At 43.0% G+C, this 72,089-nt stretch overlaps 1 protein-coding gene across 1 annotated transcript; it reads left to right on the plus strand.

Moving 5' to 3' along the window:
• Positions 1 to 3,571: 3,571 nt before the first annotated feature.
• PHAX (phosphorylated adaptor for RNA export) lies at positions 3,572 to 43,235 on the plus strand. Its single transcript, XM_073624824.1, has 5 exons — positions 3,572 to 3,778; positions 30,220 to 30,821; positions 33,403 to 33,523; positions 34,253 to 34,336; positions 42,812 to 43,235. The coding sequence occupies exons 1-5, from the start codon at positions 3,671 to 3,673 to the stop codon at positions 43,070 to 43,072; spliced, it is 1,176 nt and encodes a 391-aa protein (XP_073480925.1). The 5' UTR covers positions 3,572 to 3,670; the 3' UTR covers positions 43,073 to 43,235.
• The last annotated feature ends 28,854 nt before the right edge of the window (positions 43,236 to 72,089 follow it).

The following is a 72,089-nucleotide window of genomic DNA, read 5'->3' on the forward strand; positions in this document are numbered from 1 at the left end:
TACGATGAGTATGTAACCGCAACATGACTTCAAAACGGTCGGCTGGTCAGAAGAGCGAGCTGAAAATCAGAAACGAGCGGACAAGAACGCGCTGAAGATCAAATACGTACTATAATAATAATAATATGCACTGACAAACAAATGTGAACTGACTACACGCACTGAAGAACAGATACGAACCCACAAGCACAAACTGAAGAGCAGTAATAACGATCTGAAAAGCACGAGGCTGAAAAGTGCAAATCGTCTCTCACCAAACTTCTACTAACACGAGATTAGTAGAAGGAGCCCAAAGGGTGGTGCACTTGGTATTGAACTTCCCTTTTCTAGTCCCGTCATACGTTTTGTACATCACTGCATTCTTGACGTTCGGAATTTCCAACAAGATTTGTGTGGCCGTGTGCATGCAAGACAAGTTTGAGCCAACATCAGTCGAAAAAAAAAAGCATGGATTTTGTTGTCGGAATGTGCGTTTGTGTGTAGGTGGCATAAGGATTTACAACCACTTTAAGGGTGCCTTCAGCTTCAACATGGGGAAGGGGTTTATACACATGCCACAAAACAAAATGATACCATACGTCATATTTAATAGCAATACTTCAAGTGAATGGGGCCTTGCAGCAACCTCGCTGCAACCATGTTATGCACATGGTTGTGGCACGGTGGTGTGGGCTTTCAGGGTTACATAATTTGTCTGGTTGAAAAAAAAGACACAAGTCCATCCAGTTCAACCAATAACAAGTTAAAACAGGTGGTTCAGAAGTGACATATTGCCTCCCAGCCATCTGTCAATCACTCTCTGCAAAGTAATCCTCCATCACTTTTCGGGGGGGGGGGGGATGGGCTGCCGCAAGTGTGAACGAGCCTTTAGACCCCTTTCACACTGAGGCATTTTTCAGGCGTTTTAGTGCTAGAAATAGTGCCAGTAAAGTGCCTGAAAACTGCCTCCCATTCATTGCAATGGGAGCTTTCACAACTGGGCGGTGCCCTTGCGGGACATTAAAGAAAAATTCTGCAAGCAGCATCTTTGGGGAGGTTTGTGCCCCTGCCCACTGCAATGCATGGGCAGCACTTCAGAAGCACCTGAAAAGCGCGTTGAAAGCGCCGAAACACAGGAGTTTTTAACCCCTTCTTTGGGATTAAAAGCGCCCTGCTAGCGGACTGAAAAGCGCTGCTTAAACAGCGGTAAAGTGCCTCTAAAATGAGCGGCGCTTTACCGCTAACGCAAGGGCGGCCCCAGTGTGAAAGGGGTCTTAAAGGACTTTCTAAAGCACTGCATTAGATTGTAAGCACCTTTAGGTATCTACCATTCAGAAGAGTCAAGGCAGAGAAACAAGAGGCACCAGCCTCGGGGAAGGTGGTGCAGCACCTACTCTCCCAGTATAAGCATTTGTTTGACAGTCAGGTCCTGTTCTGTATTTTGGTTACAGACCGTTACAATGAAGCCAGCAGAGAACTTTACCCAAACGCTTATCTCCCAAATTTTTGAGATGGGAATCAGGGACACCTAAGCAAAAGTATGTAGGCATAGGATACACCCACCCTTAAAAGGAGAATTATACAAAAAAAAAAAATTGGTTAACCTACCAAGTGCTTTTTTTACCACTACTATTCCTTTTGAAATTTACAAATGCAGCAATTTAGAAATTGGATAAAAGGTTTAGCACTGAGAAACATTAAAAAGTGCATTTTATAGACAACTATATAGATCAGGCCAAAATGAGGGACAAATGTGGAGGAAAAAGGGACAGAGGGACTTTGTCCCAAATCAGGGACACTCCCTCAAAATCGGGGACAATACCTCGAAATCAGGGGCTGTTGGGAGTCATACAAACACATGGCATAGAATGGCAGAGCGGCAACCGAGATGCTATAAGTAACATCCAGTCTGTGGCTGTCTATTGTTTGCTATTATTTCTCCGTGAACCGTTCAAGGATTGGGGGAATTGATTCCTTAGGACACATTTGCATTTTTGCTACAATTAAAGCAGTCAACTCTTTAAGAAAAAACAAAGTTTCACCTGCAAGGCAATATCATAATGTGCTAATATGCACCGCATACTAGCATGTTATGAAAGACTTACCTTAAAACGAAGCCCTCCAGCGGAGAGCTGTCACCGCTACAGAGGTGCTTCCATCTGCACCCGGTCTTTCTTATGGGTTCAAGGACTTTGGCACTCTGACTGGATGAGCAGTGATGATGTCACTCCCGCGCTTGCGCACAGGAGTCTCAGGCGCAGCACACAGCTCTGAACGAACAGTACGGGTATGCCGTTCCTTCAGAGCGCATGCGCCGGTGAGGTCACCGACTGCATGCAGTGTGAATATCTCCTAAATGGTGCACATATAGGAGATATTAATTTTACCTACAGGTATACTTTATTATAAGCTTACCTGTAGGTGAAAATAAGGAAAAAGGGTTTACTACTACTTTAAATGCACGATGAGATTGGTGCCATTATAGTCAATAAGATGAGGACTTTCTTATTAATTATTAGATCTAGTAAGTTCTAATTGATCTAATAATTAAAGTGGTTGTTGCCACAGAAATGATATTCACCGGCAGCCCCTCTATTATAATGAGGCATAACATACAGGGAAAATGTTTTTCTAAAATGAAGCTTGTAAATACAGTTTTCCAGTGATCTTCAGGCCGTTCACGTGACCTCTGGCCGGTCTCCTATTCTGATCCAGGGCTACTGTGGGAGGACCTAAGATCTCCCTCTGACATCAGCCGGGGAGGTAACGTGGCCGCTCAGACCCTCCTGCAGTATCCCTGGTTCGGAGTAGGAGACCGGCAAGGAGTCATGTGACCGGCCCGAAGATCACTGGAAAACGGTATTTACAAGCATTGTTTTAGAAAAACATTTACCCTGTGTTTTGCCTCATTATAATAGAGGGTCTGGCAGTGACAATAGCTAATCTTTTATTTTTAAATAATAGCGGCGGGGGGGGGGGGGGGGGGGCATGGGCAGAGACACAGACAAGGGAGCAGACAGGCAGAGAGGGAGGGGGAGAGGAGGACAGAGGAGAGAGTAAATGGCGGAGGCACGTAAGATGACCACTACAGTCAGGGCTCAGCAGCCATGATTATCGTGCACAGCTCACAGAGGGGGATACAGGAAGTGGCAAGATCAGGGAGGTTTTTTACAGTTTAGAGAGGGACAGATTATACAGCACAAGCACTGTACTGTTTAATCTGCTATAAGGGAACAGGATTTCTTCCTTTTTTTTTTTTTAGGGTTACAAACAGATCTATAAAAAGGAAGAAGTTTATAAACTTGTAACATTATGCTGATCATATGTATTTCTGAGAAGCTTTATAATACATATAGTTATTCTTTAAATATACATTTGCAATATATAGATAGATCTATATATATATATATATATATATATATATATACACATAAATGAACAGCACAGGTACAGAATAGGGCTGCATTCTCATGTGATAATGCATGCCTGATGTGACTTGTCATCCGGAGTACAGAAAATACGGTAGGATTATGGAACCACCCCATCATGCAGTGCTTGCTGTACCGTATTACCTGTAATGGTGTCGCAGCAGTGAGGCGTGGTCTGCGCAATCCCGGTTCTCGCCCGGAAGTAATGTGTAGTGTGCGTGCTTTTCTCTGCCTTGACGTGATTCCGCTTTCCTTTCAGTGTCATGGCGCTGGAGGCCACCCGGGGAATGATGGATGAAGAGTTGGAGGATGGAGAGCTGGGCGGCTCCGATACCGACATGAAGGAGTCGGGGGACAGAGCTTCGCAGCAGGTAGCCGGCAGTGTATGGGCGGGCTGAGCTCTGTTCCCGCCGTAAGGCCTGGTGTAGTGCGCAGTGTGGGCTCCTCTGTATATATCCGGGGACCTGGCTTCTCCTCCTGTATATATCCGGGGACCTGGCTTCTCCTCCTGTATATATCCCGGGGACCTGGCTTCTCCTCCTGTATATATCCCGGGGACCTGGCTTCTCCTCCTGTATATATCCCGGGGACCTGGCTTCTCCTCCTGTATATATCCCGGGGACCTGGCTTCTCCTCCTGTATATATCCCGGGGACCTGGCTTCTCCTCCTGTATATATCCCGGGGACCTGGCTTCTCCTCCTGTATATATCCCGGGGACCTGGCTTCTCCTCCTGTATATATCCCGGGGACCTGGCTTCTCCTCCTGTATATATCCCGGGGACCTGGCTTCTCCTCCTGTATATATCCCGGGGACCTGGCTTCTCCTCCTGTATATATCCCGGGGACCTGGCTTCTCCTCCTGTATATATCCCGGGGACCTGGCTTCTCCTCCTGTATATATCCCGGGGACCTGGCTTCTCCTCCTGTATATATCCCGGGGACCTGGCTTCTCCTCCTGTATATATCCCGGGTAAGCATGAGCTCCGGTGTGTTCACATGCTGCACGTGCCGAGCCCGCCAGGAAGTCGGCAATGCGCTGCGCTAATCACAGGCAGTAAGACATTTCCTGTTCTCTGCAGCCGCACATCGGGACAATGTCTCTCCTGCTTGTGATTAGCGCTGTGCGGTGCCGAGTTCCTGGCGGGCTCGGCACGTGCAGCATGCGAACACGCCGAAGCTCATCCTTAATCCCGGGGACCTGGCTTCTCCTCGTGTGTGTGTGTGTGTGTGTGTGTGTATATTTCCCGGGGACCTGGCTTCTCCTCTGTACCTGGCTGTGTCTATGGGGACACAAAGGCCGCCTGTGACATATATGCACACCTCTCTGTCATTTAATTTTCATGACACTGTTTCTTACTGTGTTTTTATGCCTTCTTAAAGAGGAGTTCCAGCCCCCCCCCCCCCCCCACCACACTAAAAATGTAAAAGTCAGCAGCTGCTGTAAGACAGATCCAATAAAAAAAAAAGTAAACATATTGCTTTATAAATGTAGGCCTATATGTATTCTGCTAAATGTCTTTGGTATAAAAAAATAAATCCCAGTACACATATATTGATTGGTTTGCGCAAACTTTATAGCGTCTACAAACTATGGGATATATTTATGAAATTTTTTATTTTTTTTTTATTTTATACTAGTATTGGCAGCAATCGGCGACGGATATTCTGAAACTCTTGACACTTTTTGGGGACCAGTGACACTGATACAGTGATCAGTGCTAAAGAGCTGCGCTGTCACTGTACTAATGGAACTGGCAGGAAAGGAGTTAAACCTAGGGCAATCAAAGGGTGGACTATGTGCCTAACCAGTGTTTGTGTACACTGTGCTGCTTTTACTAAGGGAAGTAATGGATTCCATTTCCTGCCTTGCATACGATATAAACAAGGCATATCTCAGTTCTCTGGGTTGTCGACGATCGGCAGGTGCCAGATGACATCAAATGCACGGCATTCGCAGATCAGCTTCTGCTGTGAATTATCACAGCAGAAGAGGCCTGCGCATGCCCCCTGCAGGCAAAAGTCCGGAATCACGTGTGTGTATTTTTTATATATATATATATATATATATATATATATATATATATATATGTGTGATCCGGCGCACAGCTGCCGTCCTGTAGCAGTAAAACTGCTATGGGGTGGACAGCAAGCGGTTAAAGTAGAACCAAAGGTTTTTTCCCAAGGCATCTTTCAGGACAACACCTGAGAGATAAACTCCTCCCACCGGACCATAGGAAACACCTACTTCCTCCAGAACTTTAAAGGGAGGCACCTCCTTACCATACCTCAGTTTTTACATCTTTGGGTGGGGAGTCAAGATCTCTTGGATGCTCCTGAGACGGGGCTTCCTTCCCTTTTTTTTCCTCCGAAAAGAGACCCTCTGTCCTCCCGTCCTACCCAGGCCTCAGCAGCAGTAGCAATCGGGCTCTTCCTCCCCTCCTGGTGCTTGGTGAGAGCCGAATATTCGGTCTCAGGAAGCGACGGCGCACGCCATATTACCGGCAGTCGTGCCAGAAGTGACAGAGCGGGTCACCAGGAAGGCGTAAGCGTCATTTCCGGTGTGGACGCAGAGGGGAGGAGGGAGGACAGGAGCTGGCGCCTATTTCCGCTTCCGGTCCGGTGCAGAGGCACAGAGTCCGGAAGAGACATGTGAAGCCACCAGTGGAGAGCTGCACACCTGCTGTGGAGGAGTTGGCGTCTGCAGCGGTGGTGACTGGCACCCGCATGACTCCGGTAGGAGGCAGAGGTTAAAGTCTGCCTCTTTTTTTTCCCTTACCTGTGGTTTTGGTCTCCCTTCTTTTTCTTACCCCCTAGTGGCAAGGGGCCTGACTGGGCACTGGAGGCTGACTGGTTTTCTTCCTAGTGCACCTGTGTGGTGGTCCTTTTTGAAAGCAGAGACTGGGTCTCACTAAAAGGTCTCCTGTTTTTTGTTTTTTTTTTTCCCCCCTTTTTGTCTTTTGTCACGGGCTAAAAGCTCTGATCCAAAAAAGAGATGTCCTCCTTGCAGGGCCAAAATGGGAGAAAATTGGAAAAAAAAGCCCTAAGCAGTGCTTGCATCACTTGCATTGTTAAGGAGGAATCAGCTTCCGATTGTGATGAACTGGTTGCCTCTGTAAAGAAAGAGCTATATGCCACAATTCAAACTTTGTGACTCATTAGATAATCCAGCTGCTAGTCATCCTTCAACTTCAGAGTCTTCCCAGGGTTCTCTTCCTATCCCGGTGTTGGAAGCTCTATCTGAAAACCCTTCAAATAGGGAAGAGCAGTCCCCTGCTCCTTCCGTTAAAGACTTGGAAGAGAAGATTGAGGAGGCTGAAGTGGCCCCCTCCAAATTTAAGTTATCCCTAGAAGAGGCGGATGGGCTCCTTAAAGCTATTCATGTTACACTTGACTTAAGTGAAGAAAAGAAGGAATTATCTCTTCATGACCGCATGTATGCAGGGTTAAATGAACCTAAGGGGTGGACATTCCCAGTTCATTCTGTCATTTCTGACGCCATTAAAAAAAGAATGGCAGGATCCGGAGAGAAAACCCTTTTTTTATCCCCAAGGCCCACAAGACGTTTTCTTTTTGAGGAGGACCCTTATGCAGTGTGGAACAAGGTGCCCAGGTTGGATGCGGCCTTCTCCCAGGTCTCAAGATCCACAGACCTGTCTTTTGAAGACATGGGGGTTCTGAAGGATCCAATGGACAAACACATGGATCTTTTGCTCAAGAGATCATGGCAATCAGTCATGAGCAATTTAAAGCCAGCAATGGCCACAACATGTGTAGCCAGGAATCTAGAATTTTGGGTTAACCAGCTAAAATCGCATATAGTGGCAGATTCCCCCAGACTGGAGATTTTAGATTTTTTTTCCTACCCTGATCTCTGCTGTTGCTTGTATTGCAGATGTCTCATCTGAAGCAATTAAAATGCCAGCTAGATCAGCAGCTCTGACAAATGCTGTAAGAAGAGCTCTATGGCTAAAGACCTGGCCCGGTGACACAGGGTCAAAAAGCAAGCTTTGTGGGATTCCATTTTCGGGTGACCTTCTTTTTGGCCATGATCTAGATAATAATCTAGACAGGACTGCCGATTAAAAAGAGGTCCTTCCCGGTCAAAAAGAAAAAGCAGGTCCCAAAATGTCTTTTTTGACCTCAAAAAGCTCAGGAGCAAGACAGCAAGTTTCAGGGAAGAAGGAAAAACTGGTCTGCGCAAAGGGTAAAGGCGGAAGACTGCAAGAGTTTCTTCCGCAGTGGTCAGGGATAACTTCAGATCTGTTTATTCTGACCACTCTCTCGCAGGGCTACACTCTCGAGTTTACCAAGAGCCCCCCCAAGAAGGTTTTTGATAACAAATACCCCACGAGATCCATTAAGGGCCCTGGCCATGAAGTCCTCTAGAGGAACTGGTGTAGTAATTCAAGTGCCACTAAAAGAACGGCAGGAGGGGTTCTATTCTTATGTCTTCCTGGTAAGAAAACCAACAGGAAAATTTCGATTGATCCTCAATCTAAAGCCTCTAAACGAATCCATCAAATACAGAAGGTTCAAGATGGACTCAATTTTCTCAGTCAGAAATCTACTGATGCCAGGTTGCTTCATGGCGTCAATAGATTTTAAAGGATGCATATACCTGCATATTCCGATATCCCCAACCCCCCCCCCCCCAATCTAAGAGGTATCTCGGGTTGGCAGTAAGGATGGAAGGTGTGATTCATCATCTATAGTTCAGGGCCTTACCCTTCGGTCTGTCATCCTCACCCCAAATTTTCACCAAAGTGATGGCAGAAGCCTTAGCTCCGCTCCATCTTCAGGAAAATCGCAGTAATTCCTTATTTAGAGGATCTGCTATTTTTGAGCCCCTCAAGAGAGGAATTGCAGAGCAATTTAGGCAGAGCACGCAGCCATCTGGAGTCTCTGGGATGGATTTTAAACTTTCAAAAATCTCCGCTAGGCCCATCTCAGGAGATTCGGTTTCTAGGATATCTAATCAATTCTGTGGATCAAAAGATCTGTCTTCCCTTAGAGAAGGACAGGATTCACAATACCGTATCAGTACTGCAGACCAACCTGCGGCTGACGGTAAGACAGGTTATATTAGCTTTGGGTGTTCTGACTTCATCAATGCCGTTCAGTGGGCAAGGCTACACTTCAGGTGTCTGCAGGCCTTTCTCCTAAGATCATGGGATCACAAATTGGAATCCCTAGAGACAGGTAAAAATCCCAACTCAGGTGAAAAGATCACTATGGTGGTGGAAGATTCAGGATATCCTATCAAAAGTTTTAGTCTGGGCTTTTCCGGTCGAGAGAAGACTGACAACTGATGCCAACTCCTGGGGTTGGGGGGCCCACCTAGGAAAGGGTTTCGCTCAGGGGAGCTGGTCCAAGAAAGAGGCAACAAGGTCCTCAAACTGGAGAGAGCTCAAGGCGATCGCCTTATCTCTAAAGGCATTTGCTCAGGATCTTCACTCTCGGCATGTTCAGATACTAATGGACAATGCCACGGCAGTGGCTTGTATAAACAGGCAGGGGGGTACAAGGAGCAAGTTACTCCAAGTACTAGCCATGGAAATTCTTCGGTGGGCAGAAGGACACTTGCTATCTCTATCAGCAGTCCACTTAAAAGGGACCCTGAACAGGGTGGCAGATTTTCTGAGCTGGAACCCCATTCAAGTAGCAGAATGGTCACTGAACCCAGAGGTTTTCACTATGATTGCCGAAAAATGGGGGCAGCCGGAGGTGGACCTGTTCGCCTCAAAGGAGAATGCTCAGGTTCCTCCAATTATTTTCCCTGAGCAATCACGATGGCTCACTAGGAACAGATGCTTTGGCATATCCATGGTAATTCCATCTTTGCTACGCCCCCCCCCCCCCTTCTAGTTAATTCCGTTACTATTAAGGAAATGGTACCAATCATCCTAATCACACCCTTTTGGCCAAAAAGGGCCTGGTTTTCAACCGTTCTGAGAATGACGGTCAAACCTTGTTGGCATCTGCCCCTTAGGCGTGATCTACTGTTACAAGACCCGGTAAATCATCCAGAGGTGGCCAGTCTGGCGCTCACAGCCTGGTAACTGAGGAGCAGCTCCTAAGAAGCAGGGGCTTTTCCAACCAGTTGATTGCAACACTGATGTCGAGTAGGAAAAAGGTGACAGGGCACATTTATTCTAAGGTCTGGAAGGTTTATAATACATGGTGTAGTTCTTTTGCCCAGGACCCAGGGAGCCTTGTCTCCATTTTGGAATTTTTACAAAGTGGAGCAGACAAGGGACTAGCGGTTAGTACCCTAAAAGTGCAGGTTGCTGTGCTAGCAGTATTCTTTAGAAAGATCTTTGGTCTCGAATCCGCTGGTAATCAGATTCTTTAAAGCTCTTACGAGATCTAGACCAGCACCACTTAGGGCTTTCCCTAAATGGGATCTGTCAATAGTCCTACAGTCTCCTACAAAGAGTCCTTTTGAACCTTTGGAAGAAACGTCTCTCAGATATCTCACTTTTAAGACCGTGTTTCTGATTGCCATTATCTCTGAACGTAGGATCAGTGAGCTAAACACTCTTTCAATTAAAGAACCTTATTTGTCTATTTTTCCCTGATAGTTATTCTAAGGACAGACCCAAATTTCTTACTGAAGGTAGCTTCAGTACAGAATCGTGCTCAAGACATTGTACTTCCAACCTTCTGCGCTAACCCAGCAGGGGAGAAGGAGATTTTTTTTTTTTTTTTTTTTTTTCCCCCACCTGTTGGATGTTGGGAAAACTTTGTTGTGTTACTTGGAAAGGACAAAGCGCTTTAGTCATTCAGATTCACTAGTTGTGCTTTTTTTTCGGGCAACAGAAAAGGTTGCCAGGCTTCTAAAGTTTCTGTAGCAAGGTGGCTGAAATTTGTTCATTTCAGAAGCTTATTCGCATGCAGGGTCGTCTCCACCAACAGGAGTTTGTGCACACTCAACCAGAGCACTGGCAGCCACTTGGGCAGAGAGCTGGTGCCACCCCTGAACAGATATGCAGGCGGCAACGTGGTCACGTTTTCACACATTCATAAAACATTACAGGCTGGACCTCACATCTGCCAGCGATCAGACATTTGGCAGAAAGGTCCTGCAAGCTGTTGTGCCGCCCTAAGGGGGTAAGTCTCTGTTATCCACTCAGGTGTTGTCTTGAACGACGCCTTGGGAAAAACCAAGTTAAAAACTTACTGGTAACTTGTTTTCCAGAAGTCTTTCAGGACAGCACCTGAGAGATAGTGACTCCTCCCACCGGACCATAGGAAACGCCTACTTCCTCCAGAACTTTAAAGGGAGGCACCTTCGCTACCATAGAAGAGAACCTCCGGCCCCGGCTGGAACACATATGTTAGTCACAGCATAGATAGATAGTATATCTATAGTCACAGCATAATCTATGCTGTGACTAACGTATGTGTTCCAGCCGGGGCCGGAGGTTCTCTTCTACAACTGAGGTATGGTAGGGAAGGTGCCTCCCTTTAAAGTTCTGGACGAAGTAGGTGTTTCCTATGGTCCGGTGGGAGGAGTCACTATCTCTCATGTGCTGTCCGGAAAGAGTTCTGGAAAACAAGTTACCGGTAAGTCTAACTTGTGGTTTTTTTTTTTTTTGGTTTTTTTAAATATAAAGTAAGAGAGGGTTAAAATCCCGTATTTTTTCTTTATAGCATCTATGTCCTATTGCAGAGATTTTCCTTCATTTCCTGTCCCATAGCCAAAACAGGAAGTAAGAGGAAACCTCCCCAAAGTGAGGCTATCCCAATGTGTCCCCAGAACTAGTGTGCCCATTGGAAAATTTTCCCTTCTATTCCTGTTCAGATGACAATCCCAAATTTGGGGTTTTCTTTTGCTTTCAATGATAATGGTAAACGGGACAAATGGAGACGGTGATTTTCCTTAATGGGGGCACAGACAGCAATAACCTAATAGGTTTTCTAATCCCTCTCCACTCTATCCAAAACTAAATAACTAAATATTGCCTTTACTTTCAAAATATTTTTTTTTTCAATATATACAGAATATAATTCGATACATTTAATAATTGTTTTAAAGGTTCATTAACACTAAATCCTGGATACTGACGAGTTCATGACAATAAGCTATTAACAATTGGAGACAAAATGAGACAAAATGAAAATGGACCTTCCATTCCTGTTAGACCAACTTACTAGGTAAACCGGTATGGTGGAGAGCACCAAGGAAATAGAGATATTCCCAACCCCCGGCATCGGGGGTTGGGAATAGCGGGATAAATATTGCCTTTAGTTATACTTTAACCACTTTGCGGCGATCGTGGTGAGGAGAGGCAGAACGGGGAACTGCCTATGTAAACAAGGTGTTTCCCCCTTCTGCCAGATGACATGACAGAGATCTACTATTCGCAGTGATCTGTCATGTTCCAGTAAGCCCCCCCCTCAGTTAGAACACACTTAACCCCTCGATCGCACCCTAGTTTTAACCCTTTCCTTGCCAGTGTAATTTTTACATTGATCAGTGCATTTTTATAACACTGATCAATGTAATGTTACTGGTCCCCAAAAAGTGTAATCTGGGGTCAGATTTGTCTGCCGCAATCCTGCTAAAAATCACAGATTGCCACCATTACCAGTAAAAACAATGAAAATAATAAGTCCCTAAATCTATCCTGTAGTTTGTAGACGAAATAACTTTGCACAAACCAATCAATATACGCTTATTGCGATTATTTTTTTTATAACCAAAAATATGTAGAATATCGGCCTAAACTGAATAAATTTAGAAATTAGTATGTGTATATATTGTAACCTGGGGGACAGGTAGCAGGTACAAAGCTCCCTGGGATGAGCAGTCTTTCAGGCACAGATACCAAATCCAGTGAAATAGTGACAAACCGTGCAGTGTTTATTTGTGATATATACAAGTCTATATACAGGTGCTGTACAGTGTTCCAAAAAAAACAAATAGGAACAAAAATAGCCAAAACAAAACCTAGCCGTGTCTCAGCACTAACTGAACAATATTTACAGATCCTAACTACCAGGCTGAGCCTACAGTTCGTCATCTTCCACATACAGTACCTTTTTGCTCTCCTACACAGAAGTTGTCTGAGTATCCCAGGCCAAGAGCAAAGGCTGTCTGCTCAGGTGAGCTTAAATTAGCCTGTGGGAGAGGACCAAGACCTGAACTGGACCATTGATCAGAGATCCCTGAACGTGTATGAGAGGAGCCTGGGAGATGTATAAACCCCGAACAGGACTTTTCCTGGCTCTCTCTGGGACACTCTGCTACATATCCTCCCCCCTTGTTTCAACCCCAGGGTTGGAACACCTGTAGCCCAACAGGAGTGAACACGGGACAGGGCATCTACATTCCCCATCTCAACACCTGGCCTGTGTTTTATAGTGAATGAGTAATCCTGTAGAGCCAAAAACCCCCGGTTCACCCGTCTATTAGTCTCCTTCTTTTGGGCCATCCATTTCAGAGGAGCATGGTCAGTTATTAACTCAAACTGGCGCCCTAACAAATAGTACCTGAGTGCGTCCACGGCCCACTTTATGGCTAAACACTCCTTTTCAATGACTGCATATCTTTGCTCATGGTCATTGAGCTTTCTGCTTAGGTACACCACAGGGTGTTCTTCCCCATTGTGTACCTGTGATAGTACTGCCCCGATACCAACATCAGACGCATCCGTCTGAACCAAAAAATCTTTGGAGAAATCGGGGGAGTACAGTACTGGTTGTGCACAAAGAGCCTTCTTCAGGACTTGGAAAGATTCCTCTGCTACTGAGGACCATTTCACCATTACAGAGTCTTTCCCTTTCGTAAGGTCTGTCAGTGGGGCAGCTATAGTTGCAAAATTTGGGATAAATCTTCTGTAATATCCCGCAATGCCAAGAAAGGCCCTGACCTGCTTCTTGTTTGCAGGACGTAGCCATTCCTGGATGGCTTCTATTTTATTCACTTGAGGTTTTATGACACCACGCCCAATAGTGTAGCCCAATACTTGGCTTCCTCTAGACCAATGGCACATTTTTTTGGATTTGCTGTAAAACCTTCTTTGAAGAGGGAATCAAGGACAGCCTGGACACGGGGCAAGTGAGACTCCCAGTCAGTGCTACAGTATGTACCACTATGTCATCTAGATATGCTGCTGCATATTGTCGGTGGGGTCTTAGAGTCCTGTCCATGGCCCTCTGAAATGTCGCGGGGGCATTTTGCAACCCAAAAGGCATTTTTTTTATATTGAAAGGAATCCTCCGGGGTCACAAATGCAGTCTTCTCTTTGGCGCTACCAGTCAGGGGTATTTGCCAATAACCTTTTGTCAAGCCCAAAGTGGTCAGATAGCGAGCCTTGCCAAGTCGGTCTATAAGTTCGTCCACTCTGGGCATTGGGTACGTGTCAAACTTTGTCACTGCATTAAGCTTCCTGAAGTCATTACAGAACCTCCAAGTGCCATCCGGTTTTGGGACTAACACGATGGGGCTAGACCAGTCACTATTGGATTCCTCAATGACATCTAGCTCCAACATTCTTTTAACTTCCTCGCTGATGTCCTTTCTCCTCGCTTCAGGAATTCGGTACGGTTTGAGCTTGACACGGACCCCTGGTTCAGTAACAATATCATGCTGAACTGCTGAAGTCGTGCCAGGTAACTCTGAAAATTTCTCTCTATTTCTTATCAGGAATTCTCTAGTTTCCTGCTTTTGGGAATATGACAGGGTGTCTGGAATAGTGACCTCGGGTGTCAGAAGGGACTCACCACCCTTAGGCGTTACCGGGAGGGACCTCGCAGTTAACACCAGTCTATCCTTCCAGGACTTTAACAGGTTTATATGGTAAATCTGTTTGGGCTTCCTTTTCCCTGGTTGATATACCTTGTAATTGACCTCCCCAACTCTTTCAATTACTTCAAAGGGACCCTGCCACTTAGCCAGGAACTTGCTCTCAACAGTGGGAACTAACACCAGGACCCTGTCACCAGGTGAGAAAACATGAAGTTGGGCCCCCCTGTTGTATATCCTCTGTTGGGCTGCTTGGGCCTGCAGTAAGTGTTCTTTTACCATCGGCATAATTGCTGCAATCCTGTCCTGCATTTGGGCGATATGCTCAATGACACTTTTATGGGGTGTCTGCTCCCCCTCCCAAGTTTCTTTGGCTATGTCTAAGAGTCCCCGAGGGTGTCTCCCATAAAGCAACTCAAATGGAGAGTACCCCGTGGAGGACTGGGGAACCACCCTGATGGCAAACATCAAGTATGGTATCAGGAAGTCCCAGTTTTTCCCATCCTTGTCAACAACCTTTTTTAACATGCTCTTTAATGTCTTTATTGAAGCGTTCCACCAAGCCATCCGTTTGAGGATGGTACACCGAGGCTCGCAATTGCGACACCTTAAATAACTTGCACAGCTCTCTAGTTATTCGTGACATAAATGGGGTGCCCTGGTCTGTAAGGACTTCTTTAGGGATTCCAACACGATTGAACACCATAAACAGCTCTTTGGCAATGTTTTTAGCATACGCGGTGCGTAAGGGATCGGCCTCGGGGTAACGGGTAGCATAATCCATGATTACAAGGATATGCTGATGACCTCGGGCAGACTTGGGGAGTGAACCCACAAGGTCCATGGCAATCCTCTCAAAGGGCACTTCAATAATGGGCAAGGGCACTAAAGGACTTCGGAAGTGCTGTAGTGGGGCTGACATCTGACACACAGGACAGGATTGACAATAATTCTCAATATCCTTCTGTATCCCGGGCCAATAAAACCTGTGCAACACCCTTTCAGTAGTTTTCTCAACCCCTAAATGACCTCCTAGCAAGTGCCCATGGGCAAATTCCAACACCACCCCTCTGTATGGCTTAGGGACCACCAACTGTTCACCACTTAATCATTTTTTTTTTTTTTTTTTTTTTTACATACTCGATACAGTAAATCCTCATTGCTGCTAAAATAAGGAAGACAGAGCCTGTCCCCTGATTTGACAGGTACATCATTATTCACCATTACATTTTCCCAGGCCCTGGCAAGGGTTGGGTCTTTTCTCTGCTCGGTACCAAAATTTTCCTTGTGTACATTAAGGTCAGCAAACTCCAACATAGGCTCAGATTCAGCAGATGGCTGTCCAGCTCCACTGGTTGTGGGGACCTCCTCAGGCTCGTCCAGCTCTCCTGCCATAACTGAGAAAGGAAAACCCGGGGAGCCCTGAGAAGAGTCCCCCGAACCCACATTGTCAGTAGTGGCCAGGAGTTCTGGATCTTTCACTGAGTCGGCTACTGTGACCGGGTCGGGACGATCCCACAGTTCCCAAAACTTAGGGAAGTCTCTACCAACGATGGCCTCGTGCACCAAGTGGGGCACAAGTCCGACCGGATGGGTCACCGTACCTAAGCCAGTTTTAAACTGAACAGTGGCTATAGGATACTCGCGGGTATCCCCATGTACACAGATCACAGCAACTTTTTTAGCATGCAAATTCACAGTTTCAACCATCTCAGCTGTAACCAAAGTCACTAGACTTCCAGAGTCCAGCAAGGCCGTAATAGGCTTATTATTAACAGTCATTTGGCACATGTGTTTTCCCATACTTGGTGCTACAGCGCATGAAACAGCAGCAAACATAGACTGCCTTCTAATAGATATATCACACTGCATTGGTTCATCTGTCAATGGACAGTTTGTTGCAACATGTCCCAGTTCTTGGCAATGAAAACACCTGATGTTTCCCCAGTTTGGTTTGCTGACAGGCAGTAGCTTCCCTTGTGTGGGACGCCAAACTTCAGTCCTGGCACCAAAAATCCTCCCCCCTATTTCCTTGCCATGCTTACCACCCATTTCCCCTGGAACAGTCTTACCGGTTGCCTGGGGAGACCGTGGCTTTGGGTGGAAAGTCTGTGCGGCTGTAGGGGTGGTGACCAGGCTCTCAGCAGCAAAGTACCTTTCAACGAGTTCCAAAAGGTTGTCCGCCGAGTTGGGGTCTCCTTGACTCACCCACTTCTGCAGGGGAACTGGTAGTGACCTCAGGAACCGGTCCATGACCACACGCTCCACTATTTGTGGCCCAGACAGGGACTCTGGCTGTAGCCATTTTCTCACCAAGTGAATTAGGTCGAACATCTGCAATCTTGGGGGGCCTCTCGTCTTGGAAGAACCAGCTGTGGACCCGCTGTGCTCGAACTGCCAAGGTGACACCAAGTCGTGCCAGGATTTCCCGATTGACCTTTTCATAGTCTTCTGCTGACTCCAAATCATAGTAGGCCTTCTGCGATTCTCCAGACAGCAAGGGGGCGACCAGTCCTGCCCACTGGGTTTTGGGCCAACCTTCCCTCTCAGCGGTCCGTTCAAACGTTAAGAGAAAGGCCTCTGGATCATCATCTGCAGTCATCTTAGAAAGAAAGCGACCCACATGGATGGCTGAGGGCTTGTCTCCAACAACATTAACTTTAGCAGGTGACCACCGTGCTAGCGTCTCCACAACCGCAGCCAGGGTTTTCCTATCCTCTTTTGCATCAGTAGCTAGCTGTTCAAACAGCCTCTGTGATAGCTCCTGTACAGCACCAATCTGTTGGCACAGCGCCTTGGTTTGCTCCTGTGCGATAGCGTTTGTTTGCTGCTGTGTAGCGTTTGCTTGATGCAGTGCAGCGTTTGCTTGTTGCTGTGCAGCATTGGCTATCACCAATTGTTTTAGGATTTCCTCCATGTTTTTAGTCACTCTAGGTACTGACCTTTTAAGTAGTAACTTACTACAGCTGCCCGCAGTCTCCACCATATGTAACCTGGGGGACAGGTAGCAGGTACAAAGCTCCCTGGGATGAGCAGTCTTTCAGGCACAGATCCCAAATCCAGTGAAATAGTGACAAACAGTGCAGTGTTTATTTGTGATATATACAAGCCTATATACAGGTGGTGTACAGTGTTCCAAAAAAAAACCAAATAGGATCAAAAATAGCCAAAACAAAACCTAGCCATGTCTCGGCACTAACTAAACAATATTTACAGATCCTAACTACCAGGCTGAGCAAGCCTACAGCTTGTCAGCTTCCACATACCTTTTTGCTCTCCTACACAGAAGTTGTCTGAGTATCCCAGGCCAAGAGCAAAGGCTGTCTGCTCAGGTGAGCTTAAATTAGCCTGGGGGAGAGGACCAAGACCTGAACTGGACCATGGATCAGAGATCCCTGAACGTGTATGAGAGGAGCCTGGGAGATGTATAAACCCTGAACAGGACTTTTCCTGGCTCTCTCTGGGACGCTCTGCTAATATAAATTTAAAAATATATATATATATATATATATATATATATATATATATATATATATATATATATATATATATATATATATATATATATATATATATATATATATAATTTTTTTTTTTTTTTTTTTATGTATTATAGCAGAAAGTAAAAAAAAAAAATGTTGGTCTTTTTTGTTTATAGCGCAAAAATAAAGGCTGCAACTGTGATCCCAGTGTCATATATATTTTTTTTTTTTTTATTATTACAGCCGACGATTCTGCTTCATGCAAAAGTATTGCTGAGTGGCTGGGCAGTCTCTGGAATACTTTTACAGGTGGCGGAAGGGGGGGGGGGGGTCCCACTGCTGCCGCCATTACCGGGCTCTCTCGAGTAATCGGGAAGCCTGGGAACGATGCAACCAGCGGCATCAATGTCCGGCCTCGCAGTGAAAACTAAAGCTGTTCCTCCCACTGTGTAATGTCAGAACCGGCAAGAGTCAACTATGTCGTCACTTCTGGCTCTTTGGCTGCTTCACGTGCAGCCAGTAAACAATCTGTCTGATCGGCTGCATTGAAGCCCAAAGGAGAGTTGGGTCTAATAGACCCTTGATCTCCCCATAAAGAGTATCTGACTGTCATTGCTATTGCCATCAAAAGGGATGTTTACATTGCTTTTGACAGCAATAAAAGTGATCAAATTTAAAAACAATAAAAAAAAAAAAAAAATTTTTAAATGTTTAATGCGCACCCGTCACCCTGTGCTCACATGCAGTGGCGAACGCACACGTCGGTCCTGCACGCATATGTAAACAGTGATCGCACCACACGTGAGGTATCGCCGCGAACATCAGACTGGTAACCCGCACAGGCTTTTAAAGCTTCACCTATGGACAAGTTAAAGTTCCGTATTTTGTCGCTATTTTATGAGCGTGTGCGATTTAAAAGCATGACATGTTGGGTATCTATTTACTTGGGATAACCTCTTTCACATTATACAAAAAAATTGGGTTAACTTTTTGAATTTTTTTTTTTTTTTTTTTTAATGTGTATTTTTTTCCAAATAGAATTGCGTTTGAAAGAATGCTGTGTGACATTAAAAATATTGCAACGACCGCCAGTTTATGCTCTAGTGTTTGAGAAATATATATAATTTTAATTTTTTTGGGGGGTTCTAAGTAATTTTCTAGTAAAAAAAAAAAAGAGATTTTTACATGTATATGAGAAGTGTCAGAATTGGCCTGGTATTGAGGTAGTTAAAAAAATCTATTCAAAGTATGTTTTTTTTTTTTTTATTTTATTTTTTACCACAGTTTAGTGTCACTTTAACCACTTCCGGAAGGTTTTACCCCCTTTATGACCAGTCCATTTTTCCTTAAACGTCTTTCAGGACAGCACCTGAGAGTGGCTACACCCACTAGGAAACACCAAATTTCAAAAGGCGGCATCTCCTCACAGCTCGTCAGTTTTTTTTTTTCCTCCGGCAAGGGAACACCTAGCGGGAGTCAGGGTCTCTTAGGTGCTGTCCTGAGGCCAGATTGCCTACCCCACCATACCTTTTTGCCTCCAGAGAGTCCACCCCTCCCCCACCAATGTTCGTTAGTAAGTGGGCTCCTTCTTCCTCTTCAGCTCAGAGAGAGCTTGACTGTTTCTCCTAGGCGGCGGCAGACGTTCGCGGGGTTCCACAACATGTCGGCGTTAGAGGCCGCTGCCATCTTTTTCTTGGCAGAATAGAGACTCGGCCAGCTGGAAATTAGGTATCCGGCAGGGGGTGGCACTCTAGAACAGGTGCAGAGTCATTTCCTGCGGAAATTGCGCAGGGGGAGAGGGGAGGAGCAGTCCTGGTGCCTATGTTCTGGCCCGGCGCAGCAGTGCTGATGTACTCCGGAACCGGCGTTCTAAGCCACTAACAAGCAACACCACAATGGACTCTGTGGCAGCAGCAAGTGGGACAGGTAAGGGGGGTCTACCCTGTATACTGTGGTGCCTCTCTTTCCTCCCCCTGGTGGCTGGGGCCTGTCTGGGCACAGGGAGTTGGCTGTTGTACTACCTGTGCACCTGTGGGGAGCCTGTTAGGAGGCAGGTTTGACTCACTGCGATGCTCTGGTGTTTTTTGGCAGGCTAAGAGCTTTGATCACAAAGAGATGTCTCTCATGTAAAACCAAGTTACCAGAGGGTTGGAAGAAGACTTTGTGTCAAATTTGCATTGACTCCTTAGTTAAGGAAGAAGCTTCTTCTGCATGCAGCGATTTAATCGCATCAGTTAAGAGCTAGATGCTACTATCCAGTCTTTTTGCTCTTCTCTTACAACACCATCCCTGAGTCAGCCAAGCAACTCAGGATCCTCTCAGGGCTCACAGTTAATCCCAGCGGTGGAGGTTAAAGCTGGTCCTCCTACTCAAGGGGAGCATTCTACCTCTCACTCCAGGGAAGAGGAGGAGGAAGGGGCAGAAGATGCTTCAAGATACAAACTGTCCTTAGAACAAACAAAGGGAAAATCCTGCAAGCCACACTGATCTTATGCGTAAAAAAGTATCCCCACCTAGCTGCATGCGTAGACCACGTCTCATAAATCGTGCACCCAATCCAATGTAGAGAAAATTCCGCTGCACTAAAGTGTAATGTGTCAATCCATCAGTAAATAAAACAAAAATATAAATACAAAATATCATAAAGAAATAATATAAGGCAGAAAGAATGCCGTGCCTACTAAAATAACCCTATTTGGGTAAAGTGCTATTAATGCATCCTCTAATCAATCCATTAGAATATGCAAATAAGAATAACAAATAAAAATAAAATACACAGTAAAGTGCTAAGTGCATAAACAATGTAAATCTATATACAAATATATTAAAGTGCATATAAACTACAAAAGGTGTGCTCTGTGTCCAGCATTTAGCATGATCATCAATCATTTAAAAAATGCCGCAGACTGATCAGTGCAATCCTGTAAATCAAATCACATAGGTGTATATGATAAGTGTCCAAAGATGCAGATCCAGCATGCTAAAAGTATTCCTTTGTGCTGCAAAATCATGCTCCAGTGCTATGCAGTGACCCCCCCCCCCCCCCCCCCCCCCAGGAATTGCGCTCACCTCAGAGCGTGTGACCCAGCTATTACACTAAGTCAAAACACGCTTTTGAGCCTTCCCATGGCTCAATGTTGATCACCAGATGCACGGCTCCAATGCAGCTCCACAAACGTAATATGTGATAAAGAGAAAACTCAATAGTGTGATAACGTCTAAAAAGTTTATTGGATAAAAACTCTCCCCGCAAAGGGGTTCTCACAATTCAAAGGTGCGTCAGTGCACCAATCTATACACGGACTTCAAATAATACAGCGGTAATGAGGGTAAGGTATGCGTCTCATCCCGAGTAGGGCTACCAGCTCCTTGCTCCGTCCTGGCCCCTCCCCTACGCGTGTTCGACACAGAGATCACGTGTCTTCATCTGATATCCCCCTGATGAAGACACCTGATGGTACCTTGGCCCAAAGGGTCACTCGTAGAATAGAAAAAAAAGTGGCTTCCTATAGTTTAATATTTTATTAGGGGGGAAAAAAACAGGCTAAAATACTCACATAAGTTTTGGAATAGGGTGTACCAATATGGCATCTTCCGTTGTACCGGAAGTGATGTCACCTCGCTTCCATCCTGCGTGTTGCGACATGCATCTCAGACATGTGAAGACACTGGGGACCTGACTTCCTAACCGGTTGGATATAAACATTGCTAAAGTGCTTTTGACCTGTATGTTATATGGTCAAAAGATAAGGTGAGCGTGCGTGACAGTTGGTGGTGGAACATGGTGGTGATTCACTGGTGTTTTTTTTTTTTTTGCAGAGATCTGCACTGCATGTTGCAGAGTGACTTTGTTTACACTTTTGGACTTGATATATATAGTTTGGACATTTGGTCTATTTTTTCACAATAATATAATTATGGAGCCCTCTCCTGATTATTTTACATCTTTATGTGTTTGCGGGGCCGTAGATCCTGCCAGCTTTTGAGTGAGAACCCACAGGACAGGCTAGACATTTTAGTCTGGATTGCAGTAATTTTATGTGGCATCGGCAGAATTGATATTCCACTGAGCTTCTCACCCATCCCCTCTGCGTATTATATAAACTTGCTGGCCCATCCCTTTTTTATGGAGTGTTCTGCAGCATCTAGATATGCTGCCCTTGGGCCATCAGGAGTGCATGCTGGTGCTCCTAGGATGTCATAATTCAGAGTCCAGGTGTTGCAAGGGCCAGACAGGTCTGACAGTCCTGTGACAATTTTGTGCTTACATTTAAATGACTGCTTTTGCTGTTACTAGTGTTTTATGATTCCTTTTGTGATGTGAAATGACTTGGCATTCTGCAGTATAACAGAATCCTTCCCAAATCTAATGAAGCACAAACCTCATGAGGAAAACAGAAAACTTTTTACCTTCTAGGATTGAACCAAAGGATTAGCATATTATGTAGACCCGCATGAGAATGCAGAACCCATTTGGTGGGTTCTTAAGTGAACATAACCTTGTCAGCACAACCCCAGAATACTTTGATGCTTAGTAGTGATGTGACAACTATAGATCACTTTAGAAAAATCCTAATGGATATAGTTTTATTGATTTTTCTAATTTTAAGGGTTCTATTAAAAAAAAAAAAAAAAAAATCTCTGTACGAAAGTGACAAACATTCACACCGTCACAATGAAAAAAAATCACTTTTTTTTTTTTTCTAATATAATTGTTTCTTATCATCGTCCCCACCATCTACTGGCCATAATGCAATATTTTCCCTAATATACCTCAATAGTGAAAAATGCCACATTAAGTCCAATAGATGATGCTGTGGGTCATAGGTAACCAAATTTAGGGGGAAAAAAAAGTCCCTTTGTTGCCGTTGTGCAAATGTTTGTAACATTTTTACAGAAATCTTTTTGTATAAATCGACCCCTAAATGTAACAAGTGTGTGTGTGTGTGTGTGTGTGTGTGTGTGGTTTTTTTTTTTTTTTTTTTTTTTTTCCCACTAATTGAAAACATGGATATTTTGCACAAAGTTGGTAAGCGTTTGTATTAAAGCCTTGTATGGGAATAGAGGCACAGTCTTCCAGAGTTCATGATGCGCAAAATGTAATATCTGTTATCAGCAACTGTAATAGCAGTAATTTGGTTTTAAGATAGAAAAGCATGCAAAAGCATATTTTTAATCTGTGCCTATCTGTGTGTACACGTGGCAAGTTTTAAAAGGTTTTACTTTGCTATTGAAGAAAAAATCTTTGGGTTAAGTACACAATGACTGGGTCTCTGTGATGGGTTACAGGCAAAGCATCTATTGGTTGTGCAAAGCCTTAGACAGGGGTTAAGAACCTGTAGTTCCCGGACTGGTAACTGGTAGATCACGGTCTGGGCTTTGCTGACCCGCCATTCCAGAGCATTAGAGTGCAATGCAGAGGGACTACTTGTAAAGTTGGAGCTGTAGTATGGAGAAAGAGAGCCACATAAGCCAATACCTCCCCTGTAGTGCTGGCTCCTGTCTCGTGCGGTATGATCCCAACTGCACTCCACCTCTTATCCAGAGTGGTGCCAGCAGCAGGAAAGAAGAGATCTTCAGGTCAGTGTGAAGCAGTACACTGGGCATAATGGTATATTGCTGCTTTCTCACTAATGTGCTGCAGTTTACCCACACACACAGGTGCAGTACAGTGTACCTGCGGGTTTGCTGTGCTTAGCCATAGACTTCTATTATATCCTACGGTGTGGTGCACTTTCAGAAAGTGCACCACACCTGCAGGATATAATAGAAGTCTATGGCAAAGCACAGCTAACCCAGGAAAGTGGCAGGTGCGGTGAAAGCAGCCTTATAGGAGGCTCAGAACAGTAAGGGTTTGTTTACATTTGCTGTTTGGGGTGGTGTTAGTAAACCCCCATAGTTGGGATGTCTTTATCACCTCCACCTCAACCGCACCTCCTTTAGCTGCAGTGGCCAAGGGTGTACACATGTCGCCACAGCAGTTATACGCTCTTCAATGGTTGGTGGGTGTAACGCCTGCCAAGCATGACCCATTCAAGTGAATGAGGCCTCTCTGAAAGTGCGCTACAACCTTGTGTAGTACAGCAAAGGGGTTAAAGCAGCCAGCGTTGTGTTGCTTTCTCACCACCTGCTTTAACCCCTTGGACCCTTCAAAAGTATGCAGTTGTGGGGCACTTGCAGCGTGGCACCATTTACTTGAAGGGGTCGTAATTGGCAGACGGTAGCACCCACCAAAAGCGATGGGGCTTAATTCCTGCTGCAGCATATGTACACTTTTTTGGCTGCTGGCTCAGCAGCTATTGGGGGCAGAAAAACCGTGACTCAACAGCATTTTACCACCACCCCCAACTTTACGCAAGAACAAGCCCTAAGGATGCTGCTGCTGAATGCATCTAAGGGCTCATTCACAAGTGCAGCATTGCTGCTTCTCTGAAAAGCATTCCAAGTGTGTTTGACAGGTGAGGAAGCAATATGTTGACTCCTCACCACCTGATTTAAACATGATTGCCATGAGATGCACACGATTGCGACACGGTAGTATGGCAAATAGATGTTTAAATTAGTTGTGAAGAGGAGAAACTGTGCCCAGTGATCTTTGATTTCTCCCATGTCCAGGTAGGTTTCCACCTCTTTAAGGATGCCTACCCCCTGGCCTAGGTTATGTGTCCATTTATAAGATTAGTGAATGTTAGTGGGGAGGTTCAGAACAAACTTTGCATGTAGTGGTTGTGTCGGTGCAAAATTATGCAAAGCTCGACTGAAAGCTAATGCAAACTTTAGGACCTTGCATGTGTGTTTTTTGTTGGAGGTATGTAACCCCTTTATAGAACTCATTACTTTATGCCCATTGGCTATGTATCCAGTGCCATTGAATTATAGTGCAAAAACAGCTGAAATTTGACTGTAAAAAACGTGTGGTGTGTTTTTTTTTTTTTTTTTTTTTTTTTTGTTTGTTTTGTTTTGTTTGTTTTTTTGGTGTTTGTGTGATACTTCTGTTAGAGTGGCTACGTTCTTTCCTCATGGTCCCACTGTATGTAGGCACTTGGTCCTCAGATGGACTAGGGACTATGAACGATGGTATGTGTGGTATGTACAGGACAATGAACTAACATGCACTGCTCGTTTCAAACAAACAGAATTGAAATGAAAAGGTTCGGGAGCTCACAGAGAATGTTGCAAGGAACACAATTTCTGAAAAATTAGTTTACAATGCCAATTAATAGTTCATGTCTATGGATTATTTTTGGAGAATAGGATATCATCTAGTGTCACTTTAACCACTTCAGCCCCGGAAGGTTTTACCCCCTTCCTGACCAGAGCACTTTTTACAATTCGGCACTGCGTCGCTTTAACTGCTAATTGCGCGGTCATGCAATGCTGTACCCAAACGAAATTTGCGTCCTTTTCTTCCCACAAATAGAGCTTTCTTTTGATAGTATTTGATCACCTCTGCCGTTTTTATTTTTTGCGCTATACACGGAAAAAGACCGAAAATTTTGAAAAAAAATGATATTTTCTACTTTTTGTTCTAAAAAAAATCCAATAAACTCAATTTTAGTCATACATTTAGGCCAAAATGTATTCGGCCACATGTCTTTGGTAAAAAAAATGTCAATAAGTGTATATTTATTGGTTTGCGCAAAAGTTATAGCGTCTACAAACTAGGGTACATTTTCTGGAATTTACACAGCCTTTAATTTATGACTGCCTATGTCGTTTCTTGAGGTGCTAAAATGGCAGGGCAGTACAAAACCCCCACAAATGACCCCATTTTGGAAAGTAGACACCCCAAGGAATTTGCTGAGAGGCATGTTGAGCCCATTGAATATTCATTTTTTTTGTCCCAAGTGATTGAACAATGACAAAAAAAAAAAAAAAAAAAAAAATTACAAAAAGTTGTCACTAAATGATATATTGCTCACACAGGCCATGGGCATATGTGGAATTGCACCCCAAAATACATTTAGCTGCTTCTCCTGAGTATGGGGATACCACATGTGTGGGACTTTTTGGGAGCCTAGCCGCGTACGGGGCCCCGAAAACCAAGCACTGCCTTCAGGATTTCTAAGGGCGTACATTTTTGATTTTACTCCTCACTGCCTATCACAGTTTCGGAGGCCATGGAATGCCCAGGTGGCACAAACCCCCCCCAAATGACCCCATTTTGGAAAGTAGACACCCCAAGCTATTTGCTGAGAGGCATGGTGAGTATTTTGCAGCTCTCATTTGTTTTTGAAAATAAAGAAAGACGAGAAAAAAAATTTTTTTTTTTTCTTTTTTCAATTTTCAAAACTTTGTGACAAAAAGTGAGGTCTGCAAAATACTCACTATACCTCTCATCAAATAGCTTGGGGTGTCTACTTTCCAAAATGGGGTCATTTGGGGGGTTTTTTTGCCACCTGGGCATTCCATGGCCTCCGAAACTGTGATAGGCAGTGAAGAGTGAAATCAAAAATTTACGGCCTTAGAAAGCCTGAAGGCGGTGCTTGGTTTTCGGGGTCCCGTACGCGGCTAGGCTCCCAAAGTCTCACACATGTGGTATCCCCATACTCAGGAGAAGCAGCAGAATGTATTTTGGGGTGTAATTTCACATATTCCCATGGCATGTTTGAGCAATATATCATTTAGTGACAACTTTGCGCAAAAAAAAATAAAAAAAATAAAAAATTGTCTCTTTCCCGCAACTTGTGTCACAATATAAATTATTCCATGGACTCAACATGACTCTCAGCAAATAGCTTGGGGTGTCTACTTTCCAAAATGGGGTCATTTGGGGGGGTTTTGAACTGTCCTGGCATTTTATGCACAACATCTAGAAGCTTATGTCACACATCACCCACACTTCTAACCACTTGAAGACAAAGCCCTTTCTGACACTTATTGTTTACATAAAAAAATAATTTTTTTTTTGCAAGAAAATTACTTTGAACCCCCAAACATTATATATTTTTTTTAAAGCAAATGCCCTACAGATTAAAATGGTGGGTGTTTCATTTTTTTTTTTCACACAGTATTTGCGCAGCGATTTTTCAAACGCATTTTTTGGGGAAAAAACACACTTTTTTACATTTTAATGCACTAAAACACACTATATTGCCCAAATGTTTGATGAAATAAAAAAGATGATCTTAGGCCGAGTACATGGATACCAAACATGACATGCTTTAAAATTGCGCACAAACGTGCAGTGGCGACAAACTAAATACATTTTTAAAAGCCTTTAAAAGCCTTTACAGGTTACCACTTTAGATTTACAGAGGAGGTCTACTGCTAAACTTACTGCCCTCGATCTGACCTTCGCGGCGATACCTCACATGCATGGTGCAATTGCTGTTTACATTTGACGCCAGACCGACGCTTGCGTTCGCCTTAGCGCAAGAGCAGGGGGGACAGGGGTGCTTTTTTTTTTTTTTTTTTTTTTTTTTTTTTTTTTTTTTTTTTTCTTTATTATTATTATTTTTTTATCTTATTTTTAAACTGTTCCTTTCATTTTTTTTTTTTTTAATCATTTTTATTGTTATCTCAGGGAATGTAAATATCCCCTATCATAGCAATAGGTAGTGACAGGTACTCTTTTTTGCAAAAATTGGGGTCTATTAGACCCTAGATTTCTCCTCTGCCCTCAAAGCATCTGACCACACCAAGATCGGTGTGATAAAATGCTTTCCCAATTTCCCAATGGCGCTGTTTACATCCGGCGAAATCTAAGTCATAAAATGCTCGTAGCTTCCGGTTTCTTAGGCCATAGAGATGTTTGGAGCCACTCTGGTCTCTGATCAGCTCTATGGTCAGCTGGCTGAATCACCGGCTGCATTTTCAGGTTCCCTGTTGAGACAGGAGAGCCAGAGAAAAACACGGAAGACGTTGGGGGGGGAGGGGCATTCCCTCCCACTGCTTGTAAAAGCAGTCTAGAGGCTAATTAGCCGCTAGGATTGCTTTTACATGAAAGCCGACCGCTGGCTGAAAAGAATGATACCAAGATGATACCTAAACCTGCAGGCATCATTCTGGTATAACCACTCAAAGTCGTGAATGGCGTACCTGAAGACAAAAAAATGGTTAACAATAAAGCACAGTAAACGGTAAGGTATAAAAAAATTGCATACCTGAAAAGCAAACATGATAAAACATAATAACAATAAAACATTGCAGAATAGAATACAGTAAAAAAGAGCAGAACAATAGAGAGAGAGAGAACAATAAAACGACAACTATTTTTTTTTATTTTATATTTTTGTATGTGTTTTTTTTTTTTTTTTTTTTTTTTTTACACTTTTTTTTGTAACTAACTTTTATAACTGTAACCGGTTCCAGGTTCGGGTCTCTCAAAATGCGATGGCATCTTGGGAGACCCTGTGAAAGTGTGCCTAGTCTGTGCAATGCTGTACCCTACGCTAATACTCAACTAGTGAATGGTAGCGTTCAAAACATTCACCAATGCAAAGACCACGATTGTCAGGACAGGAGGGACAATAATAGTGGGTGTCACGCCTATATCCGCGCTTGCTGCAGACACGACATCTTTTTTGGGGGGGTTCGTTGGGTAGGGGTACTCGGGAGGACATAAAGAAAATGCCTCTCATGCAGCCGACTGCATTTGGTTGGGGATGTGAATGGGGGAAGTACGGGCGCTGCAGAAGCGGTGGGTTCCCAATTAGGATTGGCGAATGCAGCAGGAAGGGCACTATGGGCACGACGGGCCTGTGTTTGTCTTTTTGGTGGCAGCGGGACACTACTTGTGCTTGCCACCTCACCAGCTTGAACTGCACTTATGGGACTCGCCACGTCACCAAGTGTTACTGCAGTGCTGGTTTGACTACGACCGGGGTGTACTAGGCCGCTGGTGCTTGCCAGTTCAACAAAACGCTACCAAAAAACTGTTAGCGATCGCAAGGATCAGGCCTGACTCTGCGAACGCTGCAGTTATGCGTTTAGTGTTTTGTAAGTGTCAGTGATCGATCGATACTGCACTTGGGTGGGCTGGGCTGGGCCGGGCGGAGGGGCAAAACGCAGGTGCTAGCAGGTATCTGGGCTGATCCCGCTAACACTGCGTTTGTGGGAACCCTAAACTGCTGGGGACGCTAGTATAGATCTGATCGGATCAGATATTGATCCGATCAGATACTATACCACTAAGGGAGGCGTATGCTGCGTGCGTGGGTGTTAGCGGTACTGGCGCTAACCTGACACTGCTTGGGGCTGGTGCTTGCCAGTTCACCAAAACGCTACCAAAAAAACTGTTAGCGATCGCAGGGATCAGGCCTGACTCTGCGAACGCTGCAGTTATGCGTTTAGTGTTTTGTAAGTGACAGTGATCGATCGATACTGCACTTGGGTGGGCTGGGCGGAAGGGCAAAATGCAGGTGCTAGCGGGTATCTGGGCTGATCCCGCTAACACTGCGTTTTTGGGAACCCTAAACTGCTGGGGACGCTAGTATAGATCTGATCGGATCAGATATTGATCCGTACAGATACTATACCACTAAGGGAGGCGTATGCTGCGTGCGTGGGTGTTAGCGGTACTGGCGCTAATCTGACGCTGCCTGGGGCGACGCATATCACCGCCGGGCGATCAGGGGGCTAAACTTTTATTCGGTAATAAACGGCGGGTGCCCTGACACTATAAAAAATAAACGAACTAACCAGCGTCACCCGTAACAGTTATACGGTGATCAGTGGTGAAAGGGTTAACTAGGGGGCAATCAAGGGGTTAAAACATTTATTAGGTAGTATATGGGGGTCCCTGTCGCTATAAAACGCTGACGGCAAACCTAAATATTTACCTCACTAACTAGCGTCACCAGCGACACTAATACAGCGATCAGAAAAATGATCGCTTAGTGACACTGGTGACAGGGGGTGATCAAGGGGTTAAAACTTTATTAGGGGGGGTTAGGGGGGTATCCTAGACCTAAAGGGGGCCTAACACTCACTGCCCTAACACTGTAACTGTCACAAACTGACACTATGCAGTAATCAGAAAAAAAAAAAAAAAAATACTGCTAATGTCAGTTTGTGACAGGGGGGGGGGGGGATCGGGGGGCGATCGGGGGGGGATCGGGGGTGTAAGGTATGCCTGGCATGTTCTACTGTGTGTGTTTGTGTTGTGTGCACTTACATGTCTTCTCTCCTCGGCGCTGGACGGAAACTGCCAGACCGAGGAGAGATGACATCACATCCTCTGCCTGTGTGAAACTACACACAGGCAGAGGAGGATTCCCATTGGCTGGGAGCGATCGCGAGGGGGGGGCCACGATCGGATGGTCTCCCCCTCGCCTCCCGACGCTCCCAGTCAGATGCCGACCGCCGCTGGCACCGGGGGGGGGTCCTATCGGACCCCCCGCCCGCGGGAGGCAGATCACGTATATATACGTGATTCTGCCTGCCCGTGCCACTCTGCCGACGTATATCTACGTTAGGCGGTCGGCAAGTGGTTAAGGCATAATGTACTTTGACGTGCTTTAGTTGGAGAGCTTTATGTAACTATTGGTACACCCTAAGCTGATTAGCTATCCTAGACCTTATTTATTTCTGTAAATGTTTTCAAACTCCTTACATTCTATATATGTTTATTTGCAGAAACTTGGTTTACCCAGAGCTGGTGACTACAGAAACAATGCAGCTCTGTCTTCCAGTGTCCCTTACAGAAACATCAAGGGTTTGGATTCTAGCGATGACAGCTTTTCTGATTCTGATACAGATGAGGGTTCTCCATGGAAACGTAAACGCCAGAAGTCTTCCCATCCTCCTCCCGTAATATCAAGACCAACATTGGCCTCAGCTCCTCCCGTACAGAACAAACAGGCGAGAAGTGCAAAGAATAATATATGGGGGGCAGTGCTTCAGGAGCAGACACAAGAGGCTGTAGCTGCTGAACTTGGAATTATGGACATGGATGGTCGGTTAGATATGAGCCGCCAGTCAGAGACTTACAATTATGTCCTAGCCAAGAAAATGATGTCAAAAGAAAATGATAGCGAGAAGGTAAAACTAGACAAAGATTTGGATGAGTACATGAATGAAGATAAGGATCGTGTGCCAAAAGAAGAGAACGGTCACCTAAAGAGGAAGAGACCTGTGAGAGAGAGGCTTGGTGAAAAATTAGAAATGGACTTTAAAGGCAGATATGAAATAACCGAGGATGATCCAGAAGACAAAGTTTCTGATGAAATAGCACACAGGTTAGTTCTAAATTGTATTTGTTAAATGTGCTATTATGGAGGCAGTAAAGGCATGGAGTGGTGCAAGCACTATTTTTTCAGAACACGCCGCATCAAACTCAACGGTATTGCGGTACCATGCAATTTGGTACAAACATACATGCTGCGTATGTGAGATGCATTTGGGGTGCCATTAACATTTAATTGGCACCGGCATACCAGTCGAGGGTAGGGCATTCACCTGGGGTGTGTGGGGAAATGCACAGAAAATTAGCTTTTCTCGCACCGCGTTTGGTGTGCACGGGTCCTTTTTTACAATGCAGACATAAAGTGGTTGGTGGAATGGTGCTGTACATAGTTTCGTGAAAATATCACAGCCCTCTTCCTCAGTACTGCTGTCAAGAAACCTCGGTCCCAATGCAAACAGTCGTCTCTATGGAAGGACTTCTGTAAGAATCAAAATGCCTTAATTGATGTTCCTTTGGAGTGGACATTTTGCATGCAGACTGCCCTAGGTACAATCAATATGGAATGTTGACCCTCTATGATTTGAAAAAACTAAAATCCAATGAATAAAAGGGGTGGGCTGGGGAAGAAACTTCTAGATCAGAGTTTCTCAACTGTGGTTCAGAAGAAAGTCTGCAGGAGTTCTGCCACTTGTCATTGTTGCAGTGGATTTATCTCTGCGGAAGCTTCTGTGTTACAATGCTCTGCACTACCAGGCAGTTTGAGATCAGGCACCATTGTGAGCCAGCAGCACAGGACGAGAGGAGCAGAAGCAGATAGATACAAAATGCAGCAAAAATGTAAATGAGGACTAATGGTGTATAGTGTCATCATCGTTTATTGGATTACAACAGAATTGGACTAAAGTCCATTTGTGGGCTACTTGACAAAATATACTTACTGTAAACCAAATCCTCCTTAAGTTAGATTCCAATAGTCCCAGCGGTCCCAGCGGTTGTGAATTTGTAGAAACTAGAGATTGCAGAAGCACTATAGCAGCTGTGTGGAACACCTGCCTGTATTCAGAGATTATTAGGTAAATGGTGGCCTTGAGTGAGCCCTGGTTCACCATGATGCAATGCGGGAAACGCAGGAGATTCGCTGTTTCATCGCATCACTCTGCATAGCAATTGCACGGAGTCCATTTGATCTGTGGCTTGTGTCAATGTTGGATCAACAAGACCCCGAAACAGATTGCAAAAAGCAGTGCGACTATCAGAATTGCATGGGTGTGAACACCCATGCAGTTTGATTCAGGTGCGAAAAAAAGAAAAGGGGGTCCTGCACCATTTTGGTGTGGGTGCGATTTGAGCCATACATAATGTATGGCTCAAATCGCACCACATAGACATCGCATGTGGTGCGAATCACATGCAGTGTTTGGCAAGCACTAGTGTGAACCCAGGCTGAGTGAGGATCAGGCTTCAAGGAGGTGATGCCAATATTTTTATGAGTGGTGTGAATGTGAACATTGCCTTATTTATGCTTAATTTTATACCGAAGAAAACCCTCCTGCCCAGCATTCTTCAATCCTGAAAATCAAAGGAGCTGGGTAGAAAAGAGCCAGTGTTCAGGTGTTTTTGACAGCATGGGGTGCAGGGGAGATTCCACCATCTCTGCTCTTTAGCATGGATGGGGAGTCAACAGACTTATCAGCCGCTGGACCTGAACAAGAGAAATCCTACAATGTACAGCCAGTTTAAGACTAGAGTTCAACTTCCAGCTTTGATTCACACTGATGCGGGGTCTCTGGGGTGTGATATTATTTTTTTTTTTTTTTTTTTGCCATTGATTTGTATAACTCTGATCACACCACATGTGCACCAAATTCATGCAGGACCCTTTTTTTTGTCAGCACCAGAATCAGATCACATGGGTGTGTGAACACCCATGTAATTCGATCCTGCAAATTGCACGGTGTTTTGCAAATCGATTGCGGGTGTCCTTTTATCATACACCCCACAATCAGCTCACATGAACAGGTTGTGATTTTGATGCATTGTGGAATCCACTGCAAAGTCGCTGTGAATTCGCACAGCCTCTAGTGGGAACTGATGCTAACCCCCCCTTTTTTTTTTTTTTTTTTCTTTCTTTCTGCTAGCTGGGTCTTCATGCCGGGAGACGGTGCATAATGTCCCACCAAATCTTAATCAGACAAAGACTGGGAGCTGTCTGTGTCGCAGTGTGCGTGCTCTTCGCACAAAAACCTTTGCCAGATTGCTTATGCCTTATGTGGTTGCCAGCAGGTTAAATAATTCTCCAGCAATTCTTGTGCTGTTACTACAGACTTAGAAATTTTAATTGTGCCATAGCAGTACTGTGAAAGATGTACCTTTTTAGTCTGAAATTCCTCTGAAAAATAGCAGTGTACTTCCAAGCATGTCAATAAGCCTAGGCATGCCTATCTTTCTTATAGCTGTATAAATGCAGTGTGAGATCTAAGGCACTGCTGCCTCTGTTAGTCTCAGGAGATCTCATTACTGTTTTGCTCAGTTTTCTCCTTGCTGGAGGCTCTGACATGAATCAAATCCCTGCGTCTACTAAGATGGTTGCCCCCACACAGAATGTTTTATATTTATGCCCCTTTATCTTGCAGGCTCCGTGAACCTAAAACAGATCTCATCCAGCGAGTTGTGAAAAACATTGGCATCAAAAAGGCGATAGAACTTCTAATGGAGACTGCCGAGGTGGAACAAAATGGTGGGCTCTTTATTTTGGTAAGATTCAACAAGTATATTTTGTATAAAAATTGCAACTTGTCCAACCCTGCTGAATAAAAAGTGCAAAATTCTCTAGTTCAGGGTTAAAGCACTGGTAACAGGGCCAGCAGTTTATAAGGATACCTCATAACTTTTTTTTAGTTCAAACTTTGGGGCTGTCATCCTCTAACTGCCTTTTCTACTTTTTACTAACCTGTACAATACAGTAAATGAAGCCTGAAAAGTGTAAACGTTTGTCTTGAATGCTTAGTCTGTATTAAGTAACTCACTAGGAAGTCCAGGCTCAGGGTGACAGCCTTAGAGCTTGCACCTTTAATTACAAGTTAGCAGTGATATCTTTAAAATGTGACCTTTTCATTTTATCATGTTGCTTAGATTGATTTCCATCAAGTGAACCTGTGCCCAGATCTCCATCTATAAGCATTGTAGAGAAAATACATTTTCAAAGTTCATATGCTGCCAGCCTTCTCATGTAAACAACCAGCAGGTGTTTTATCAATTAGAAACAGCCTGAAACCTGATTCTAGTCTGTGTTGAGATGTTTGAGAATAAATAACTTCATATTAAAAGCAGCTAGAGAGTTTAGTGTATTCTTGTTTTAAGTTTATTTTTTAGTGCTTTTTTTTTTAACAATGGAAATGGTTTAATGTCCATAGTCTGGCCACAGGTATACTTTTACCCTTAGTTTTATTGTCTTTAGAAGAATCTTTTCTGGTTTGGTTACAGAATGGAAGCAGAAGGAGGACACCTGGTGGCGTCTATTTAAATCTTCTAAAAAACACACCAAGTATTACATCCGATCAAGTGAAGGTATGTACATAGCTAAGATTGGGGTTAAAAAAAAATCCGTTCAATGTATTAATTATCAGGACTTGTGGGCCAGAGTTATAATTTCACCTAAAACTATTTTAGTTAAATCCTTTCTTTTTATTTGAAACTTCAACTAACTTCCTAACTCATACTTTATCTGCCATATCTATCTGTGGGAGAACTTGAGCCATCTATATATGGAGAGGCCATTACAAAGATGAGCAAAGGCGTCTTGCACCTTCTATTGTATTCTATACTGCGTAGCATGAAAGCAAGTGTCTTCCTCATATGATGGTTGTGATAGCGAGTTCAATCTGGGAAATGGTGCAGAAATCCTCCTGCCAGAAAAATTACCCTGCCAGTAATAACTATGCTGGAGTATTATTGGCTTAAAGTGATTGTAAAGTCTATTTTTTTTTTATATATATATATATATATATATATATATATATAAACAAGCATGTTATACTTGCCTTCTCCGTTGCAGTGGCTTTGCACAGATCAGCCGGGATCCTCCTCTTCTCGGGTCCCTCATTGGAGCTCCTGGCCCCTCCCAGCTTGCTATGGGGGCACCTCTGAGCCAAATCACAGCTCCATGTGTTCATTCAGACATGGAGCTGTGGCCTGGCCCCTCTCCCTTTTCTCTCCTGATTTGGCTGACTGATTTTGATTGACAGCAGCGGGAGCCAATGGTGCCACGCTGCTGTCTCAGCAAATGAGGAGGGTTGTCCTGGGCAGACGCAACATCGCTGAACAGAGAGGGGGCTCAGATTAGTGTTAGGGGGGGGTTTGAGCGGCTGCTGCACACAGGTTTTTTTTATATCCTAATGCATAGAATGCATTAAGATAAACTTCTGCCTTTACAACCACTTTAAAGGTTAAGTTCAACTTTGGGAACATGGTACATGTTTCACCTGTCTTTAGGGTGGGGTATGTAACCCGTTCCCAATGCTGCAGCCGTGGTTCGAATCCCCCCCCCCCACTCCCTGTGGCAGCAGTATGGGGAGAAGTTCCCCATATCAGCTGTCACTTTGAAATCAGCACAGCCTTGCAGGGCTCTACCCACATGGCCGCATCAGTCATTCATTCACACAGCTCTGTGTATGAATGAACTACAAGCCCCACATCCTTTGTGGGTTGTCGGCTTGTAATTCTTAACTACCACGGCGCTGTGGAGGGCCATGTTAGTTCATTGATTTTTTTTTTCCTGTCAGATTGTACAGTATTTCACAAAAGTGAGTACACCACTCACTTTTGTATATATTTTATTATATCTTTTTATGTGACAACACTGAAGAAATTACACTTTGCTACAATGTAAAGTAGTAAGTATACAGCTTGTATAACAGTGTAAATTTTCTGTCCCCCCAAAATAACTCAACACACAGCCATTAATGTCTCAACCGCTGGCAACAAAAGTGAGTACACCCCTAAGTGAATGTCCAAATTGGGCCCGATTAGCCATTTTTCCCTCCCCGGTGTCATGTGACTCGTTAGCGTTACAAGGCCTCAGGTGTGAATGGGGAGCAGGTATGTTAAAATTGGTATCTTTCTCACTCTCTCATACTGATCAATGGAAGTTCAACAGGGAACCTCATGGTAAAGTACTCTGAGGATCTGAAAAAAAGAGTTTTTTTGCTCTACATAAAGATGGCCTAGGCTATCAGAAGATTGCCAAGACCCTGAAACTGAGCTGCAGCACAGTGGCCAAAACCATACAGAGGTTTAACAGGACAGGTTCCACTCAGAACAGGCTTCGCCATGGTCGACCAAAGAAGTTGAGTGAACGTGCTCAGCGTCCACAGGTTGTCTTTGGGAAATGGACGTATAAGTGCTGCCAGCATTGCTGCAGAGGTTAAAGGGGCGGAGGGTCATTCTGTCGGTGATCAGACCATGTGCCACACACTGCATCAAATTGGTCTGCATGGCTGTCGTCCCAGAAAGAAGCCTCTTCTAAAGATGATGCACAAGAAAGCCTACAGTTTGCTGAAGACAAGCAGACTAAGGACATGGATTACTGGAACCATGTCCTGTGATCTGCCTCAGAGTGAATATGTTTGGTATATTCAGCTGGATGTAGTGAAGCAGGTGTGTCTACTACCTGCTTCACTACATCCAGCTGAAATGGTACTTTTTGTCTCATGGGTCCCGATCCCTGATGCTGCAAAATGGCTTCTTTAGCAGACAGGAATGTGGTCTGCTGCTCTGAACCCCATGAGAACTGTCTTTTTCCTCGTGACATTGTATATATGTCTCAGAATCAGTCCAAGATGTGGGATGAAAAATAGTAGGGGGCGACAGCACCTGGATAGTTTGCACAACTGTCTCTGGAATTTTCCCTCTGTGGCCCAGTCCACATCATTCCCAGAAATTTCCCCTCTGGCAGGTCCTTGGACTTTCTTTGTTGATAGCCCAACAAAAGGTGCAGTGCTTCAGTTACATCTCCTTCCGTCCCAGAGATCATGATGTCATCAATGTAGTGAAACACAGCGACTTTCAAATTCAGGGAACTTAAATCTCGGGCAATCAGTCCATGACAAATTGTTGGAGAATGTACATAGTCTTCAGGAAGCACGACGAAAGTGTATTGGCGGCTGTTCCACACAAAGGCAAACTGGTTCTGACACTCTGGGTCTATCAAAATATAAAATAAACTATTAATGTCTATCGCAGCATAACATTCTCCTGCCTCTTTAGCAGTTTTGTCAATGATTGAGATCATATCGTGTACAGCTGACTTCAATGGAGGTGCCACTTTGTTTAAACCTCTGTAATCCATAGTCATTCTATACGTCCCATCCGGTTTCTTTACTGGGAACACCAGAGCAGAGAAAGGACTTACAGTAGGTCTAAAGATCTCTACACTCAACAGTTCTTGAATAGTCTCCCCAATTTCTTTGTGGCCTCCAGGAAGTCTTTACTGCTCGAGACAGACTGGCTTCTCTGGTGGAGGAATGTAGACAGGGGTCCTTTTTGCGTGACCTCTGACCACGGCCTTCACCGCCCTAACCAGATACGCTTTATCAGGATACCCGAAAGTGAATGTACCCCGTTCAGTCTGAATAGACTGACCTTGAAATACATCCATCCCAAGAATATTTTTGGGTAACTCTGATACCAAAATATTTGTCCAAAATCCTGGTCCCTTGCCAGTAGCCAATTTCACCTGTGTCCTAACTGCTGGTGTGGTTTGCCCTCCCAAACCTTCTACATCAATTCTCCTTTGTGATGGGAAGGATTTCCTTGCAAAAATGTAACTTCAGCTCCAGTATCAACTAAAGCCATTACATGTGTAGGAGAAAACCACTCCCCCGCCCAACCACCCCGACCCCCACCACCACCACCACCACCATACAGTGACAGGTGCATATTGGCGTCTGTCTCCTGTCACTGTCCTCACTGCTATTACTGGAGACCCACCTCTTCATAAAGGATAAGGAACCTCCCAATCCCCTTTTTCTGAGTCTAACTCCTCCCCAGGATAAAGAGACTTTAGTGTGGGTTCATATGCAGTGTTGGGAATTGGTTTGGGGCCAACAGGAGGGGTGTGTTCTATTTTCTCTAAATCTAGGCTGATATCTTCACTAGGAGTGGTTTTTCCACCTCTTCAGCATTTCTGCAGTAGAAATCCCATTTATCTAATCTTTAGGTACTCCTGCCTTTAATAGGTCCACCCACGTTTGTTTCCTAGAGATAACTAGCCTGGTTTTCTCTTCACCTCCTGTCTTCTCTACCCCATTCGCTTTCTTCTGTTTTCTTCCTATCTGGCCTGACCTCATCTACTCCCCTGCCTTTAGTCTCCTCCAACTCCCCCAGTTGGCTTAAAAGGGTATTGGCTTCATGAATCTTGCTGTTTAATCCCAGGCCTCCCAGCAAAGACAAGGGAGCCCTGAGATTAAATGGTGCAGACTTCATTAGGTTAGAGCGCAGAGCAGACGTAAAGGGTTCCATATTTGGACCCATCCATTCTGGAAACATATTTAATCTGGTTATACAACCCATCTCGCATAACCTGGAAATACCTCTCCTATTGTTCTCCAGGAGTAGTAGTTTTCCATGTCACTAGGACTAGCGTACATTTGGACTATTCCATCTCTCACAAGGTCCAATGGCGAAAAATTCACACTAAACTCTAAAGCTTTTCGCATTGCCTGATGCAATTGTGGATCATGGGTTAACACTCCCATAGCTACTGCTTCCTTTAGCTGATGACAAAACACCACTGTCCGCCCCTTCATCCCTTATACGTAGGAGCCAACTCCTATAGGGGTTCCCCGGACCTTTGTATTGTTTAGCCAGCTTAAGGAGTTCAGTTTGTGTAAACTCCCGTACTTCTTCAAATTCCACATCTCTGCAATAATAATGCACCTCCCCATCTGCCATATCCTCTCTATCATGTTGCCTTTTCCTATGCTTAGTAATGAGAGGTCTGGCACACCTTTTCTTTCCCACTAGCAGATCATCCGAAATATGAAATTCCATCTCCTCATCCTCACTATCATTTGAAGAGAGCACATCCTCATCTCAGTTTAGAGATGTGACAATGGCACGTACCCTGGCTTTACTAACAGGTTTACAGCCCGTCTTTTTCCTTAAGGCATTCATTTATTTGGTCATGAGGGCTGCACACCGCTCTTGCAAATCATCGGCCCGACTAGCAGTTGAACAAACACACTCAGATGCAACTGCTGATCTTTTAATACCTTAACTTCTGCCTTCTCCCTTCTCTGTGATTCAGTATAGAGCGCATGAGCAAAATACCAACCCACTGTGCACACTGTCCTCTTCTCTGCTTTACTTAAATCCAACCCCTTAAGGCTAAAATCTACAAAAAATTCTGAGACATCACCCCAAGTCTTATTCAAGGGAGAAGCATACTTTGCAAATTCTTTAGCAAGAGACTCCCACTCATTGTCTCTGGCCCAGCTAGGTAAACTGCACACTCCCCTCTGGACACTAGAAACCTCTGCATCCTTTTCCTAAACGGCTTACGCACATTTTTACCTAGCACAAGCTACACAACACAGAAAAACAGGTCGTCTTCTTCAGTTGATTTCTAGCACAAAATGCAGACGAGCCCCCAGTTGTTTTGCTTACGTCTGTCTAGCAAGGTTACTTTGCAGTATAAGCAAGGAAGCTGAGACCTCTGCAGTGTGTAAATGTGTTTTTACTGAACAAAAATGTTGTACATACAAAACTATTACAATACTGGGTATATAGTACAAGGCTGACAGATGTATCACGCAAGATGCCTAGCAAATAAGCAGAAACTATGGTCTCTACTAGAGGTCGACCGATATGGGTTTTTCTCTGGCCGATGCCGATATTTAGAAATCGCGGTGGCCGATGGCCGATATATGATGCCGATTTTTTTTTTTGGGCCGATATATTAGGCCGATTTTTTTTTTTTTTTTTTTTTTTTCCCTTCATCTCATAAAATCTAACAGTTAGACCCCTTTCACACTGGGGTGTTTTTCAGGCGCTTTTGGGCTAAAAATAGCGCCTGTAAAGTGCCTGTAAAACGGCTCCCCTGCAGTCTGTGTGAAAGCTCGAGTGCTTTCACACTGAGGCGATGTGCTGGCAGGATGTTAAAAAAAAGTCCTGCAAGTGGCATCTTTGGAGCGGTGTATACCGCTCCTCCACCACTCCTGCCCATTGAAATGAATGCACACCGCTGCCGAAGCGCCTACAAAGCGTTTCGGCAGCAGCGCTTCAGGGGCGCATTTAACTCCTTCCTCGGCCGCTAGCTGGGTTATAAGCGCCCCGCTAGCAGCCGAATAGCGCCGCTAAAATGACGGTAAGGCGCCGCTAAAACTAACAGCGTTTTACCGTCAACGCATGCCCGCTCCAGTGTGAAAGCAACCTTAAGCAATAAGTGATACAGAAAATTTTTTACATTTAAACATTTATTAAAGAAAACAAACCTCCAATCAGTTCACTTGTATGTATAATTTAGATAAAAAAAAATAACTATATCTTAAATATTAAATACACAAAAACAGGTAATCAAAACTTTCGGACGAAAAAAAAATGGGCTAACTTTACTGCTTTTTTTTATTTTTTTATTTCATTAGTGTATTTTAAAAAAAAAAATTGCGTTTGAAAGACCGCTGCGCAAATACCGTGTGACATAAAATATTGCAACAACCGCTATTTTATTCCCTAGGGTCTCTGCTAAAAAAAATATATATATAATGTTTGGGGGTTCTAAGTGATTTTCTAGCAGAAAATACAGGATTTTTACTTGTAAGCAACAAGTGTCAGAAAAGATTTAGTCTTTAAATGGTTAAACTGAGAACTCCTCCACATGGAGTTCAGTCTATTGATAAAATAACCTGAAGAGATACAATGTTTCTTCTTATCAGACTTGGCAGGCTGCCCAGAGGAGGAGAGAAGCTAACTTCAGACAACTTGCACTGACTTCTATTACAGAAGTCACTTGCAGGTCCCGCTGAAGTTATAATCGGCTTTTTTTTATCAGCACAATCGGCTGATGCCGATTAATATATCGGCCGACCTCTAGTCTCTACACAGTAAAAATATGCTTAAAAGTTACTTAACTCCGATTACTGTGTGTTTGTGATTTTCTTTGACAACGAGGGCTCAGTTGGCAGTTGCTTTGGAAATCTGGTATCTTTCTTCTTGGCTAGCACAGATTCTTCCTCTTCTGGTCTTAAAGCATGATGAGAGGCTTCTGGTCTTGCAGACTGTCCTTGGTTCTAATACATGATGAAGTCCCTCGTGTTTAAAGCACAAGTCCTTTTTGTATGTCTGGTTATTTACCATAACAACCGACTAACAGACATCTCTGTAGCTTTCAGTTTGAGACTGTAACTATAAAGACAATAGCTTGTTCAAACTGTCAACTGAATACAACAAAGGTATCCCATTGTATCCAACAGCATTTGTTTGGGACGTATCCACTCAAGCCAAAATTTCTGTTTCTATGACCAACTACTAAACAGACTGTCCTATGTAATGTTATGTCTGATTAATATAAAAAAAAAAAATCATATTGTTAAACCACTTCAACCCTGGAAAGATTTACCCCCTTCCTGACCAGAGCACTTTTTGCGATACGGCACTGCGTCGCTTTAACTGACAATTGTGCGGTCGTGCAACGTTACACCCAAACAAAATTGACGTCCTTTTTTCCCACAAATAGAGCTTTCTTTTGGTGGTATTTGATCACCTCAGCAGTTTTTAGTTTTTGCGCTATAAACAAAAAAGTGACCATTTTGATAAAGCAATTTTTTTTTTTTTTTTGCTATAATAAATATCCCCAAAAAATATATATATAAAAAAAAAAAATTTCTTTCTCAGTTTAGGCCGATATGTATTCTTCTACATATTTTTGGTAAAAAAATAATTCTATTACATTGTAAGCTCTTCTGAGCAGGGCCCTCTTAATCCTCTTGTATTTTATTGTATTATAACTGTATTGTCTCCGGTTTATATTGTAAAGCGCTGTGTAAACTGTTGGCGCTATACAAATCCTGTATAACAATAATAATATTTCAATAAGCATATATTTGCGCAAAAGTTATAACGTCTACAATATAGGGGATAGATTTATGGCATTTTTATTCATTTATTATTTTTTTATTTATTTTAGTAATGGCAGCGATTGTGATTTTTATCATCGCTGCGACATTATGGTGGACACTATTTTGGGACCATTGTCATTTATACAGCGATCAGTGCTATAAAAATGCACTGATTACTGTGTAAATGACACTGGCAGGGAAGGGGTTAAACACTAGGGGGCAATCAAGGGGTTAAGTGTGTCCTAGGGAGTGATTCTAAATGTGGGGGAGATTCTCACTAGAACATGACAAAGACCACTGCTCCCAATGACGGAGCAGTAGATCTGTCATGTTGCTGGGCAGAACAGGGAAATGCCTTGTTTACATAGGCATCTCCCCGTTGTGCCGCTCCGTGACACGATCGCAGGCCCCTGTCGAAAATAGAGTCCACTGTCACGGAGTACGCGATTTAAAGGGGACGTACCTGTATGCCCATTTGCCCAGCCGTGCCATTGTGCTGACGTACATCGTTGTGAGCTGGTCAGCAAGGGGTTAACAAACGCAACACATCTCATCAAAGTGTTTCACTACAGAGTGGCTTGATCACAAGGATGGGGTGGTTAAGTGACTTAAAGGAGAAGTACAGTCAAAACACAGGATCTAATAGAATTCCATGAGAAACCGCAGTTAACCTGCATGAAAACTGCAGGTGCACTGTGCTGCAGGTTTCTCTTTTACTTACAGGTCTCTTCCCCTGCCCCAAACCCACTTGTGTCGCTCTCCACAGGGACTGCAGGAGGCTGATACCAAATCAAAATCAGGTACTTGGAAAGATACTGCATTAATAGGTACAGGGCTGCGTTAATTTGTCAGCTTAAAAAAAAAAAAAAAAACTCAAACCATTTTTCCTTTTTAACAATTTTTTTTTTTTTATTTGTTTGATCCAAAGGAGATATTTTACGTGGAAAACCAGAAGGAATTGGAGAGTAGAAAGGCTGCAAAGAAAAGGAGACGTCACATACTGGGGAAGAAGGCCAAGGAGGCCATCAAAAGCCTTAACTTTCAAGAACATGATGATACATCAAGGGAGACTTTTGCAAGTGACACAAATGAAGCTTTAGCTTCTCTTGATGATGAAACCCCAGAGATGAAATTAGACCCCGAAGACGCCATTGAGATTGACAATTCCCATGACTTGGAAACATTTTAACTGGAGCCTTGCTAGGACTTTGCACAAATGTGTATTTACTAGTACAAATGTGAGACTCTTTGTTGCTACAGAATTGACAAAATTTACCAGTTAAGTGTAGATTGAAATTAGTAATGGCATTGCTTATTAAATGTGCCTCAGTTTTTTGGGGTAAGTTTTTTGATTTTGTACTTTTTATGTTTGTATTTTGCCTTATGCCCTATTAGTGTTTTTCTGTTTGTGCGTGTGTGTTTTTCCCAAGCATTGCTACAGCACCAGAGGCATAGTAATGTGTGTTTAGGCCCTGATGGCAGCACTTATGATGAGGGAATGTTATCCTATTTGGGTATTGCAAGCGATAATCTGGTATTAGAAGTATCCTGAACTTGCTAAAACAGGATGTGAGGGTAATCCTTTTCCCAGCATGCTGGAAACCTTTTGGTTGTACCCTTCTTTTTTTTTTTCTTCTCTTATATTTGGTGTGATATACTATAAACACAGGACTCAGTCTCAGTTGGTACTGCTGCCTATTTACCACTATAGAGCGCACTTATTCCTTTGACTTTCATGTCCAATAGAATAGGCAGACATATCTGGAAATTTAATTTCATCCTGCTACCAGCGGATTGGTAGGAATCGTTGCACCTTGGGTACAGAATTTGCAGTTTTTTGCCAGCCTATTCTGGACTGCATGTGGTAATGCAGCTAGCTGTTCACAGCAGCAGATATTTCCTTCCATGTTATCCAGGCAACAGCGTGTTCGTAAAGCTGGCTTTTCGTGAAATGCACACCCACACAATCATTTAACCGTATATAGGCTGATCCTAAATGGTAATGTCTAGGACCACCAATGACCACTGTAAAGAATTACCATGGTGGAACTTTTTGGCACAGTCCCAGCTGTTTTCCTTTACAGCACAGTAGTAATTGTTACAGCCTAAAAAGCCAGCGTTACAATTTAATAGAGCTTTCAGCTCGATTGTCGAAATCACAGAGCAACAGAAGAACATAATAGTGGTTTTCAGTCTACCTCAAGAAGGTGGAATTGAAATTGCCCTCATTGGTCAGGGAAGAAAAAATAGATTGCTTTCTCCAAATTTGCTCTCCAAAATGGTTTTGTACCACTTCAATTTCGTTTCACTCAGTCTTTAAAGCTGAAGTTTAATTTGTTTGTATTTTGCTTTCCTGTTCCCAACATACTAATGCAATTTTTAAATTAGGTTTTGACTGGAATTACACTTTAAGCTAAAATATATTCCCACCCTCATTCTAAACCTATTCTATTTACCCTAGAAAAAGAAGGGAGTCTATACTTGCCTATTGTGAAGTCTCTCCCAGCCAGTCACATGATCGGGTCCCAGGACCAGCTTCAGTGTAGAGGGACAGCTGACAACGGCTGCACCAAAGTAAGCCTGTGGGCGACATCACCACCAAGGCTTTGCAGCCATTGTCACTGCTCTCTCCTCTACTCTGAAGCTGGCACTGGAGAGATCATGTGACTGGACTGAAGCAACTTCAAAGTAGGTTAGTACACAGATCTTTTTCCTTTTTACAGGGTAGATAGAATAGACTTAGAATGGGGATGGTAGTAGATTTAGGCTTAGCGTTTGACAGGAGTTGCACTTCAAACCTTTCTGTTTTCATTTCCTTATTTTAGACCCAGTGATGACATCACCTGACCTCCTATGCTTCTCTATACTTTTCAGGCAGATTGTGACTGGTGGGGAGGGGTCAGCAGTGTGCTGTAAATGGCTTCACAAAAACCTCAATGTATCCTGCACTGGTACTCCTATTAAAGTCTTTGTTTTTTTTTTGTTTAAAAATAACAAACATTTTATACTTACCTGCCCTGTGTAGTGGGTTTTGCACAGAGCAGCCCAGATACTCCTCTTCTCGAGTATCTTGCTGGTGCTCCTGGCCCCTCCCTCCTGTAGTGGGCTGGCTGTTGGGGGTAGTTATGCAAATATTAACATGCCTTTTGAGTGGCTGTTCCTAGGCAGCTTGCAGACTGCCTTAAAGCGGAAGTAAACCCATCCATAAAACCGTTTCATTTCCGGCACGTGCCGGAAATGTAACACTCCCATTGGTTGTGCTCTCAACCAAACTGTCAAGCCATCCAATGGCTGGTGTCTAAACTGATCACATGTGCAGCATCATGGCAGTTGTAGATTAAACAGAGCCAAAGATGGCAGCTTACTTTAATGACCACATATGATCCCGAGTCTTCATGATTAGAGGAACTGAAATCCCAGTGAATGAAAGGAATGGGCCAGAGCAGGTTGGGAAGGAAATGACTAGACTTTCTCGACCTTTTCTACACAGAGGAACTCTTGAAATTTTCCGGTATCAAGAAACCCCTGCTAAAAATGACTAGGTCTACACCTCCATGATACATTAGTGTGATGGGCAGTGGGAAGAATGCTCCTTTACACTTGTGGTTATTGGAAAGGATTACTATCTTACAAATAGCAAAACAGATCAAGGGTGTTACTGGAAACTTATCTGAGAGGCAGAAACTGCTCATTGCTCAAGGAACCATTATCAACCCCCCTGTTTAAGAAACCCTGGACTAGATGATGCTGGAAATTCTCTTACCAGGAAGTAAGGCAGGCTCTATCTAACCTGCTTCAGCTTTTAATGTACAAAACGTGAAAAACACTGACAGTGTGCAGAGACAGTAGAGTAAGCAATTGCAGTACAGGAGAGGACCCTGTGCAAGATTAGGCTAGAGCTCTGTTTTAAATGAATGGTATTGAAACTTGCCTGCCCAGTTTTTGACGCTACATTTGACAAAACCCTGGTCCTCCCAGGTATGGATGAACATGTGACTCACTCCCTTGTGACAGTGGTCGACTAAGCACTAGGCCCAAGCCTTGTAACATGATGAAGGTAGTGACATGTAACATCTGACCCAGCCTACACTATGAATTTTAGGGGTGGCTACTATAGAGGCAGAAAATGCAGCAGATGCACCTGACATGGTGACTATTGGGTTTGGAGAGTGCCTTTTACATGCACGCTTTCACATATCCCTGCATGGACAAGATGGCAGTGTCATTTTAATGCTGACCATATGCACAGCCATACCATACCACTTTCTAGCAATTTAATTCCTCTGTTGCAAAAGCTAACTGATTATCAATAGTTTCAATGTTAAGTGTGAAGGAATTCCAATCCTTAGTGATTGGCTTTATTTATTCAGTCACTGCTTTCTAAAGCTGGTTACAATTAATACAGTGCGATGTGTATGGTCAGCATAAAGGCTCAGTTTTATAAATTATATTTTCTAACTTAGTCACTTCATTCTCAACATACTGAAGTCATTGTCAACAGCAGTTTAATCTGATGCTTCCAATGGTCAAAAACTTTTTGAGCAGTGCTGTGTGAAAGTAGGATCATTAAATTGAGTAATTATTTCTAGGCTGGTGATTAAGGGTGCATTCGCAGTTGCACCACTTGGTGATTTTAGATGCGACAACCTCAGCATGGATTCCCACAATGAGATGCGAGAAGCTGCCCCATTTAAAGCAATGGGATGCTTCTGGCTCCTGCAACTAATCACATCCACTCATGTAATTGCTTGAGTGGTTACCTGCAAGTGGGTGTGATTAGCTGCGGGACCTGGCAGCCTTCAACAGTCAGTGGGGGGCTGCCCCTCGTAAGTGAATTGTGGGAACCCTTGCTGGAGTTTTTGCAGCTAATGGCCCAGCGGGTGCATTTGCAGGTGTGAATGCATCTTAAAGGCAAACATAAAATAGAATAACTCCCTTGGCCTCTTCTCCACCCTGCTGCCTTAAAGAAAAGACTGTGCTGAGAGAACTATATAAGCTGTCATTGCTTACTTAATTTTTTTGTCGGGGCCCAGAAATTCTCTTTAAGTCAGCAGCTACAAATACTGTGGCTGCTGACTTTCAATATTAGGACACCTACCTGTCCAAGGTTCCCGCGATGCCGGCATCCCAGCTGATTTTCGGATCAGCTCCCTAGTGCTGCTGCCACTGTTCGTAGTAAGGAATCTCTGCGGTGAAGCCTTTCGGCTTTGCAGCTGGTTCCCTACTGTGCATGTGCGAAGCATGCTGCGTTTTGTAATTGGTGTAGAGGAAGGAGGAGGGGGCCGAACTTTCGAGGGACAGCGCCGTTTCCCGGAAGTGGGGGCAGGTACCTGGCCAAAAATTTGCCCAGTGTGGCACCAGAGGGGGGAGGAGTCAGTTAAGCAGAGGTTCCACTTTTGGGTGGTATGCCGCTTTAAGCCAGTCATAGATGGATAGAATCTTGGCCAGTTCAGCAGGGTCCGACCAAGAATTGAATCCAACTATGGGCAGGCTGGTTGTACCCAAGTTGACCCAATGCCGGCAGAACACGATAGCACTGCGTTTTTGTTTGTTTTTTTTTTCTTCCACCCATTAAAGAAAAGAAAATTGCATAATCTTTGGGCTGCTTTACTCAAAATACCCTGGCTGTTAGCAAAGTTGTTCTGGGTCATGTACTGAAGTACAAAAGTACTGAAATTACTGGCTCAGACAACTAGTCTGTAGAGGAAAGGTCAGCAATGGCACTCCATTTATCCCATAGTATAGGTTCCCTTTACTAATATTGGGAAATGGCTTGCTCAAGGATCTTACAGTGGGTGGTTACCTGAGCAGATGTTTGGCTGATTCTGTGACCAAATCACTAATCTGAGTTTAAATCATATTTTTAGCAGGTACCGTACTGGAATCCTGGAGCAGCAGTTTATCTAGGGCTATGTATTTAATATTTGACATCTCACAATGTAGTTTAATTTAGTCCTGGGGGGGTGTGGGTTTAGATTTCTTTTTAGGTCTGATTTAACTGCTTGCTGACCGGCTCATGTAGATATACTTCGTCAGAAGGGCACGTACAAGCATATCAACGTACCTGTACGTTGCCCTTCAAGACGCGGCTAGTGGGCGCGCCCGCCGTGAGCTCCGTGAGTGTGATTGCAGGTACTGCGGACTCTATGTCCGCGGGGATACCCGCGATCGGCTCGCGGAGAGGAAGAGTGGGGAAATGCTGATGTAAACAAGCATTTCTCTGTTCTGCCTAGTGACAGGACACTGATCACGGCTCCCTGTAATCGGGAGTGTTGATCAGTGTCGTGTCACACATAGCCCGCCCCCTCCACAGTTAGAACACATCCCTAGGACACACTTAACCCCCTGCAGCGCCCCCTCCTGGTTAACCCCTTCACTGCCAGTCACATTTACACAGTAATCAATGCATTTTAAATCGCACTGATCACTGTATAAATGTGAATGTTCCCAAAATAGAGCCAAAAGTGTCTGATGTGTCCGCCATAATGTTGCAATCACTAAAAATTGCAGCTCGCCGCCATTACTAGTAAAAAAAAAAAAAAATATTAATAAAAATGCCATAAAACTATCCCTTATTTTCTAGACGCTATAACTTTTGCGCAAACCAATCAATAAACGCTTATTGCGATTTTTTTTTTTTTTTTTTCTCAAAATTGTTGCTTTTTTTGTTTATAGCGCAAAAAATAAAAACCGCAGAGGTGATCAAATACCACCAAAAGAAACCTATTTGTGGGGGAAAAAAGGACGTCAATTTTGTTTGGGAGCCATTTCGCACGACCGCGCTATTGTCAGTTAAAATGGTGCAGTGCCCAATCTCAAGAAGTGCTCTGGTCTTTTGCCAGCCAAATGATCCGGGGCTTAAGTGGTTAAAACTTTTGTGTATGGCTAGTTATTTTTTTTTGTGATCTCTATACCCTGACTTCTAGACCTGCTTCGACTTTTTTTTTTTCTCCAGTCAGTATTCAAGTCAAAGCTCAAACAAATGATGGCCATAATGTCCCTTCTGATCTATGTTGACTCTGTGTATATCAGATTTGATCGGCCAGGGTAGAAAATTATTGATAATTTTGATTCAATCAGAAGTACAGGGACACTTTGCTCATGAATCTGATTATATTTCAAGCAATGGGTTTATGAGATTACATGGTAGAAACAGATGCAATCGATAACTTACAATTGTAAATTATCATCATATCTTTAAGGAGAAGTACAGCCAAAGCTCGTTTGCTATGCCACACAGTGAAGTGGAATGCTATCAAATGAGTTGTTGGCTATAGATCACTTTATTCCTATCGGAAGTGATCTATTGAAAAGAAATCTATTTATCGAAGCGTGTGTGGCCCCCATTCCTTGGCTGTTCTAAAGGTTTAGGTTGCCATTTCTTTAGCATCACCAAGGAAGGAATATAGAGGTAGGAAAATGTCTACCATATTCCATGTAGCTAACTGCTCGGTCATCTATAGGTTTTCTTTTTACCGTTTCTTCCAGACTTAAATGCAGGAAATAATTAAAAAAAAAAAACTGCTTTACTTTTACTTTGTAATCCTGTGTACACACAACGCTGTGCGTCTTTAGTGAAGCAGACTATATAAACTCCCAAGAAATGTGTAGAAAAAGAAGTGTTTGTAGTTTTTCTGTCATGGAATGGACGTTCTATACAAGGTGCTTCATTTCAATGTGGTCTTGTTTATTTTCTACAGTCTATCATAACTTGTTCTCTTGTGTAAACGGCTTTCTACCACATCATATTTTTTTTTAATATTAAAATTGGCTTAATTCGTAATTTTTAAGTGCCCTTTCTCTGGATTTGACTAATTGGCAAATGTTGCTGCTCTTTATTAAAAAAACAAAAAACAAACATGTTTTAAATGCCTATGTTTAAAGAGGGTGCCTGCATTTTTGGATAAAGTATATATGCCTAAACACAATACTATACATGCAAAGAAAGTGCAGGACTGGCATTAACCAGGTTCTGCCTAGGTAACTGGACTTTACAGGCTCGGTATAGGAGACCAAACATAATTATAATAAGATATAAATCCTTTATTTACAAACAAATAAAATATAATTATAGAAGCATAGGCTTAAAGGCCTTCAGATAATCCAAATAACAATGTTCCAAAGCTACTTTACACTTGTTACAAGAAATTCGCTACATGAATGGTTTAAAGCAAGATCGCATAGATTTAAGAACTGTATGCTTCCAGTAAATCAGGTCTGCCTGGTCAACGTTTTGCCAATTACACAGCTTCCTCAGGACCCAGTTATGTCATGGTAGAGCAACATTGACTATGTTAGTAAAGAGAGAAAATGTACATATAAGCAGTGTAAAGTTCCAAACATCTCAACATAATCATATATATTATAAGTGTATAGAACTGCTTACAATGTTATGGATCAAAAGGTGTCCACATAGAAAAGCATGGGAGCAGGCATAGGGGAAGACCAGTGTGTAGCGGTAGAGTGCAAATCCTAGAAAGCAGTAGTAGGAGTCCAGAGTATAGATTCAATAATATCTGTATGTGTATAAAGTATATATAACACACTTACAGGAGAGTATTGGTCAGTGGGCACAGAAAGGTACTGCTCGGCCACAAGATATTAAAATGGGCCCAGGGTTTTAAGGATCCAAATAAAAATTAGCAACTGTAAGGGCTCTGTCTGGAGACCCCCCAATTTAGATTGGCCTAAAGTACTCCAGTTAAAGTAAAAAAGCCAGCCAGTATTATAGTGGACAACATCTATAGATTCAGTGAGAGACTAGATTGAGTAGATAAGCATATATATTGTCCTTCATAGTAATAAAAATCCACATAGCAATGGGGCCCAGATAATGGCAATAGTTATTCAGCTTACCTGTCGGTATACTGTACCCAAAGCACGCCGCATGATCTTGCTCCGGTGGACACCCCAATATACCCCTGCCGTGTAGCATCGTGGCCAAGTAACGTCACACGACATGTTCTCTGACGCCGCGTATGTGCACAAGGCGGATTGGAGAGACATCCACCCAAAGGGAGGGTCCCAAAGCGCATATGCCCACCCACAGACTGCACGAAAGTCATCCCAGGATCAACCACAAAAGTTACAAAATATAAAGATAAGTAATCAACATGAGTAAATCATATAGAAATTAAAAAAAACATGTTAACAAGTGCGTGGGGGACATAGACACAGTAACAGAACCTCAGAGAAGCCCAATAATGTAAGCATCCTAATTAAGGGTATATTGCACCACCTATAAAAATGGCTTAAAGCTCACACTGTCATTTAAGCCAGATGGAGATGTAGCTTTCAGTTTAAAAATCCATCAGCATTCACGTTGCAGAATCACCTTATACCAGTCTCCCCCTTTGGGGCTGGGTACAATTTCCTCCAATGCTGTGAATTTTGCCACAGTCTGATCATTCCTATGTCTCAAATTTTTTTGTCTGCCTGTGAGTGTGGATAGTTTGTTATACCTGCCATAGTTTACGTGATGTTTTATTCTTTGCCAGAATTGGCATTTCGTTTTACCAAAGTAAAACATACCACACTTGCAGAACATGATGTATACAACGCCTGCCATTTAGCAGTCCACATGATGATGATATTGATGTAGACTGCCATCAGGCAGGTACATAGCTTGGTTTTCAAGCTATGTACATTCACAATAGTTGCAAACCCACAATTCCAGGTGCAATTAGGTAAAGATTCCTCCGGTGAAAGACATCCTTCATTGGTGAAATAATTGCTTGTATGTTTGTCCCAAAAGATTTGGCTCATTTATATGTAATCTCTGGAAAATCACTTAGATATTTTTTTAGGATTGGACCATTTGTTAGCAAGTACCAATGCTTCTGTAGTATATTCTTAAATTGGAAATGTTGGCGTGTGTGTATGACGTGATTATCCTCACGTGATTGGCCTGCGTACCAGGGGTCTTGGATGTGCACTACCTGCATGCAGTATCGTGTTTCCGGAAGTAGGTTTACGATACAATGTAGTTACGATTGCTCCATTATCTGGTTTCAGAATCTGAAAATCCAAGAATGAGACCGTTCTCTGATGGCACTGCATCATGAATTTAAGATGAAATTAATTTTGACCTAAAGCTGTCATGAACATTTCTAGTTCAGTAGTGAAACCAGTCCAGAACATCATGACATCATCAATAAAGTGATACCAAAATAAAAAAAATGCCAAAATTGAGAAAATGTCTCATCCGAAAAGACCATCCACTCCCACCCCCCAGGTACCGGTTTGCATAGGAGAGCGCACAACGTGCCCATTGAGACACCCTGTACCTGGAGGTAGTGGGAGCCACAGTAAGTGAACACATTCCTAGTAAATATGTGATCCAATAGTGATAGGATGAATCAAGTATACCCCAATGAATTTGATGGTCTTCCCTTAGGAAGCTATAAATTACAGAGATGTCCTTAGCATGTGGAATACTACTGTAAAGAGTTTCAATATCCATAGCAACAAGAAGCGTATTGTCAGGTACTGCAATGTTTTCCAAGCGATGTAATATGTCCAGTGTGTCTTTGATACATGATGGTAGTGGGGTAACGCGTGGGTGTAAGTCCACATCAACTGTTGGCTTGCTGGTTCAGTATGTGATCCAATGCCAGATATGATGGGCCTACCAGGGGCGTGTCTAAGGCTTTTGAGTGTTTTGGGGAGGGCATAAAGAGTAGGTGTTTGTGGAAATTTAACCCAAATAAAGTTATAGAGTTCCTCAATAATAATACATTGGTATGCCTCAAGGATTTATTGATAGAACTCCTCTCGAAAGGTAATGATGGCCGTGCTGGCTGAAATTGGCCTATACCATTCATTATTACTTAAGATCTTTAAAGTGGAACTTTATTAAGAAAATGAAGTCCTGCTAGATCACTTCATGCTGGCCCTTTTTGCAGGTATAGCTATGTAAAAATTTAAAATAAGTGCCTATACTATGTAAAATCCAGTAATACACTGTCTCACCCTGCTCTGCACATGCTCAGTTGCTCTCCATTTTTAGGCACCACTGAGTTTGTAGAGCCTGATCTGCTGACAGCCCTAAATCGTAATTAAACCCTCCTATCCTTTACAGCCAAGAAAGTTGCTTCGGTTTGATCTGTATCTGCCATGGTGCTGCACATGTGATCAGTTATGACCAGCCATTTGATGGTTTGGTTGAGGACACAAGCAAATGCGGTAGTTACATTCATGAAAGGCCAGGAATGCTAACTGTTTTTTGAAACTGTTAAATCGATGGGTTTAATTCTGCTTTATGTTTTACTGCTGTTCAGGGGCTCTGGACTTCAGCAAAATGGCAGCCTCCAGCATGAAGAAACATGGCAATTTGACACACTAATTTTGGTAGCATAAATATTCATGTTCATTCAAGTTTTTATGGGTAAATTTCCACCTTAAAGGGGTTGTAAAGGTTCTTGTTTTTTCACCTTAATGCATCCTATGCATTAAGGTGAAAAAACACCTGTCAGTGACCGCCCGCCCGTTTCACTTACCTGACCCCTCGAACTTGACCAACGGGGACCCTCTGTCTCTGCGGTTCTCGGCTGTTGATTGGATAGATTGATAGCAGCGCAGCCATTGGCTCCCACTGCTGTCAATCAAATCCAATGACTCGAGCGCCGGGGCCGAGTTCTGCATTCGGCCTCTATGGTGGCCGTAATGCTGGACTTGGGAGCCCCCAAGGTAACCCCCCCAGGAGATCGCTTTTCCCAGGAGGTTATCTGATGTGGGGAGGAGCCTCGAGAGCCACCGAGGGACCCCAGTAGAGCAGGTTCGGGGCCACTTTGTGCAAAACGAGCTGCACAGTGGAGGTAAGTGTAATATGTTATTTTAAAAAAAAACAAACCTTTAGGGCCAGTTCACACTGCTGCTGTGCAAATTTTGTGCAAATTTGTTCCGATTGCATGGCAAATTTTCGTTGCGAAATCTTTGTGTTCTGGCGAATCTACGGCAAATATTGCATTGAATTTGCATCGCACATGGATCAAACTCGCACAGGACCCTTTTTGTACGCAGCTTAGATTTGCAACACATTGATGTGAACAGTACTAATGGAAAAATGTAATTACTTGCAAATTTGAGCGATCGCAATGGCTCAAATTCGCAATAGAATTCGCAGCATTGTGAACCGGTCCTGAGTGTCACTTTACGCACATATCTTTGTATTGGGCTTTGTCCATGAGCTTTTGTCCACCCCCCCACAATACTATACACTGCTTTGATGTGTGTTGTAACAACTTTCAAAGAAGATGATCTGCTCATCGTTGATTTCTCATTTCCATTCTTTTTGTAGTTGAGCTGAAATTTTGTTGGCACATGTTTCACATTTTAATGTGCTTGCTGTGTCGTGTTATAATCTAGAAATTCTGACCCATGTGTGCTTCATTTAATGTAGTGGTGATCAGCTTGGTAAATATAAAGGGCTTCAGGTAATAGTCCCCAACATGTCCAAAGGGCAACACATTCCTTGGTCTTTATAAATGTGCTATTGGTACATTACTTTGTTACACACCCAGGAGCAAAATAATCCATGTATAATGTCATAATTAACTGCTTCAATACTGGGCAATTTCAGTACATTTTGTAAATTAAGTAATTTTTCTCCTTCACTGATGTGCGCTAATGAGGAGGCACTAATATGCCACACTGATAGGTGGCACTTATGGACAATGATAGGTGGCACTGATAGGCACTGAAAGGCAGCACCAACTGGCATCACTGATGGGCATTGATTGGTGTCACTGATGGGCACTGCTGGGGCTACATTAATAAACAGGGCACTGATGATCAGTGCCCTGTTTACCTGTACAGTCTCTGCTGAAAGAAGATGCTACTGATCAGCTCTCCTCACCTCATACTCTGTCAGTGTAAGGCGAGGAGAGCTGAAAAATGGCACTTCCGTATTTACATGTGATTTGACACAGCCAATCACATGGTTAAAAAGCTGTGTCATTGGCTCTTTACACAGATGGGGTGGCACCGTGTCCTAGGGACACAACATGATCGCTGCGCTGTGCGCCCCCTCCCTCGGGCGTACGAGAGCAGTGACACTGTGGCAACGTCATATGATGTTGCCCCAGAACGAGAGGGGATCCCGCCCGCCGTCATTTTACTATACGGTGGGTGGGAGGTAGTTAATCACATTCGAGTTGCAATAAACTGGTAAATCGCAATGTTTCACTGCATTAGCTCAGTGTATGATGTGCACATCACTGTAAATACATTGCAGTGCCATTCATTTTGAATTGCACCCCAACACGCTGTTAGAGTAGCGGATTTCCCACCACAAGACATATGCCATACTCTTTTTTTGTGGCCCTAAAGTGGCTGTAAGCACATTTAAAATAAATGGGCTACCTTAATACAACACACCTTAATGTGCGGTAACCTACATTGGGTTAGTGCAAGTGCATTAACACAACACATGGTGTAAATAGGCCTTTAGATCAAATCTAGACATTCTGAAGGCATGACTTGTAAGTACTTCAGGACTGCAGCTGAGAAACACTCAGGAATTCATAGTGTTTGTCTTAAGAACCTTGTGAGAACAAGCATCAAATGTAGAACTTTTAAAGGACACCGCCACTCGCTTTTCTTCTTTTTATAAACTCTTCTTGCCTATTTTTATTTAAAAGAGAGTTCCAAACAAAAGAACACAAACATGAGTTTCCCTTGCAGGGGTATTCAGCATTCATTTTCCATCAAAATAAAAGACCTTCAGCCCTTCTGTCTTGCACTTGCAGCACTGTCGCTCTGGCCTTACACTCCAGGTCCTTGACTGTCTCCTACAGACTACTCACCAACTTGGTGCACACAGCTAGCAGCCCCTTTGTTGCTCTGGCTCCCATCTCTCTCCTAGGTGGAGCTCTCCTGACTCCTGGGCAACCACCTCCTGTCTATTGGGGTGGAGCCCAGAACCATGGTCAGGTCACTACTAAAAGTCCAGCAAACACCTGACCAATTAGTGTGCTGGCTTTTCTTAATACCTGGACCCAGGATTGGAGATTTCATTCCACCTAGATCGCATCTCCAGGCCCAAGTCCCAAAAAAGAACTTTACCAAACACTTAGGAAACCGAAAAGCCAGTTTCCTTTCCATGACACAAGCTCCCTGGAGCACCTCAACCCGCCTGGTTGAGAATTCTGGGTCATGGGGGGAGATGGGCGGAGCCTAGCGGAGCAGACATGCATTGTTAGAGCTACGCACTGCTGAGGAGAGAAGAGAAGGACAAAGCGGAGCCTGCAGGCTCAAAAGGTATCCATTTGAACCTTTTTGCCCCAGGGAACAAACTGTGAAAGTTTGGGCAGGAAATATGGTACTGGGAGGAAACCGTGGCAGAAATAAAAATCACCTCACAAAGAGCTCACAGGCACTCACTGCAACTAAAGCAGCTCCAGTAACCTCACAATATACAGCATCAGAGCGCTCTCACAGACAGAAAATGTCACAGCAAGACTCTCCATTTGAGTCAGATACAGAACAAATCCTCTCACAAACTTCTCCACAAGCCTCCTCAGCATCCCCAGTAATATTATTACAATTTGAAAAGATGCTTCATAAGGCTTTAAAACAAACCTCAGACCAAATAACAAAAAGCCTAACCAAAGAAATAAAAGAGCTGGGAAACCGCACCGCAGCCTTAGAAATAAAAATGGATGAAATTGAAATTACAACCCAAGAAAATATAACAAAATTGGAACAATTAAAAGAAGAGAATTTAATACTTCAAACTAAACTCGAAGATTACGAAAATAGAGCCAGACGTTCAAACTTGCGCATAAGGGGAATACCTGAAACTGTGACAGACCTGCAATCTACTATTACTGCTCTAATACAAGAACTAAAGCCAGATATCCCTATTGAACGTTTAGAACTGGACAGAGTACACAGAGCCCTCACAGCCAAAAAGAAAGATGGACCCCCACGTGATATAATCACAAAATTTCATTATTACAGAACGAAAGAACAAATACTAATTGCTGCAAGAGGAAAAAAGGAACTTAATTTTCAAGGACACAATTATCAAATTTTTGCTGACCTATCCCAACTTACTATTACTAAAAGACGATCCATGAAACCCCAACTAATGGAACTGCAACGCCACAACATTATGTATCAATGGGGCTTCCCCTTTTCAGTCAGATTTAACTACCAAGGTACAATTCACAGAAGCAGATCAGCAGATGAACTACAACTAACCCTTTTAAACTTAAATCTGACAGAACCCACAAGCAGCAACTCTCCCACACGCAGAAGAATGGCATCAGCTTCACCTTCAGGCAGCATTTAGAAAATTTCAGAACAAAATGGGAATCATCATTCTCACAAAAGAGGCCGTTATGCCACATCATCCATGGACCAAGAAGATTCAATGGACTGACATCCTAATTCCTGATATCTCTTCATTTATTATACTAAGAGATGGTTCTCTATAAAAAACCTGTATTTATAACTGAATGTAACTGCATTCTGATAGTCACACACTGTGTGGGATCATGTTACATTCCAGTTATATTTCTTATTACTTCTGATTCATATAGCCTTAGAATATATAAGTGAAATAAGGAAATTCTTGTTCAGTTATATATTATCAGGTAATAACAATAGATTTATTACTTTTTAGGACAAATATGTTCAATAATCCAGAAGTAATGGAAGCTTTTTCTTTCTTTTCTTAAAACAAATATATTATTACCTAACTAGTTCCTAGAATTATGTTTTTGTTTATTCTAATCTGAAGCAATACAACCTCAATTTTATGAGTTAACATATCTAAACAGTTACATATGAATAAAATATGTAATTGTTTACTCTAAAAAGGTTAAAATCACAAAACAATTCAAACTATCTTCATCAATACCAAAGTTATTAACAGTACCTTTCTAACTGAATTATTTAGCCTAGGGCAAGACTAACCATATACAACCACCCTGGAATAAATAATTTCAACAAAAACTATATTCTGCACTCAAATTAATGAAACATCATTTTGATGTCTTTTGACATAGCACTTCTCTCCTGTAAGCGGAAGATCCGTGTACCCCCATTAGCCCTCCTCATTCTCCCAACCATATTATGTGGGAGTGTGATGAAGGCACTTATTCCCCTGAGAGAGATATTTACTCTCTTTCACGGGTAAATTGTGATTACTTGCAAAAAATAATTTATACAATAAATTATACAAAAAAACATCTAATCTAATTATACAAAAAAACATCTAATCTAATTATACAAAAAACATCTAATCTCATATGTTTTTTGTTTACTCTTTACTCCAGAATTCACTGGTTTCTTTTCTATCTATTCATCTCTTCAGTCCACACAGGTTGATCTGCGCAGTCAGCTCAGCATAACAAAAAATAAGTCAAAACTATTTGATCTGTTGCCATGGCACCACTGAATATACTTTCCCTGAATGTTCAGGGAATAAATGTCCCTCAAAAAAGGACCAAAGCCTTCCGTACTTTTCATAACAAGAAGGCTCACATAGTATGCCTCCAAGAAACACACTTCACCAAAGATTCTACTCCAAAATATATTTCTCCTTTTTATCAACAAATTTACACGGCTTCTGCCTGTACCAAGCAAAGGGGAACTCTAATTGCATTTCACCGATCCACACCATTCACCTTATCATCAGAAATTAAAGACCCAGAAGGTAGATACCTGATACTCATGGGTTATATAATGGATACAGCAATCACAGTGATTTCCTACTACGCTCCTAACAAACAACCTACACCATTCCTCTCACATATATTACAAGTGATTAATACACACAAAATAGGAACAGTGATAATGTGTGGGGATTCGAACCAGGTCCTCCTCCCATTTCTAGATAAATCACCTTTTACACCATCCAAAATAACCTCTAGATTACCTTTTTCTCAACTTCTTTCCAAATACAATCTGGTAGATTCGTGGAGAGAAAGTAACCCAATGAAAAAGAAATTCACTTATTTCTCGCACCCTCATCAAACCTTCACCAGAATAGATCATATTTTTCTAACAATAGGAATGATACCAGAAATTATTGCATCAGATATAATTCCGATTCCGTGGTCTGACCATAATGCAGTATATACTATAGCCTCAGCCATACCAAAAGCGCATGACCCAACGTGGTACTTACCGGACATAATGCTCAAACACCCACTACATCAGATGGCCATTGAACAAGCTTTAAAGGAATACATATCAATTAATAATACAACAGACATCTCCCCAATAACACTGTGGGAAGCTCATAAGCCTGTCTTGCGTGGTACAATACAAAGACAAATGGCACTATTTAAACGGGAACGCAAAAATCTAGCAAAAAAACTAGAACTCAATTTTAATGCAGCCTACATATCATTTCAAGATAATCCATCTCGGAGTACAAAATCTCATCTGGAAAAATCTAGATTGGAATACGATCTATTTCTCACTGAGTCAGTTGATAAATCCCTCAAACGCTCCAAACACAATTTCTACGTGAATACAAACAAACCAGGTACATATTTGACTCGGGCATTAAATTCAACTAACAAATCTTTCAAACCAGTACGTTTGAAATTATCAAAAAATGTTTACACTTGTAATCCAGTTAAAATAGTCCATAAATTTCACTCACATCTCGCAACTTTATACAAGACAAACAATGAATTTAATCCTACAGAGGCTGAATCCTTCTTCTCAAAAATAACCTTACCTGAGTTATCTCAGAATCAAAAAAGCAGTTTGGATGAGCCTATAACTATAGATGAAGTTGCTAACGCCATAAAAGACCTAAAACTTAACAAAAGACCAGGCCCAGACGGCTACTCGGCTTTATACTATAAAACATTCTCAGAAATACTCTCTCCCATTTTCACTGAAACTTTTAACAAACTTCTAGATGGACATTCTTTTCGGCAAGAAACACTAATGGCAATTGTTTGTATGATCCCAAAACCCCTTTCTGATGATACTTCCTGTGTGAATTATCGGCCTATCTCTCTGTTAAACCTCGATATTAAATTATTAGCAAAAATAATAGCAAAACGCCTCAATAGCATTATAGGAAAATTAATACATAGAGATCAAGTAGGCTTCATGCCAAATAGACAGGCAGGCGATAATATACGCAGGGCAGTGTTATTGGCACATATTGCTAAAAAACGGAAAATCCCTTTATGTTTTCTATCTCTCGATATTAAGAGGGCATTTGACACAGTATCCTGGCAATATATGCAATATTCATTACAAAAATGGGGTTTTGGACCCCACTTTTTAACATGGATCAAAGCATTATATAATAAACCCAAAGCCTATATAAAATATGCTGGATACAAATCTGATGCCTTTAATAACGAAAGAGGTACCCGACAGGGTTGCCCATTATCTCCCTTATTATTTGCCCTTATACTCGAACCCATGGCCCAATACATCAGAACAAACCAAACTATAACTGGCATTGAAGTAGGAGGTATTACACACAAATTATGTATATTTGCAGACGATATATTACTTTTTCTATCATCACCACAGGTCTCTGGTCCTAACTTAATACCAGCTCTTGATGGATTTGCAGCCCTATCCGGCCTTATGATTAATCCCAAGAAATGCCTAGTGCTTAATATTTCACTCACAAACATGTAATTGATCCCGGCTAGGGCTGCACTCCCATTCACATGGGCAGAAAAATCAATCCCATATCTTGGAATTCATTTAACAGCATCTCATTCTGACTTATTCTCAACCAATTATCCTCCTGTATTAAGACAGATCACAAATCTAATAAAACAATGGTCACAACTTCCTTTATCCTGGATATGGAAGATTAATGCAATCAAAATGACTATTCTACCCAAATTGCTTTATCTATTCAGAGTCCTCCCTATTCCAATTCCTTCCTATTTTTTGAGAATAGTACAAAAAAGAGCAACTTCGTTTATATGGGGCTCTTCTAAACCACGTATACCTATACACACACTACATCTTCCCAAAAATAAAGGAGGCCTGGGATACCCTAATTTTACTAACTACTACAGAGCAGCACATTTGGCCAGTCTGTCCAAATACCATGCAAAACAGGAAATCCCATTATGGGCATTTATAGAGGCTTCAGAAAATGACCCTCTATTAATATCAAATTTATTATGGCTTGATCCTAAAGACCGCTTTAAAATTCATAATCCCATAACTAAACACTTCTTATCTCTCTGGGATAAACTAAAAACCAAATATCAGTTACAATCTCCACACAATCCTCTCCTTTCTTTTATCAGAAATCCGGCCTTTTATCCGGCATGGATCTACCCAAATTCTTTTAAAGCTTGGACAACATCAGGCATTCAGACACTAAATTACTTCATAGCATCTAAATTATTCCTTTCATTCCCATCGCTTAGAGAAAAATATGATCTACCAAACTCTGAGATATTTAGATATCTCCAAATCAAAAATTTCTATACACCATTCCTAAAGGGGGATACACCATTATCCCAATTATCCATTTTTGAATCAATCTGTACAAAAGATCTATTTGCTAAAGGTACAATTTCATCACTTTATAATCAATTATATGGAGTAGCAAATCTTAATAGACCCTCATAGGTTCAGAGGTGGGAGGAGGACCTGGGACGAACTTTAGAAGACACGGACTGGTCTAACATATGGCTCACATCTAAGTCATCTTCACCCAACATCTTAGCACTGGAGACAAATTATAAAGTCCTAACTCGCTGGTACCTTGTACCCGCTAGAGTGGCAAAATATTCACCTAATACCTCAGCTCTTTGTTTTCGAGGATGCCCAGAAATAGGCACATATTTACACATATGGTGGACGTGCCCAGTATTCCAAACCTTCTGGAAGGAAGTCTTCGTGATTGCATCTAAAATATTTAAAAAAATAATACAACCAGATCCATATTTAACTTTACTTAATCTAAAACCGGAATGGTTAACACTCTCTCAATTCAAACTTATGATCCAACTAATAACGGCTGCAAAACAAACAGTGGCCAAGGCATGGAAATCTCCTACATTGGTACTAGCAGAAACAATTCACAGAATGTCCCATGCTAAGATGGTAGCCATCGATCAAAATCAAATTCCAAAATTTGAAAAACTTTGGCATCCTTGGATAAAACAACAGTTCCTGTCAAATTTCAATGACTCTGTCCTGTTGCCATGGTAACAGATTAAATGACTTACAGAGACACCCATTCTAAGGCTTCAAAGAAAACTAAAAAGAATAATAAACTGACGAGCGGGACAACCTTGTGGACCATACCTCTACCTTTCAACCCTTTTTCTTCTTTCTCTTTCCTTTTCTCCACCTTACGATTAAAGCTCATTATCAGAATTTATTTGACCTATATACACTCTACTTGTAAACAATATGTATAGTAGGTATAAATCATTTAAATACCTACAAAAGTAACTAAGGAAATGATATATATCTTTAATTTAGGTTTACGTGAACCCAATGTTTAATATTTGAAATTACATGATATTTACCTATATAAACCCTACTGTAAAACAATGAGCTTACTTTATAGATCCTTGTAAACTTACTTTATGTATCTTTATAATATTGTATACTCAATAAACTTCTTTTGACAAGGAGAATTCTGGGTCATAACCTCTTTCTAGACCCTGGCAGGGCAACACTCTGCCACATATCTCCCCCCCCCCCCCTTTGTTTCTACCTGGGAGGGGGCAGAACACACAAGCCTAAACATTTCAGCTTGCACCTTTCACCCACATGGGCCTATTCCCAACTGACATCGATCTTAAAGGGAAACTCTACTGCCTGTCTTGTGAGGTGATTTTCCCTGTATCCCCGTGCTACACTCACTTAGGCTCTACACATACATCCCCATGACTTTTTAGAGGTGCGCTTTCAAAAGCCAAATCTTTTGTGATCACACTAGTCATTTTACTATTAAGGAATTTACCAAGGACTTCAGTTTTCTCCGACTCTTTTCTCTTTACCTTTAAAGGGGTCACCTTTCTAAACACCTTTTTAGCAATAAGTGTGGGCACTTTTATTGAGGCGACAATGGACCCTCTGTGCATTCTATGTACGGGGCACCCATTTTACTGTCCAAACTTAGCTTTACTTGTTTCCCCATATACTCTGCATTCTTCATTTTGTCAGTTTCATCACTAACATTTCCATATGACTGCAGCAAGATTCTATTCTCTTTCCCTTGCCCTTCAGAGGATTTTAAGTCAGGTGTCACCTTTAAGGATCCCAGCTCTTTATCCAAGTTTTCCTTCCAAGCAGGTAAGCTGTTCAAAGTTTTCTTTCAGTACTGCTTGGACCTTGAAGAAGGGGACACATCCCGAAAGCTTGTCCTGAAAAATTGTATGTTAGTGCAAATAAAAAAAAGTATCACGGACAGTACTCAATTTTCTCTTGCTGCTGAATAAATTGTAGAAAATCTTTCCTTAACCACTTACCAACCGGCCCATAGCCGAATGACGGCTGCAGGGCGGTTGGATAACTCTGGGAGGACGTACTATGGCGTCCTCCCAGAATTCCCCTCTCGCGCGCACCCGAACACATCCGTGACCGCCGGGTCCAGAGGACCCGGCGCATCACGGATCCCGGTAAATGGCCGCTGATCGCGGCCGTTTACCATGTGATCGCGCCGTCAAATGACGGCGCGATCACATGTAAACAGACCGGCGTCATCTGATGACGCCGGTTCCTCTCCTCCCCTCCTGTGTACCGATCGGTACACAGTGAGCGGGGAGGGGGATGGATGGATGTCTGCAGCGCTGTGGGCTGTATGTGTAGTGCCCACAGCGCTGCACAGAGACATCCAACCATCCATCCATCCATGCTCAGCCATCCCTCACTACTATGCAATGCTGTGCAATACTCTGCAATGCCCCCACAATACTCTGCAATGCTGTGCAATACTCTGCAATGCCGTGCAATACTCTGCAATGCTGTGCAATACTCTGCAATAACCCCACAATACTCTGCAATGCTGTGCAATACTCTGCAATGCCCCCACAATACTCTGCAATGCTGTGCAATACTCTGCAATGCCCCCACAATACTCTGCAATGCTGTGCAATACTCTGCAATGCTGTGCAATACTCTGCAATGCCCCCACAATACTCTGCAATGCTGTGCAATACTCTGCAATGCCCCCACAATACTCTGCAATGCTGTGCAATACTCTGCAATGCCCCCACAATACTCTGCAATGCTGTGCAATACTCTGCAATGCTGTGCAATACTCTGCAATACCCCCATAATACTCTGCAATGCTGTGCAATACTCTGCAATGCCCCCACAATACTCTGCAATGTTGTGCAATACTCTGCAATGCCCCCACAATACTCTGCAATGCCCCCACAATACTCTGCCATGCCCCCGCCATACTCTGCCATGCCCTGCCATACCCCGCCATACCCCGCCATACCCCGCCATACTCGGCAATACCCCGCCATACCCCGCCATGCTGAGCCATGCTCAGCTGTACTCGCCCTCTGTATGTGGCCAGGCTATGGAAGTCTCACACATGTGGTATCGCCGTACTCAGGAGGAGCAGGAGAATCTATTTTGGGGTGTCATTTTTGGTATGTACATGTTATGTGGTAGAAGTATTGTATAAATGGACAACTTTGTGTTAAAAAAAAAAAAAAAAAAGCGTTTTAACCACTTCCCGCCCGCCGGCCGTCATACAACGTCCTTGACTTTGTGCGGGGATATCTGAATGATGGTTGCAGCTACAGGCATCATTCAGATATCAGCTTTTTCAGCCGGCGATTCCCTACACCATGATAATGATCATAGCAGCTGTTCCACTGCTTGATCGTTCTTACGGGAGGCGAGAGGGGATGTCCCCCCCTCCCGCGCTTCTACCGACTCACCGCTACGATCGAAGCCAGGATCTTTTTTTTTTTTTTTTTTTTTTATTTCAGGATTCCCAGCCTAGAGGTGAGATGTGGGGTCTTATTGACCCCATATCTCACTGTAAAGAGGACCTGTCATGCCATATTCTTATTACAAGGATGTTTATATTCCTTGTAATAGGAATAAAAGTGGTCAAAAATTTTTTTTGGGGAAAAAAGCATCAAACTAAAATAAATAAAGTAAAATGAACAATAAAAAAAAAAAAAATTTTTAAAGCGCCCCTGTCCCTGTGTGCTCGCATGCAGAAGCGAACGAATACGTAAGTCCCGCCCACATATGAAAACGGTGTTCAAACCACACATGTGAGGTATCGCTGCGATCGGTAGAGCGAGAGCAATAATTTTGGCCCTAGACCTCCTCTGTAACTCAAAACATGTAACCAGTAAAAAATTTTAAAGCGTCGCCTATGGGGATTTTTGAGTAGCAAAGTTTGGCGCCATTCCACAAGCGCGTGCAATTTTGAAAGGTAACATGTTGGGTATCTATTTACTCGGTGTAACTTCATCTTTCACATTATGCAAAAACATTAGGCTAACTTTACTGTTTTGGTTTTTGTAAAGCACAAAACAGTTTTTTTTCCAAAAAAAACGCGTTAAAAAAATTGCTGCGCAAATACCGTGCAAGATAAAAAGTTGCAACGACCGCCATTGTATTCTCTAGGGTCTTTGCTAAAAAAACATATATAATGTTTTGGGGTTCTATGTAATTTTCTAGCTAATAAATGATGATTTTTACATGTAGGAGAGAAATGTCAGAATTGGCCTGGGTGCTCCAGAACGCCTGAAGGTGCTCCCCTGAATGTTGGGCCTTTGTATGTGGCCACGCTGTGTAAAAGTCTCACACATGTGGTATCGCCGTACTCGGGAGTAATAGCAGAATGTGTTTTGGGGTGTAATTTGTGGTATGCATATGCGGTGTGTGAGAGAAAACCTGCTAATATGACAATTTTGTGGGAAAAAAAAAAAGTAAAAAAAAAAACCTTGATTTTGCAAAGAATTGTGGGAAAAAATGACAACTTCAAAAAACTCACCATGCATCTTTCTAAATACCTTGGAATGTCTTCTTTCCAAAAAGGGGTCATTTGGGGGGTATTTGTACTTTTCTGGAATGTTAGGGTCTCAAGAAATTAGATAGGCCGTCAGTACTTCAGGTGTGATCAATTTTCAGATATTCGCACCATAGCTTTTGGACTCTATAACTTTCACAAAGACCAAATAATATCCACCGATTTGGGTTAATTTTACCAAAGATATGTAGCGGTATAAATTTTGCCCAAAATATATGAAGAAAAATTACTAATTTGCAAAATATTATAACAGAAATGAAGAAAAATGTATTTTTTTACAGATTTTTCGGTCTTTTTTCTTTTACGGCGCAAAAAATAAAGAACCCAGCAGTGATTAAATACCACCAAAAGAAAGCTCCATTTGTGTGAAAAAAAGGACAAAAATTTCATATAGATACAGTGTTGCATGACTGAGTAATTGTCATTCAAAATGTGAGAGCACCAAAAGCTGAAAATTGGTCGGGTTAGGAAGGGGGTTTAAGTGCCCAGTTGTCAAGTGGTTAAATTACCTTCCTGAACCTGTAGGGGGCCTGCTACTACCGCACTATTTACCTCTGCTGTGTCTGTCATACCAATACACATCTCATCACATTTTTCAGGGTTAGTAGGAACCATTTCAACTTGACCATCTATCCCAGGGATATGCAATTAGCGGACCTCCAGCTGTTGCAAAACTACAAGTCCCATCATGCCTCTGCCTCTGGGTGTCATGCTTGTGGCTGTCAGAGTCTTGCTATGCCTCATGGAACTTGTTCTGCAACAGCTGGAGGTCCGCTAATTTCATATCCCTGATCTATCCGGTCTATCATTATTTTTGTTGTCATCCAAGGTAACAAAATCAACATTTACCAGTGCCTTGCACTTTTCCTCATTGTTAGAAATATCAGCACCTATTTCAGAACTCATTTTACCAGTGTTCTGCAAGGCAGCATCTGCAGTCAATAGAGTGGTTGTCTCCCATGGCAATGTCACTATTCACCAACTCCACTGACACATGACCTCTTCCAGCAGCTCTCCTGACACCAAACCATCATTACATAATTCCACATTTGGGTTGATGACCCCAACCACATCACATATACTTGTGCGCTCTGGCACTTCCTCCAAGACCTCTGTCCTGTCCAACAGTACTCTGGAGTGCCTCTCATACAGAACAATACTAGGAGGCAACCTGGCAATGCACAGTGAGACAATTTTCAACATTACTATGATACTAATTCCCATATTGGCCACCTTTGTCCAGTACAGCTTGTAATACCCAACTTCAATAAATGGTACTCCGCAGTACCAGCTCTCCCTAATGTGGAAGAGACAGCAAGGTATACACTGGCTGTACCCTTCAGAATTATAATATTTCTCTTAGCATGTCTGTCATAAAAAAGCACAATGATTCTACGCATAAGACCTTCCTGGGGACATGGAGAGACTAATTTACTGATGCCTTAGAGGTGGTACTTCTTAAAGGGGCTTCCTCCGCTCTGGAGGTATCAATACAATAACCTGGGGCTCTCCCGGAGCGTAGCCAGGTGTGGGATTCACCACAAAACTCTCAGATTCAGTGTCAATGATCTGTTCCAGGTCTTCTCTATGGATAACATCAGTTTGATATACCACACCATTAACTCCTTTGTGGGTTGTGGGCACGACCTCTGCTATGTGATCAATCTCACTTGGCCCTTCCATTTCATGAGGCATATCATCTGCAACAGCAAGCGCACCCTGGACTATAAATTGCTCTGCAGTCCCTCTGTTCAGCACAAATTGTGTCCGCTCCACTGTTAAGCCTCGTACACACGATCGGATTGTTGGCCAACAAAACCGTGGACTTTTGTGCGAAGGGCGTTGGCCTAAACTTGTTTTGCATACACACAGCACACAATTGTTGGCCAACAATCACGAATGTAGTGACGTACTACATGGTTTTTCAGCTCTTTAGCGCCATCCTTTGGGCTCCTTCTGCTAATTTCGTGTTAGTAGAAGTTTGGTGAGTGTTGATTTGCACTTTTCAGTTCGTTTCTGAGCGGCCGTTCGTCAACCAGACATGTTGCGGAATCGGAGAAGATAACGTATTTATTATTGGCCTTGGAGTTATCACTTTGACATTATTTTTTTGGTTGAATAATGATTTGATTGGTATATTTTCTATATTTTTGAATGCATAGAATGCACTTTTTGGTTAAGTTCTATTGGCAGATAGCATGTCTAATATTATTTGTTTTCTTTTTTTAATGCACAATAAAAAAAATTGTGGAGAATAATACTTGGCTATGTGTTTTACTTCAAATGACAGTTTGGGAGTAGGCAGTTACATTTAAAAAAATACAATGTAAAATTAACAAGGGACACCAACATAGTTGTATCTTTGATCTTAAAAACTACAGGATAATGGTGTTGTGGTAACTTGCCCCCCCAAAAAATAAATAAATAAATAATATTATTCTTGATATCACTAGAAAAAAAAAGCCATTGAAAATTTGTTTGCAATAACTCCATCAGTATCGCCAGCAAAGCAGCTTCATTATTATCCCATTAACCACTTGCTTACTGGGCACTTAAACCCCCCTCCTGCCCAGACCAATTTTCAGCTTTCAGCGCTGTCGCACTTTGAATGACATTTGCGCGGTCATACAACACTGTACCCAAATGAAATTTTTAACATTTTTTTCCCACAAATAGAGCTTTCTTTTGGTGGTATTTGATCACAGCTGGGATTTTTATTCTTTGCTAAACAAACAAAAAAAGATGAAAAATTTTGAAAAAAAAAAATCATGTTTCATAGTTTGTTATAAAATTTTGCAAACAGGTAATTTTTCTCCTTCATTGATATGCGCTGATGAGGCGGCACTGGTGGGCACTGATAGGCTGCAGGGATAGGCACAGTTAAGGCGGCACTGATAGGCACAGTTAAGGCAGCACTGATGGGGACAGATAAGGCAGTACTGATGGGCACAGATAAGGCGGCACTGATGGCCACTGATGGGAGCTGATGGGTGGCACTGATGGGTGGCACGGATGGGTGGCACTGATGTGCAGCACTGTTGTGGCACTGATGTGGGCACTGATGGGCAGTGATGGGCGGCAGTGATGGGCACTTATGGGCACTGGTAGGTGACACTGATGGGTGGCACTGATGTGCAGCACTGTTGTGGCACTGATGTGGGCGCTGATGGGTGGCACTGTGGGCGCTGATGGGTGGCACTGATGGGTGGCACTGTGGGCACTGATGGGTGGAACTGTGGGCACTGATGGATGGCACTGTGGGAACTGATGGATGGCACTGTGGGCATTGATGGATGGCACTCACTGTGGGCACTGATGGGTGACGCTGGTGGGCACTGGTAAGTGGCACTGCTCCCTTTTCTTAAGTGTCACTGGCAGGGGGCAGATGATCGCCGTGCTCGGGACTGATGTCCCTCTCACGGCCGCCTGTGATTGGCTGTTTTTTTCCTCCTCACGCTGTCAGCGCAAGGAGAAAAAATAGCCGATTACCGGCTCTGTTTACATCACATGATCAGCTGTCATTGGCTGACAGCTGATCATGTGGTAAGGGGTCGGGACCGACCCCTTACTCTGATCTGTGATCAGGCGAGTCTCATAGACTCGCTGATCACCGAGCACGCCACGTGTGCCCTGCAGGGGGCGCGCAGGCCGCTCGTGCACGGGACAGCGTCAATAGACGTCGTCCCGGCAATGTAGATCCGCGCTGTTGCCGTCATTTGGCAATAGCGCGGATATGAAGCGGTTAAAGAAGACAATGTGCGCTGCATTTTGAGATTTCATATTTTGCCACGTCACGAATGTTAATTCTCCATTACGAACGCTAGTTTACAAGACTGACCGCTTCTGGCTCATCCTTGCTTCTGAGCATGCGTGTTTGTACTTTGGACTTTTGTCCGATGGACTTGTGTACACACGCTCGGAAAATCCGACAACAGACATTTGTCCACGGAAAATTTTAAAACCTGCTAACCACAACAATTGTCCGATGGAGCATACACTGTCAGCAAACAGCCTGTCATCACACATTTCCCGTCGGAAAATCCAATAATGTGTACGAGGCTTAACACACTAGGGGTTATTTATTATAGCGCCGCAGCGCGAATTAGCGCTAAAACAGAATTCACTATAGCGCTGGTAAAAAAATACTCAAATTTACTATAGTTTCCTGAAAACAAATAGCGCCCAAGCCCCTACTCTGCTAAAACCCGGAGTAGTGCACATGGAAATAATGTTTACAGCATGATATAATTGCCTAAATGGTACTGAAATATTTAGTATATTGTTTAACCACTTGAGGTCCGGGCCATAGCCAAATGATGGCCACAGCACGGACCTCAATTTCCGGGAGGCCGTCATAGGACGTCCTCCCCTGTGCAAGCGCCTCGCGTGTACCCTGCAGGGCGGGCGGTGCGTGCACTGTGATCACTGAGTCACGGAGACTCGAGTGATCACAGATCCAAGTAAGGGGCCTATCCTGGCCCTTTACCATGTGATCAGCTGTCAGCCAATGACAGCTGATCACATGATGTAAACAAAAGCTTGGTAATTGTTTAAAGGGACAGGTCCCAAAGAGGACGGAGGCACATCTGCCTCATCTGTGCCTGCCAGTGCCACCTTCCATTGCCAACTGCCAGTGCCCACAGTGCACAGCAGTGCCACCTATCAATGCCCACAAGTGCCACCTATCAATGCCCACAAGTGCCACCTATCAATGCCCACCAGTGGTGCCAATCAGTGCCACCGAGCAGTGCTGCCATCAGTGTAAGCAATCAGTGCCCATTATTGCCACCCATTAGTGCCCATCACTGCCACCCATCAGTGCCCATCACTGCCACCTATTGGTGCCCATCAGTCCCGCCTCATCAGCGTACATCAATGAAGGAGAAAAATTACCTGTTTGCAAAATTTTATAACAAAATATAAAAAATATATAAATTTTTAAAAAAAAATTCTGACTTTCAATTTTTTTAACAAAAAATAAAAACTGCCGAGGTGATCAAATACCACCAAAAGAAAGCTCTATTTGTGGGGGAAACATGATAAAAATTTCATTTGAGTACAGTGTTGTATGACCGCGCAATTGTCATTCAAAGTGCGACAGCACTAAAAGCTGAAAATTGGCCTGGACAGGAGGGGGGTTTAAGTGCCCAGTAAGCAAGTGGTTAAAGATAATCTGCTTTTAAACTGTGTGAAAAAATTATTTCTACACTGAAACATCTTTAAGATTCTGAGAAGAGATAAATTCCCTATCTCTGTACAACTACAGTGCCTTGCAAAATTATTCACCCCCCCCTCCCTTGGCTTTTTACTTATTTTGTTACATTACAGCCTTTAGTTCAATGTTTTTTTTAATCTGAATTATATGTGATGGATCAGAACACAATAGTCTAAGTTGGTGAAGTAAAATTAGAAAAATATATACATAAAACTATTTTTCAGAAATAAAAAAATTATAATTGGCATGTGTGTATGTATTCACCCCCTTTGTTATGAAGCCCATAAAAAGCTCTGGTGCAACCAATTACCTTCAGAAGTCACATAATTAGTGAAATGATGTCCACCTGTGTACAATCTAAGTGTCACATGATCTGTCATTACATATACACACCTTTTTGAAAGCCCACAGAGGCTGCAACACCTAAGCAAGAGGCACCACTAACGAAACACTGCCATGAAGACCAAGGAACTCTCCAAACAAGTAAGGGACGATGTTGTTGAGAAGTACAAGTCAGGGTTAGGTTATAAAAAAATATCCAAATCTTTGATGATCCCGAGGAGCCCCATCAAATCTGTCATAACCAAATGGAAAGAACATGGCATGACAGCAAACCTGCCAAGAGACGGCCGCACATCAAAACTCACTGACTGGGCAAGGAGGGCATTAATCAGAGAGGCAGCACAGAAACTTAAGGTAACCCCGGAGGAGCTGCAGAGTTCCACAGCAGAGACTGGAGTATCTGTACATAGGACGACAATAATCCAGACGCTCCATAGAGTTGGGCTTTATGTCAGAGTGGCCAGAAGAAAGCCATTACTTTCAGAAAAAAACAAAATGGCACGTTTTGAGTTTGCCAAAAGGCACATGGGAGACTCTCAAAATGTATGGAAGAAGGTGCTCTGGTCTGATGAGACTAAAATTGAACTTTTTGGCCATCAAAGAAAATGCTATGTCTGGGGCAAACCCAACACTTCACATCACCCAAAGAACATCATCCTCACAGTGAAACAT

This window comes from Aquarana catesbeiana, linkage group LG01, assembly GCF_042186555.1.
Source record: "Aquarana catesbeiana isolate 2022-GZ linkage group LG01, ASM4218655v1, whole genome shotgun sequence".
NCBI lineage: Eukaryota > Metazoa > Chordata > Amphibia > Anura > Ranidae > Aquarana > Aquarana catesbeiana.

Bases quoted from the DNA above. Each gene is read 5' to 3' on its own strand.
- PHAX (XM_073624824.1), top strand. From the start codon at position 3,671: ATGGCGCTGGAGGCCACCCGGGGAATGATGGATGAAGAGTTGGAGGAT. The intron at 30,822-33,402 runs GTTAGTTCTAAA...TTTATCTTGCAG, and splicing joins TCTGATGAAATAGCACACAG to GCTCCGTGAACCTAAAACAG. The intron at 33,524-34,252 runs GTAAGATTCAAC...GTTTGGTTACAG, and splicing joins ATGGTGGGCTCTTTATTTTG to AATGGAAGCAGAAGGAGGAC.